The following is a 72089-nucleotide window of genomic DNA, read 5'->3' as shown; positions in this document are numbered from 1 at the left end:
GATATATTTAAGGATTATTATAGTAGTTGAAAGACTGTTGTTCGTGATATTTAGAAAAATTGGTTAGATTTTTTTGTAATGGTATGGAATGCATGATTATTTTTCCCATTTAAACTACTAAAATATTAGATAACCTTTAAAAATACTAAATAGAAGTAAACTCCAGTGCCTCACTTGCTATCCAACATGTTTTTAGAACTATCTCAGATTCAGATAATGAGGAAGGCAGGCTATATGTAGGTAAAACAGTGAAGATGCTGACATTTCTGGTCCTCACCACTTTGTGTCAAGGTGCTGTCTAAACTGTCACCTTCATCTCTGCATGGTCAAATGCTTAACTCCAGAGCTTCCCTGATCTGTATCTGATGCTGACACCAAGGAGATCATGGCAGGGTCCCTCCCCTCATCCTATACCTTGTCATCTGAAACCTCTCTGATTTTATATTTATGTCCTAATCTCATGACTCAATCTGACCTAATATTCTAACATACAGAAATAAGAGTAGACCTCATATCTACAGGAGTAATAAGATAAAGTGTTTTTAACTTTTTGAAGGAGTGTTATATAGAGCCTACTGCATTTAAAGCACTATGCTGTGTGCTATTTGGATATTATCTCACCCTCTCAACCACCTACAAAATAGGTATTATTACTTCCTTTTTATGGATGGAGAAACTGGGTATCAGAAAAGTTAGATAATTTGCCCAAGCCTACGCTGTACTACCTACACTAGGAAGGGCATGATACGACCTAAGCTCAAAGACTATGTTTGGGTAAAAATTTCCATTGTTGTGTTTTCACTGTAAGCTGAACATATTATGATTTATTTTTTCTTGTACTACTTTGTAGTTTCTAGTAAAAATGTGTATCTGACATAAAGATGATATCACCTTGTATATTTTATGAAGCTTTTGCACATTATATACTGATTCTTACAATCTTGGGAATCATAGAAAAGATACACTAAAAATCTGGAGCAAAGTTAAATTTCTATTTTGTAGATTACAAATCATCCAAAGGCAAGAATCTAGTTTTATTCATTTTCTGTCTTTATCCAGTAGGGTAGATTGATTGCAAAAATTAACAAAATTTCTCCCTCACCCACGCACCCCCACCTCTGTAAAGTGCCCTTTGTACTGTATTAACTTGCTCAGCTACAACTGTTCCTTCCTAGAATTCTGTTCCCTGCATAGTTGGAGGTTAGGGGTCCACATGAGACATTTTGAAAGGCAGAAGTGATGAAGCAGCAGAGATATTCCTTTCTGCACCAGAAGCTTCTCTGACTCTGGGCCAGGTGCATGTTTAACTCGAGGAAGAATACCAGCTCTTCCTGTGTAGAACACTCATCATGAAAGTTGGAGGCTTGGAGGCAGTAAGAAAGGGATGTGGGTTGTGGCCCATTCTCACAGGTCCAGTTTCTCCTCCTCTTTCCACTTCATATTCACCTTCTTTTTTTTACTTTAACTGTAGAATTCAGGCTCCAGCACCAGATGAAGAAGTAACAGCCTCCTATAGACTGTTTAACCAGCTACCACAGTTAGTAATACCAAATTAAATATATATATGATTACATTAATATATATAAAAATATATTTATATTCAATACTTTATATAGATATGTATTTATATATACATACATAAATAGAAACATATATACATATATCTATTTGTTGTTTTTTCATTCTAGTGGTTCTGCTTCTCTAATGGAGTCCTGACTTTGCAGTTCCCTCTGTCCCTTGAACCTAGGCTGGCCTTGAGGTTTGTTTTGGTTAATAGAATGAGGCAGAAGTGACCAGGTCCAGTTTTGAGAGCAGGCCTCAAGAAGCCTTGCACATTCTCTTGTGGAATCCTGTAACCACTGTTTGCACAAGCTTGGACTAGCATGTTGGAGGATGAGAGAGTACTATGTGGACTACATGGAAGAGTCTAGTTGTCCTAACCAAGGCCATTCTAGAACTACCTGTTCTACCAGAATATGAGCTCACTCAACCATGATCAGCAAAGCTGCTCACCCAACCTCCATCTGACCACAGATGTTGAGAGAACCTACCTGTGAGCAGACCCACCAACCAATCTATCATCTCCGGAACAGTAATAAGTATACATTGTGTAAGTCACAAGTTTTGAGATGTATTATTCACCACAATAATGGCTAACTGGAGCATCCAGCATATTAATTTTTCCTCCTTTAATCGTGAAATATAACACATATTCAGAAAAAGACATAAAACATATGTGGCTTTAACAAGTAATTATAAAGTTGAAATAAATGTAACCATCCCTAGGTCAAAAGAAAGAGCATGACCAGCACTGAACAGCCCCTGTCTCATACCCCACCTGGTGTTACTTCTCATTTATTACCCTATCCTTCCCTACTATCCAGACTTTGAGATAATTATTCCCTTGCTTCTTAAATTACTGCATTAGGGAAAATAGTATCCTTTAGTTTTGCCTGTTGTCAGCCTTTATATTCTGTACGACTTCTTTTTTGCCTAGCTTCTCTTGCATTATGCTTATACAATTTCCCCATGTCGTCCTGTGTTGCTATAATCTATTCATTTTCATTGCTATGTAATGTCCCATTTTATAAATATACTCAAATTTATGGCTATTTGATGTATTTCCAGGTTGGGACTATTATTAGGGTCTGGATTTAAATGTTCTTGTATATGTATTCTGGTATACCCGTACATAAGTTTCTCTAAAGCAATGGTTTTCAAGTTTTTGATTCCAGAACCTTTAAACTTAAATAAAGGTGACGTCACGGAAATGGCGCCGTGAGAAGCGCGTCCGACAGCTCTCCCCTAAATCACAACAAATTTATCAACTAGAAACAGAAAAATTTATCCTCGGAGCATTCCGGAGTTCCACACAAACTGAAAGCAAAAGGACTGTTATCACTTGAATCTGAGAGACGAGGGTGTGGAGGAAGCTACCGCAGCGACGCTCATTCAAGTCGCCAGGGAGTGCGCCTGTGGCAGAAGCAGTTGCAGCCTTATAGCTGGATCACCAGGCTGCTAATTCAGAAAGGGGAGACTAGGAGAGAGAATCCAGGAAAGCAAACTCTCTCATCGTTGGACCCTGCAAACGCCAACAAGCCTTTACTTCCAGCAAGACTAAAGCCAATTATATGACATTGCCATAGAATCCCATCAACTGCAAATCCCTACCTAAGAGTGACACAGGGGCAGAGCCTGGGGTACAGAGTCACCGACTAGGAAGAGGGAGAGAAAAGAAAAAGGAAGAAGTTAACCTCTCAAAATCAAGAAAAACCCACAGACTTTACAACTTGATCCACTAATTTTTTTTTGTTGTTGTTGTTGTTGTTTGTTTCTTCTATTTTTTTGCCTTTATTTCCTCCACCTCGGTCCTTCTATTCTCTGCCCATCTTATGCTTCCCCTTTCTTGAACTACACTACCCATGAGTGTTGCATTTTATTTTTCTTCTTCATCCTCACCCTCCTTTAAGGTTATACTCCAAAACACTTAACTCTCACTCTCTCCTCTTTTGTTTTTTTTTTTTGTCTTGCTTTATTTTGTTTTTTTCTCCTCCTATTTTATTTCTTCCTTCGTTTTTCTCTTTTTCTTATTTTTTCCTTTCTATTCGTTTTTTCTTTTCTCATTTTACTTTCCTCCCATATAATCCTCAATCACGAACAAATTAGTTAATTTGGGACTCAAGGCTTTTTTTTGGCTTTATTTCTCTTTTTTGCTTTTGTTTTTATTTTTTTTTTCTTGTTTGTTTATTTTTGTGGCATTTTGGGTCCTCCCAACCGAAGGTCTCCATTGTATTTAGTCTTTGCTCCACTTAATACAACAGATTTTTACTTATTATTTTTATTTTTTCTTCTTTATTATTCTTTTTTGGTCCTTTTTTCTGATTCCCTCTTATCCCTCTCATTATATCTCTTAGTTGACCATCACATACAAGCAAATCATCTTATGCTTGTCTAAGATTTTCTTCCTTTTTTTTTTTTTTTTTTTTTGCATTTAGTAGGTCCCTACTCCCTTTTTTTGCCCCTTGAACTCTTCACCCCAAATCAGGCCCTCCATTATAGGCACGATATTTCCCTGAGGAGGGGAGAGGAGGGAAAGAGAAGAGAGAAAAAAAGGGGGAAATAATAAATTATTACTGTTTCTTTTTGTGGGGTGTTTTACCCTTTTTTTTTTTTTTTTTAATTTTTACTCTTTATTAATTCTAATTAGTGCTATCAATAAGACCACCCTCAGATGCCGATAAGAAAGAGGAAATCGAATATTATGGATACAAAAGAAAGAGAGGTAACAAAAATAGATGTGGAAAAATCTATGGAGAAAAGACTTAACATATTGGAAGCCTTGGAGCTAAATGACAGAGAATTTAAAATAGAAATCTTAAAAATACTCAGAGATATACAAGAAAACACAGAAAGGCAATATAGGGAGATCAGAAAACAACTCAATGAACACAAAGAATATATTACCAAGGAAATTGAAACTATAAAAACAAATCAAACAGAAATGAAAAACTCAATTCACGAGCTGAAAAACGAGGTAACAAGCTTAGCTAACAGAACAGTCCAGATTGAAGATAGGATTAGTGAAATAGAAGACAAACAACTTGAGGCACAACAGAGAGAAGAAGAAAGAGACTCAAAAATAATAAAAAATGAGAAAGCCCTACAGGAATTGTCTGACTCCATCAGAAAGAATAACATAAGAATAATAGGTATATCAGAGGGAGAAGAGAAAGAAAATGGAATGGAGAATATACTCAAACAAATAATAGACGAGAACTTCCCAAGCCTGTGGAAGGAACTAAAGCCTCAAATTCAAGAAGCAAACAGAACACCAAGTTTTCTTAACCCCAACAAACCCACTCCAAGGCACATCATAATAAAGATGACACAAACCAATGACAAAGAAAAAATTCTCAAGGCAGCCAGGGAAAAGAAGAGTACAACATATAAAGGAAGGCCTATTAGATTATCATCAGATTTCTCAGCAGAAACTCTACAAGCTAGAAGAGAGTGGACCCCAATATTTAAAGCCCTGAAAGAGAGGAACTTTCAGCCAAGAATACTATACCCATCAAAGCTATCCTTCAAGTATGAAGGAGATATAAAAACATTCACAAATACAGAAAAGATGAGAGAATTTATCAACAGAAAGCCCCCACTCCAGGAAATACTAAGGGGGGTTTTCCAACCAGATTCAAAGAACAAAAGAAAACAACACCACAAGTAACAGCTCCACCAAGAACACAATAAAACCAAACTTAAACTGTGACAACAAAGGAAAAAAAGGGGGGAGAGGATGGAGATTAACAGTAGCAAAGAATGATGAAGTGCAGAAATACTTATAAGATAGGGTACTACAATGAATATGGTAGGTACCCTTTTCATTACTTAATGGTAACCACCCTTAAAAAAACCACCACAAAAACACTTGACTTAAAAAAGGTAGCAACAGAGGAAAGAAGTATGGAACACAAACAAACAAAAACAAATGATAGAAAAACAAAAGAGAAGAATCAAACTAGATACAAAACTAACAGAAAGCAATTTATAAAATGGCAGTAGGGAACCCACAAGTGTCAATAATTACACTAAATGTAAATGGATTAAACTTACCAATAAAAAGACACAGAGTAGCACAATGGATTAAAAAAGAAAATCCAACTATATGCTGCCTACAAGAAACACATCTAAGCAACAAGGATAAAAACAAATTCAAAGTGAAAGGCTGGAAAACAATACTCCAAGCAAACAACACCCAAAAAAAAGCAGGTGTAGCAATACTCATATCTAATAATGCTGACTACAAGACAGAAAAAGTACTCAGAGACAAAAATGGTCATTTCATAATGATTAAGGGGAAGTTGAATCAAGAAGACATAACAATCCTTAATATATATGCACCAAACCAAGGAGCACCAAAATATATAAGACAGCTACTTATTGACCTTAAAACAAAAACTAACAAAAATACAATCATACTTGGAGACCTCAATACACCGCTGACGGCTCTAGATCGGTCATCCAAACAGAGAATCAATAAAGATATAGTGGCCTTAAACGAAATACTAGAACACCTGGATATGATAGACATCTACAGGACACTTCATCCCAAAGCGACAGAGTATACATTTTTCTCTAGTGTACATGGAACATTCTCAAGAATTGACCATATGTTGGGCCACAAAGACAATATCAGCAAATTTAGAAAAATTGAAATTGTACCAAGCATATTTTCTGATCATAAAGCCTTGAAACTAGAATTCAACTGCAAAAAAGAGGGGGAAAAACCCACAAAAATGTGGAAACTAAACAACATACTTCTAAAAAATGAATGGGTCAAAGAAGAAATAAGTGCAGAAATCAAAAGATATATACAGACAAATGAAAATGAAAATACGACATATCAGAATCTCTGGGATGCAGCAAAAGCAGTAATAAGAGGAAAGTTCATATCACTTCAGGCCTATATGAACAAACAAGAGAGAGCCGAAGTAAACCACTTAACTTCACACCTTAAGGAACTAGAAAAAGAAGAACAAAGACAACCCAAAACCAGCCGAAGAAAGGAGATAATAAAAATCAGAGCAGAAATAAATGAAATAGAGAACAGAAAAACTATAGAAAAAATCAATAAAACAAGGAGCTGGTTCTTTGAAAAGATCAACAAAATTGACAAACCCTTGGCAAGACTCACCAAGGAAAAAAGACACAGGACTCAAATAAATAAAATCCAAAATGAAAGAGGAGAGATCACCACAGACATCATAGAAATACAAAGAATTATTGTAGAATACTATGAAAAATTATATGCCACCAAATACAACAATCTAGAAGAAATGGATAAATTCCTAGAACAATACAACCTTCCTAGACTGAGTCATGAAGAAGCAGAAAGCCTAAACAGACCAATCAGCAGGGAGGAAATACAAAAAACTATTAAAAATCTCCCCAAAAATAAAAGTCCAGGCCCAGACGGTTATACTAGTGAATTCTATCAAACATTCAAAGAAGACTTGGTTCCTATTCTACTCAAAGTCTTCCAAAAAATTGAAGAAGAAGCAATACTTCCAAACACATTTTATGAGGCCAAAATAACCCTCATACCAAAACCTGGCAAGGATGGCACAAAGAAAGAAAACTACAGACCAATATCTCTAATGAATACAGATGCTAAAATACTAAACAAAATACTGGCAAACCGAATACAACAACATATTAAAAAAATAATACATCATGATCAAGTGGGATTCATCCCAGAATCTCAAGGATGGGTCAACATACGCAAAACGGTTAACGTAATACACCATATCAACAAAACAAAGAACAAAAACCACATGATCTTATCAATAGATGCAGAAAAGGCTTTTGATAAAATACAACACAATTTTATGTTTAAGACTCTCAACAAAATGGGTATAGAAGGAAAATATCTCAACATGATAAAGGCCATATATGATAAACCATCAGCCAACATCCTATTAAACGGCATAAAACTGAGGACTTTCTACCTTAAATCAGGAACAAGACAGGGTTGTCCACTCTCTCCACTCTTATTCAACGTGGTGCTAGAAGTTCTGGCCAGAGCAATCAGACAAGACAAAGAAATAAAAGGCATCCATATCGGAAAAGAAGAAGTAAAGCTATCACTTTTTGCTGATGATATGATCCTATACATCGAAAACCCGAAGGACTCCACAAAAAGATTATTAGAAACAATAAACCAATACAGTAAGGTCGCAGGATACAAAATTAACATACAAAAGTCCATAGCCTTTCTATATGCCAACAATGAAATATTAGAAAACGAACTCAAAAAAATAATCCCCTTCACGATTGCAACAAAAAAAATAAAATACCTAGGAATAAACATAACAAAGAACGTAAAGGACCTATATAATGAAAATTACAAAGCATTGTTAAGGGAAATCGAAAAAGATACAATGAGATGGAAAAATATTCCTTGTTCTTGGATAGGAAGAATAAATATAATCAAAATGGCCATATTACCCAAAGCAATATACAAATTTAATGCAATTCCCATCAAAATCCCTATGAGATTTTTTAAAGAAATGGAACAAAAAATCATCAGATTTATATGGAACTATAAAAAACCCCGAATAGCCAAAACAATCCTAAGGAAAAAGAATGAAGCTGGGGGCATTACAATACCTGACTTTAAACTATATTATAGGGCCACGATAATCAAAACAGCATGGTATTGGCAAAAAAATAGACACTCAGACCAATGGAACAGAATAGAAAGCCCAGAAATAAAACCACATATATATGGTCAAATAATCTTTGATAAAGGGGCCAACAACACACAATGGAGAAAAGAAAGCCTCTTCAACAAATGGTGTTGGGAAAACTGGAAAGCCACATGCAAAAGAATGAAACTCGACTACAGCCTGTCCCTGTGTACTAAAATTAATTCAAAATGGATCAAAGACCTAAATATAAGACCTGAAACAATAAAGTACATAGAAGAAGACATAGGTACTAAAATCATGGACCTGGGTTTTAAAGAACATTTTATGAACTTGACTCCAATGGCAATCGAAGTGAAGGCAAAGATAAATGAATGGGACTACATCAGAATTAAAAGTTTTTGCTCAGCAAGAGAAACTGATATCAAAATAAACAGACAGCCAACTATATGGGAACTGATATTTTCAAACGACAGCTCAGATAAGGGCCTAATATCCAAAATTTACAAAGAACTCATAAAACTCAACAACAAACAAACAAACAATCCAATAAAAAAATGGGAAGAGGACATGAACAGACACTTCTCCCAGGAGGAGATACAAATGGCCAACAGATATATGAAAGGATGCTCAGCTTCATTAGTTATTAGAGAAATGCAAATCAAAACTACAATGAGATACCACCTCACTCCTGTTAGATTGGCTATTATCAACAAGACGGGTAATAGCAAATGTTGGAGAGGCTGTGGAGAAAAAGGAACCCTCATTCACTGTTGGTGGGACTGTAAAGTAGTACAACCATTATGGAGGAAAGTATGGTGGTTCCTCAAAAAACTGCAAATAGAACTACCTTATGACCCAGCAATCCCTCTACTGGGTATATACCCCAAAACCTCAGAAACATTGATACGTGAAGACACATGTAGCCCCATGTTCATTGCAGCACTGTTCACAGTGGCCAAGACATGGAAACAACCAAAAAGCCCTTCAATAGAAGACTGGATAAAGAAGATGTGGCACATATACACTATGGAATACTACTCAGCCATAAGAAATGATGACATCAGATCATTTACAGCAAAATGGTGGGATCTTGATAACATTATAAGGAGTGAAATAAGCAAATCAGAAAAAAACAAGAACTACATGATTCCATACATTGGTGGAACATAAAAATGAGACTAAGAGTCATGGACAAGAGTGTGGTGGTTACCAAGGGTGGGGGGGGAGGGAGGACATGGGAGGGAGGGAGGGAGAGAGTTAGGGGGAGGGGGAGGGGCACAGAGAACTAGATAGAGGGTGACAGAGGACAATCTGACTTTGGGCGAGGGGTTTGCAACATAATTTGATGACAAAATAACCTAGACATGTTTTCTTTGAATATATGTACCCTGATTTATTAATGTCATCCCATTACCATTAATAAAAATTTATTAAAAAAAAAAAAAAAAAAACTTAAATAAAAATATATTAATTAGTTTTTTAATTTCAAATTTTACAGTTAGAGATCTGAGACATATATGTACTGAATAATTCATTTAAAATAATAATAATAAACTCATTATATATATTTGTTTCTTGAAGCTGCTTGACAAATTACCAAAACTTTGGGGGCTTAGAACAACAGGAATTTATTCTCTCACAAGTTGTGGAGGCCAGAAGTCTGAAACTGAAATGTTGCCAGGGTTGGCTCCTTCTGGAGGCTCTGAGGAAGAATCTGTCCCATGACTTTCTCTGAGCTGCTGGTGGTTGTGGGCAGGCCTTGGTAGTCCAAGGCCTGTAGATGCATGCTTCAGTCCCTGCCTTTGTCTTCACCTGCATTTTCCCTGCGTGTCTGCATGTATTTCAAATCTTCTTCTCTCTCCTCTTAGAAGGATACCAGCAATTGGATTTAGTGCCCACCCTAAATCCAGGATGGTATCATCTTGAAATTAATTTAATTACATCTATTTCCAAGTCAGGTCAGATTGATAGGCACTTGGGAGTTAGGGCTTGTACATATGTTATCTGGGAGACAAAACTCACTACACGTGTTAACATATAGCATATTTTTAAATTAAAAAGCTTTACTTTTTCAAATAAAAATGTAGTGGTAAGAGTGACATTGTTTTTCACTTGTGTTGACTCTCTTTAATATCTAGATTCATCCAAGAAGCTGGGTGCTCATATGCTTTTATATTTAATCCATTATATGTTGTTTTGGTTGAAATACATGATGTAACTCTAGCCTTACATAGATAACCTCAGGCCCTCTGAAAGGCTTTCAGGTCTCTAGAGCACATTTTTAGAACCACTGCTCTGAAGTACATAAAGTATATGCAAAGTGGAATTTCTAGGTCACGCACATACATATATATGTGCATAACATGTATACATGTCTTTTATGTTATTAAAGAATTTCACATTGTTTTCCAAGGTGTTTGTACCAATTCACATTTCCACCAGCAGTGTTGATGTGCGATGGATCTTTTGCTTTACATGCTCCCCAACATCTGGTAAGTTGCACTTTAAAATTTTTGCCTATCTGGTGGCATGTAATGTAGTGCATTGTGATTTTAATCTAATTCACTAATTCATTCTTTGTTTTTTGTATTGTCATTTTATGTATGAAGAAACTGAGGTTCATAAGAGCCATGTTACTTTCCCAAAGTAAGTTAGAAATTAATTAAGTCAGGAGTTAGAAATTTTCTACTTTGAAATTCAGTGTTCTTCCCACTCACAGAAGAAATAATGCTTCTTTTTAGCCCAGCTCTCAGGAAAGTGCAATTGCCCCCAAATTTCACCTCCTCGGAGGTCCTTCCCGCTGCGGAGGCTTTGGACACCCTAGGCGGATATTAGTGGATATTAGTTCTGCAATCCCACAGCTCATGAAGACCCCCTTCACCTCATCTCCCTACCCCACCTACTCACTGCCCCCTTCACTTTCGTGCCTGGCTCCTACCCACCTGCCTCTATTTCCTTCTCATAAAACTCTCCACTCACCCTCCTGCTGATCATCTTCAAGTGCATGAGCCTCCCTGTGGTCATTTATAAAAAAAGGTATAATACCTAGTAGGTAATTTGTGTGTATAGGCATGAGAAAATGTATAATTTATAAAATGAACACCTGCTAGCTACTATTACTATTATCCACTATTACTTTTTTTTAAGTACTCCAACACAAACTTCCCCCTCAGTAAAACAGGCCTAATATCTACCTATAAGGTTGTTTCAAGAATCCAAAAACAATAAATGTAACGTGCTTGGCACAATGACTGATAATGAATACTCAATAGGTGGTCCCAGAATTCGAGCTCCTTGCTAAACTACTTCTGCCCAAATTCGTTATTACTTATGAGAAACCTGGGGAAATTGCTAAGCACTCTCCATCCAATGGTTAGCCCCAGTGGTGGGATTCAGCCAGTTCGCACTGGTTCCATATCTAATTTTTTGTTGAGCTCTGCAAACTGGTTGTTAAAATGGCACTTGTAATCAGCATTCTCTCTAAGGTGGGATTTTTCAGATGAACATAATATATTCAGAGAAAAGAAGTCACCTGTTTCTAATATATGAAACACAATGACTATTAGTCTAATTGGCCTACCTCTAAAGAAATGGGATTCTACTCCTAGAGCGAAAAGATGGTTAAGGATAAATCACACAGCCATTGATGCTTGGATAAAAGCGAAGAAAATTGCAAGTGAGGATGCCAATCAAGAAGCAATATGGAAATATCTTAACAGTTTTATTGTTTTTTGTCAGGTAGTATTTAACATTTTTTTCAATATTTTTAAACTCTTATAACAATCTAGTTTTGTGTACCTCTTTTATTCTTATTTAAGAATTAAATGCATGAAATAATAAACTACCTTTCGGTATATCTTTTTTTATACTTAAAATGGTCATTAGGGCAGAGAACTGGTTGTTATCAATTATTTGAATCCCACCACTGGTTAACTCCCCAGGGCAAAATGAGCTCTTCACTCCTGAGCTCTCCCAGCGGGGAGCTCCCACTGAAGGTTCAACTAGCGTAGCTGACTCCCACTACAGATTGTACGCTCCGACCGATGAATGCCGGGTTGCACCCGCAGGGGTACACCCACCGGCCACACCCCTTTCCCTGGGCCCGCCCACCCGCTCCCTTTGCTAGTCCCGCCCCTCCGCCCAGGCGGCGGCCCAGCCCTGTGCACGCCTCGCGGGCTTCCACGTATACACTCCAACGTCTCTACCCTCCCTCGAAAGTGAGTACATCCGGGTCGCTGGAGCAGGTGCCTCAGGCCCCGCCTCTTCCCAAGCTCTCGCCCCCACTTCCGGCCACCTCAGGTCTTTCTGACTATTCTGTGCGGGTCTTAATAACTGCTCCCTGGGTTGTTCCGGCCCCAGGTCCGGTTTTCTCGGTACCCCTCAGTCGCCCCCAGCGGCTCGATCCTCATCCCGAATCTCTCCGAGGCTCGGAGCGACTCTGCCGTGTGTCTTTGGAGCGGCTGGGACTGAGGCCTGCCGCGCGCGGTAAGTCCGCGCAGACCCGACCCCGCGTCTCCCCGCAGCTCGGTTGAGGCCGCCGCCGCCGCCGCCAGCGCCACCTTCACCGCCACCGCCTGGGGATGCCGCGGCTGCTGTCAGCGCAGCGCTGGGCGGCCGCCGCGGGCCGTTGGGGCTGCAGGCTGCTCGCGCTGCTGCTGCTGCTGGTGCCCGGACCCGGGGGCGCCTCTGAGATCACCTTCGAGCTGCCGGACAATGCCAAGCAGTGTTTCTACGAGGACATCACGCAAGGCACCAAGTGCACCCTCGAGTTTCAGGTCGGTCCCGGGCCCCAGTTTTCGTCCAGGACCGGGGAGTAATCTGCTGGTGTCTCCCACTTCCTGACCTTGTTTCTTCATTCTTTGGCTGATTCAAGGATCAGCTCTAGGTAGCTCACAGAGAGCATTTGTCTCCTCTTCTAGACCCTGGGCTAGAAACATTTAAGACCGGATATTAAGATATATGAGTTTCAGGAATGCTTCTCTCAGCTGTGACTTTTCTTTCCAATCTCTAATGTCCTTCATTTGAAAGCCACTGAACTTTCTTCCTTAAAAGACTCTCCTTTAAAAAAAACAAAAAGATTCCTTTTCTACAGTGCCCGCTGTCTCCCCGTCTCTAATCCACACCTCTAGTCAGATTTGAGGGGCTGCCAATATCTAACTCTTTTGTTTTCATTTTTTCATTGGTATTGGAGTATAGGTTAATGTGGTTCCTGTCATTGGAAGAGCATCATTGGAGGACAGATGACCAACTGCCAGGGTCTTGTAGGAGCAATTGTTGCAATAACTGAGAGGCCCCTTTTCATCTTTGGGAATATTTTAAATAAAAGACTTTATTGGGCAGGGTGTAGTTTAAGTTGGTTAAAACAGTCTACTGTGTTTCTGGTTTTTTGTTTTGTTTTTTCTTTTTTTTCTGGTAGATGTATTTCATGTATTTGAGCAGCTGTTCATTGCTAGTTGCTGGTGATACAGAGTGATGGAAAACACTTGAGGGTGTTTTGTTCTTCTTGATTCCCCACCTGTTCTACTCTTCTTAATATCTGCTCATACATCAAAACTACTTTAAGAACAGAAAATAGGGGATATATGATCTAGCCTTTGGGATCTGTGAAGGCTTCATTTAGCAATTGATGTTAAGCTGAATTGTAAAGAATAAGTGTATGTACTTCAGTAAGGAGGAAGAGGGAATAAGTTTTGCAAAGACCTGTAGTAAGAGTGACTGAGAATTTGAAAACCATAGAAAGGTCCTGTATATTTGGGAATAAGAAGCCAGAAAGGGGAGGAAGGAGAAAGTCAGCAGGAGCCAAACCATGTAGTGCCTTGTTGGCTGTGTTAAGGATTTTAATTTTTCCTAAGTGTATGGGAAGCTATCAGAGAGTTGTAAGCAATGCAGTGACATGACACAAATAGTTTTGGTAGTTATATGGATATTAACTTGTGCAGTTAGAGGAGGTATTTCATAGTGGATATACAGACCGATTGGAAGGCTATTGTAGTGGTTCAGGCTTAGATTAGGATGTTAGCAGTGGGGAAGGAAAAAAGTGAAAGGATTGGACATGATTTATTAGGTAAAATCAACAGGACTTGGTTATTTGACTATAGTGAGAGAGGGAGAAAAGGCTAAGGATGACCCTAGGCTTCATGAATTAGACCATAGGACAGAGAAAAGAAGATAGAAGGAATTGTAATAAAAATTGTCAGCAAAAACTTTTTTTGAGTTTAACAAGCATTGTTTGAAAATTTTTTGTTATTTTAAAGAGAGGAGAGAGAGAAAGTGGGGAAGGGCGGGAGTAGGAAGCATCAGCTTATAGCAGGTGTTTGTTGTATGTGCCTTGATCGGACAAACATGGGTTTTGAACCACCGGCAACCTCAGCATTCCAGGTTGAGGCTTTATACACTGTGCCATCACAGGTCAGGTTTTAATTCCTGTATGTCTAGACACTATGCACAGTGCTGGGAATACTACCACTCCTGCTGTTACAGGCCAAAAACAGCACTTGTTTTGTGGCAGATAGTATGTCAAGCATTTGGGTGTATTAATTTTTTACTGATGAAGAAATTGAGTCTCCCATAGTTTAAAACACAAGGTCTTAGCCTGACTAGGCAGTGGCGCAGTGGATAGAGCATCCAGCTGGGAGAAACCCCAAGGTCGCCATCTTGAGCGTAGGGTCACTGGCTTGAGCATGGGATCATAGACATGACCCCATAGTCACTGGTTTGAGTCCAAAGGTTGCTGACTTGAGCCCAAGGTTGCTGATTTGAGCAAGGGGTCACTCACTGTGCTGTACACCCCCCCCCCCAAGGCACATATGAGAAAGCAGTCAGTGAACAACTAAGAAGTCACAACAAAGAATTGATGCTTCTTATCTCTCTTCCTTTCTGTCTGTCTGTCCCTATTTGTCCCTCTCTCTTTGACACACACACACACACGGTCTTAAAAGGAAGCAAATAACAGAATCAGTATGCGGTTCTAGGTTAAATTATTTACTTTGTTATAGTATGTCCCAAGGAGAAGTAAGACTGACTTTGATCTCAGGGAGCTTACATAAATAAATAGATTCAGACATATAATGTTTAATGCAACAATGAAAGTACACACTAGGTATTGTGGGAGCATAAAATAAGTAACTTTCCTGCCCTGGTTGGATAACTCAGTTGATTCGAGCATTGATGTGGTACGCAAAGGTTGCCAGTTTGATTCCTGGTCAGGGCACATACAGAATCAGTGCTTCTGTCTCTCCTTCCACTTCCTCTCTCTCTCTCAAATCAATAAATAAAATTATTTTTAAAAAATAAGTTAACTCTCCTTCACCTTCTAGGTTCTTCTAGCTGAGCTAATAATCAAATTCACAGACACCAGGAGGAAATGTACAAAGTTTATTATGGATGTATATGCATGGATGTCATAGATATGAGACTTGAAACCCTTCGGGCAGCTGATATATGCCATGCTAGATAAAGCAGAAAGTGTGGACAAGGGTCTGGGATTTTGGAGGGGAATAAACAATTCACAGGCGGACAGAAAGAACAGAACATGTGGCAAACAAGTTCCTGCTAGGTAACCCGGAAGCAATGGAACCGAGGCCAGGAAACGGACTGCTAGATTTTTTTCCTATTTCATGTGATAAATATGCTAAGGTTCCTTTTCTAAGACAGTTTTTCTTGTTTTTTAAGAGGTGAAAGGAGAGGAGATAGTGAGGCAGACTACTGCATGTGCCTGACCAGGACCCCCTGTCACAACCCTGTCTGGGGCCAATGCTTGAATCAACTGAGTTCTCCTCAGCACCTGAGGCCGATGCTCGGACCAACAGAGCTATCCGCAGCACCCAAAGCTGACAGTGAAACCAGTCAAACCACTGGCTGCAGGAGGGGAAGCAGATGGTTGCTTCTCGGTGTGCCCTGACTGGGAATTGAACCCAGGACGTCCATATGCCGGGCCAATGCTCTATCCACTGGCCAGGGCCTTAAGTCAGGTTTTTCTATTTCTTTCTCTTCAGGTGGGAATAGGGGAGATAATAAAGGGTTTTTTTTAGTCGTTTGTTAGCTTAAAATCAATATTCCAAAAGATACATTTTTGGAGTGGCAAAGCTTTGGTACCCAGCCCAGTATAGCACTGGCTGAAGGAAGAAGGATCATTGGGGAATTTAGCTGACGGGCTGGTGTTTGTTTGGTCTGAGTCTAGAAGAATAAATAGGTGTTACTTACCAGGCCACAGAAGGGTAAAGGTAGATAAGATGTGTTCGTTAGCCTGAGCTGGCACTGAAATACACTGAGTAATACTGTTGCTTTGTAACTGTGGAACCATGGGCTTTAGGGGCAGTTTGTACCAGTTTGTTGGCTTGGTTTATGGATAATTGCACCTGATCTGAGACCCACAAAGGCTTGATAAGACAACATTTGACTGTGATGTTTTCTTTTCCTGTAATAAACTGGATTTTTGTAAGCATTGTCATTTTGGGTCCTATGACTTTTCTTCACCAAACAAACTCTATCTAACAGTCACTGAAGGTGTAAACTAAGCAAAGGCTTCTTTGTAGAACTTCTGGCAATCTGGTATTTTTGGAACACAGAATGAGAAAGGATGTAAAAGAGGCGCTGAGGCTATGTGGAGGAGGTACCGTGAAATGCCAGTTAACAGGTTTGGATTTTTCTGTAGGGTAAATCAAAAGGCAATTTCCAAAAGGAGACAGGATTTTCAAAAGGTTTTAAGGAAATGGGGGTGGAAAAGGATAGAGAGGCCTCCAAGAGACAGGTAGGTAGGGGATGCTACTGCCATCTAGTGGATAGAGACCAGAAATGCTGCTAAATGGGCTAGAATAGAATGCATAGGGCAACACAGCCCCCTACAACAAAAAATTAATTATCCAGCCCAAAGTTACTTAATCTAGGTTGAGAAACACTTGACTAGAGGGATGAGAGATTGGGTTGTGGGAAGAACTTTTGGAAGTTGTGGCAATAGCCCTGTCTGGAGTGTGGATTAGGAATGGAAAAGATGGGATGAATTTAAGAAAGGCAGTAACATCAAGAATTTCCTGTGATTTAACTGGACAGGCAGGGATACTTAATTTGAAATGACTCCCAGTCTATCTTAAGTGACCAGACAGGTGGTAAAGGGGTGCTTTTATCAAAGTGAGATTACTTGTTTTAAAATTTATTGGAAGAAAAGTGTCATGATGATCAGTTTGTATGTATGTATTTGATTATTCAAAGTATGATGGTCAATATGAATAATTGGGCTTATAAAAATGATGTAATCATTTTCACCTGGAAGAAAAGTTGTTGACTTGTGGAAGGAGGAGTAAATGCCCAATTGATAACACTTTTTGTCAAAACACTATATCTCTATATTAATATATTTTTAGTTTCCTAACTGTATAATTTCATTTAATTATCAAATGATCTTATAATGATCTTGTAGTTCAGTTATTTATCATATCTCTTAAGTGAAGAAAGGTCACATAAAGAACCAATTCTTCTTTGAAGTCCAAAGTTTGATCTCTGGTTTATAGATCTGAATGTCAATATGCTAACCAAAAGTGTTCATGCTTGGAGTTAAGGTTTGTTCCACCCAGTTTCCTGTTGGTTGGGAACCCTCAAACCCACTGTTTCTTTCTCATCATTTTTTACCTAGGTGGAAACAAGCACCCTATGTTTCTTCTGTCTCCTCTCTTTCTTCCCACTCAATTCTTTCTCATATAAAGAGGACTTTCTTCTCTTTAATACTTTTTCCCTTTTCTTTCTTATTATGATTGTCCAGTTACTTCAGGGAAAATATCCCACTCCTCTCTTCATTTGGATAACCCAAGTTGCCCAGATTGCAACTAATTAAGCATAAGCCTTTGGAAATAGCTTCAAAATCCTCTTCGGAAACATTTCATCTGCCCCGGTTTTCTTTTCCAAGTGCTTGTCCTTAATACAAGGTTTCCAGATAAAAGATATTTTTGGTTTTGTGTTATTCTGTTTTGTTTTTGCTTTAATCACTAGTTTATAAACTATATAGTGTAATCATTTATGTTTCTCTTGGAAACAAGTTTAAAAATGACGATAATACTCTGAGAACAAACAGCCCATAAGTTTGTTCAATTCGTAATGCAGTTCATAACAAAATATGTTCAAATTCTATATAACTGACCTGTAAAAGAATTTCAACACAACTTATTTGTAATTTGGCGGTAAAATTAATTTGCATTGTACGATGGAAGTATGCTTGGGCTGTTATGCTAAGGACTGACCTACTATAGGTACTACTTCACTACCCTGTCCATGTGTGTACTTGAATGATACTAGTAGGAAACTAGGTGAGAAAATTTGGAGAAGGAAAATATTACACGACACTAAGCTTAAAGGTAGAATATGACTTCGGAGTTCAAGTGTTACCTTAACTCAGTTTGTCAGATGGAGGGGTGAAAAGCCCTTTGGTAGGGTTGTTTTGGAGAATTAAGTGATATAAGAAACCTACCATATTTCCCCATGTATAAGACACCTTTTTTTTGAAATTTGGGGTCTAAAAACTGGGTGTGTTTTATACAGTGGTTGTAGATTTTTTTTTTTACTTGCATTTCCCGCTTGAGGAGTTGTATGAATTTTATGATGAATAAAGCCTGAGTTCAATAACTTTATGTGATACTTTTATTTTTTCAAATTTCAGGCCCCCAAATTAAGGTGTGTCTTATACATGGGGAAATACGGTACATTAACTGGACTAGTTGTTTGGCTGGTTACCTAGTTCCTTCTCTTCTATCTTGAGGAAATTTGTTCAGTTTTTAGAAACCTTCAGTTGAACTGAAATCTGCCTCCCAAGTTCCATCCACCGATAGAAATAAAAAAATGTAAAATTGTGATAGTAAAGGATTTTAGCCTATAAGCTTATTGCCATTTTAACAGGAAATCTGATTATTTCTAAAACTTAAGGTAATTACAGTGAGCCCTTTTTTTTCCTCTTTATAGGTGATCACTGGTGGTCACTATGATGTAGATTGTCGATTAGAAGACCCTGATGGTAATGTGTTATACAAGGAGATGAAGAAACAGTATGACAGTTTTACCTTCACAGCCTCCAAAAATGGGACTTACAAATTTTGCTTCAGCAATGAATTTTCTACTTTCACACATAAAACCGTCTATTTTGATTTTCAAGTTGGAGAAGACCCACCTTTGTTTCCTAGTGAGAACCGAGTCAGTGCTCTTACGCAGGTAAGTAAAAAGTCAATAATATAATGTTGGTATATATAAAGGAAGAAAATACATAGTTTATATGCATTAACAGAATTTTGACTCTAAAACAATTGTTAAGACACCTTAATTCTTACAGCAGATTAGGCATTTCACAGGTAACTTCAGGCTTTTTAGTGAACACCATCAGTGTGAAAGGGTTTTTTTAATTAATTTTTTTAAAGACTTTATTTATTCATTTTAGAGAGAAAGAGAATGAGAGAGAGAGAAGGGGGGAGGATCAGGAAGTATCAGCTCCCATATGTGCTTTGACTGGGCAAGCCCAGGGTTTCGAACCACTGACCTCAGCATTCCAGGTCGACACTTTATCCATGTGCCACCACAGGTCAGGCATGGGTTTTATGAACTATAAAAACTGTAAAGAAAATAACAAGCATTAAAATAGGATCACTTAGGTAGAAATATCAATGGCAAAGGAAGTCTAAACAGTGCTCAGCATTCTGAAGCATTTTCTATAATTCATAGAGGAATGTTGCTACCATACGTAGCAGATTGGTATAACTAGAAGCATAATGATGCCTTAATATATAAAGATGTTACATATGGTTTTATACTAATATTTATTCAAGGTGCTGTTATAATAACTTTTGCTGTAACTTAAGGTAAAATATTAGAAGATTAATAAGTCAGCTAACAAATAGGGAAGCTAAATTGGATTTAGTTTAAGGAATGGCTTAATGAGAGAAAGATAGTAAAAGAAATAGAATCAATGAACAGATACTGTTCAGGTGATGAAAGGGCTATTTTAGTCCTAGTTCAAATACAGTATGAGCTTAGATTGTATCTAAAAGATCAATTAGTTAATCAAAGGAATTATTTAACACTTGCTTGTTTAAACCTTAAACTGGTATTTCAGTGTTCCCAGGTTCTAGTTAGTCTCTTGGCCAAAGTTGTGATGATAGAGGCAGTTTTTAATAAAATGTAAGAGCCTTAATTCATAAACTTATTGTAGGCTTTAATAAGATCTATTTAAACACTCTTATTTCTAGAAATATTCTCTTAATTTTAGCATCCTGTGTATTCGAATGGCACTTTGCTTTATAAAAAGATTTTTCTTTAAGGCCATGGTTTATAACTTGAATTTTAATTTGTATAAGAAGGTAGCTTGCTCTTATTAAAACCTAAGTAAATAAATGTAAGAAATGAGTGGTCATAAAGCAATTAGTATCACTTAACCTCCTTTATTTGTATCACAGTTTTCTATTTTTTCTTCTACCTTCAAAAAACTAGTAAGTTTCTCGTATAGTAGGGATTCTTATAAAGCAGCTGTTTATACTTTGAAATTGAAAGAACATTACCAGCTAATAAATACAGAATAAATGAGTTTTACTAAATAACCATTCTTTAACCACTAATAAAATGATAGATCTGGAGTAGACAGTAATTGCCAGTCACTACCAAAACCATTAGGTGAAGGGCAGATGGGAAACCTTATAATGTGGAGATAAGACTGCTGTCACCTAAATCTAATGATATTTCACAAATGGAGAGATAACTAGACATTATGTGTCTTCTGATAATAGGCAATAATGAGCTACACAATGTTGCCTGAGGTTCTCACTAAAAACATTACACCTGAATCCTATCAAGTTCTAGTTCCAACTACCAGTTTATAAGATAGAGCAGAGGTCGGGAACCTTTTTGGCTGAGAGAGCCATGAACGCCACATATTTTAAAATGTAATTCCGTGAGGGCCATTAAACGACCCGTATATGTTACGCATTATCCAATAAAAATTTGTTGTTGTCCCGGAGGACAGCTGTGATTGGCTCCAGCCACCTGCAACCATGAACATGAGCAGTAGGAAATTAATGTATTGTAATACATGAGAATGTTTTATATTTTTAACGTTATTAATTTTTTATTAAAGTTTTGTCTGTGAGCCAGATGCAGCCATCAAAAGAGTCACATCTGTCTCACGAGCCATAGGTTCCCAACCCCTGAGACAGAGAAACATTATGGGAATACAATTAACAAAATTAGGAAGTGGAAAATGCTGATTGAGGCTACAATTTCTTCAGAAAATAGATGGGAAGGGCAAAAAGAAGGAGGAGAACCTAAAGATTAAAGACTTAAAAGATACACCAACCGGATCATTGTGTTGACCTTCAGATTCTGATTTGCAAACAACTTTTGAGGCATTTGGGAAAATTTGAATAGCTATGTGTTAATAACTATTTACATGGAGGTTTATTCTATTTTCTATACTTTTGAATATGTATGAACATTTCCACTTTAAGGTACAAATTAAAAATAGGGAAACAATACCGTATGAAAGAGTTTATTGAATTTATGCAAGTCCCTTTATTTTTGAATTTTCTCTAATCCAGCAGTTCTTAATCCATATTGCATGGTCAGGCTTCAAGAAGTCCTTTTTTTTTTTAAGTGAGAGGAGGGGATAGAGACAGACTCCCACATGCACCCAGCAACCCCTGTCTGAGGCCCATGCTCTAATCCAGTGGTCCCCAACCTTTTTGGGGCCAAGCACTGATTTAATGTCAGAAAATATTTTCACGGACCGGCCTTTAGGGTGGGACAGATAAATGTATCACGTGACCGAGACAAACATCAAGAGTGAGTCTTAGACGGATGTAACAGACGGAATCTGGTCATTTTTTTAAAAATAAAACATCGTCCAGATTTAAATATAAATAAAACAGAAATAATGTAAGTTATTTATTCTTTCTCTGCGGACCAGTGCCGGTCCACAGCCTGGGGGTTGGGGACCACTGCTCTAATCAACTGAGCTATCCTCAGCACTTGAGACCGAAACTCAACACTCGAATCAATTGAGCTATCTTCAGTGCCCAGGGCCATGCTCAACCAATCAAGCCACTGTCTGCAGGAGGAAAAAAAAAGAGAGAAGGAGAGAATGGGGGAGAGAAGCACATGGTCACTTCTCCTGTGTGCCCTTTCCAGGATTGGACCCAGGACATCCACATGCCTGGCTGACACTCTCTCCACTGAGCCAACTGGCCAGGGCTAAGGAATTCTTAAACATTCTGAACTTCTGTCAAGTCCTTTTATGCATGTTTTACAGGGAAGAATCCTTAGACCACATATTTTGATAATATATAGAAAGCACCTCTCTTGCCTCTTATCACAAATTAGCAATAATTCATTTTAGCACAGTTTTGCTAATCTTCCATTCCTGAGGGCCTAACTAAAACATGAACAGCAGAAATCTGTAGATCTTATAATGTTATGCTTTTTAAAAATCACCTTTAATGGAATATTTTTATAATTATTCCTTTTATACATACTTTGGTAGAACTTTATTAAATCTTTGAATTATTTTCTAATGTCTACATTTCTTAATTAAAATTAAGACAAACAGATTGTTTTTTAAATTCTTAATATGTGGTTTGTGATATAAAATAAGTATAATAAAGCATGTATCATATTTAATCACTAGGATTAAGTGTTCGGCAGTAGGAAAATATTAAGCTCTGGTATACAAAAGTATACCCTTCTCAAGTCAGATGGTGTAATTAATGTATTGAAAGGTTAGGTGTCATCGTATGAGGGCTCACTAACTGATTACACAGTGAAACTGAAACTTGTATCCCATTGAAAACATATATTGGTTTAGTTGAATGGCATGAGGGATATGACTTGTTTAGCAAATTGATAAATGTAAAAAAATAAAGATATTCCTACTCTGACCTATTATTTTCAGACTCAACTGTTTTTAAAATAGTTAAAGTAACTTCGACTAACTCGGTCTATTTTCCTGCCATACTTGGTTTACTTTTGTATATTCTTATTTGTCTAATTTACTCATCTGAACAATCTGTTCCTTCTAATTCTTTCTTGTTGGGGCATCTGTGTTTGAAATTTTATAGCCACAAACCTTAACTGGTAAGTATTTCTGCTGCTGTTCCATCTTTACAGATACCACAGCTGTAGCATTATAGTTTGGGGCAAGCAGCTGCTTAATGGGATCCCTAACCTTACCAGTTGTCCTAGTGGGAATGAGTAAAGGGTTGCATTGCCAGGCCTGCTGGCGTAAATGTGTGACAGTGAGTGCCAGTGTAGTAGAATGTTGATGAAATGAGGAATTAAGATCAAATTAAAAGGAAAGATGATTGTGCTCGATGGATTGTACAGAAAGTATTAAACATACTAACTGGAAATACTTCTCTTTAGATGGAATCTGCCTGTGTTTCAATTCATGAAGCTCTGAAGTCTGTCATCGACTATCAGACTCATTTCCGCTTGAGAGAAGCTCAAGGCCGAAGCCGAGCAGAGGATCTGAATACAAGAGTGGCCTATTGGTCAGTAGGAGAAGCCCTCATTCTTCTGGTGGTTAGCATAGGGCAGGTATTTCTTCTGAAAAGCTTTTTCTCAGATAAAAGAACCACCACAACTCGTGTTGGATCATAACTACATTTTGAGAATTGATGCACCATTGCCACTGTAATGTTGCTGTCCTCTAATTAATTTTGGGTACTGAAGAACTTAATATTGGCAACATTTTAAAAACCTTACTCATACACTTGTTTAGGGGGATGTACAGTGCATATCCTCAAACTGTGGAAAGGACACCTTTTTTTATTTGTAAAGGTATAAAAACTTTGGAACTTATTTTGGGCTATTCATGTTAAATATTCAACACCAGTGATCTACTCTTTTGTTGGTTGTTTATATCAACTCTTCGCACAGTAAACTTTGATATTTTGATTCTTTTTTTGCCATTTAAAAGTACTTTTCTTATAGGTAGTGGATATTTTTAAAACCTTCAATTTAATATCTATCTCTGTTGTGGAGGAAGAAAATTGCTTTTTAATTCTTTATAGTAAATAAGGTTTTGTTTTTCAGAAAACAGTATGTGATTAACTGTAATCCAAGCCCTGTTCTGCACTGTTTAATTTTTATGGGGGGGAAAAATCTACCATAGTAATATTTGTTAATATTGATATAATTTTAAATTGATACATCATGGTATAATTTATTTTTCACTAGCTTGGAAAATGTCAGCTTTTTGTTTTGGGGTTTATTTTATGATTTATGACCAGATATGTTATTTTTTTCATAAAAACATTCTTACCACATAGAAAATTGTATGTTTTAGTAAAATAGTAGAGTTTATATAGGCCTTAAAAATCAGATTGTCATACCAAATAGACTAAATACAGAATAATTTAAGATACTACCTTGTCTTACAGTTTAGGGGCAAATGAAATGAGAAAAATTTTAGTGAGTTATCTGCACACATTACATTTTAAGTGCTTTTACAAAGAAAAAAGGTGATCTGTTTCATTTAAACATTTAATTGGCTGGTTCTTGCCCATATGTGGCTTTAATGATGTTTAGTTATTCCCAGTTTAAATTGACAGTTATAATATTAGTATCATAAAAGTGCCATATATTTAATCCCAATAGGTGTGATGCACTGAGAAGTTAGTTTCTTTGGTTTCTCTCTTTCTTTCTTTCTTTCTTTCTTCTTTCTTTCTTTCTTTCTTTCTTTCTTTCTTTCTTTCTTTCTCTTTCTCCCTCTCCCCCTTCCCTCTCCCCTTCCCATTCTCCCTCCCCATCCCCCTCCTTCTTCCCTTCTTCCCTTCCTCCTTCCTTCCCTCCCTTCCTCCTTCCCTCCCTCACATCTTTCTTCCTTCCCTCCCTCCCTCCCTCCCTTCCTTCCTTCCTTCCTTCCTTCCTTCCTTCCTTCCTTCCTTCCTTCCTTTCTTTTCTTTCATCTTCATTTCTTTCTTTTCTGTCTTGCACGTATAATTTGTATAATCTCTGGTTAGCATCCCTAAGATTTTAAAATTTAGAATGCTGTGTGTGTTTTTTTTATTTGATAATCTTCATTGATTGTACTGCATTTAATGAATATTAAATAGTGCATATTCTGTACACTATGTGGTTTAGAATGTGTTTGTATTTTATAACTTGTATAGCTTGAGCTGATTGAAATAAGATTTTAAGTGTTCTAAGTTAGAATACAAAATACTGCAAAATTGTATGTGTTTAAAGCTTTTCTGCTGTTTTAAAAAGAAATGCAACTGCTTTATGCCGTACTTCCCTCCCCCACCCAAAAGTGTAAGTTCTGAACAAGACTCATATTGAATAGACTTTGATATGTGGTACCATTGAGTACTTATTGAATAGGACTCCCGATCACCACCACTGAGTAAAAAATAACTCAATTTTAAGCTTCCTTAGAAGGCTTATATACACTACTGCATGTAAGAGCAGAAGGAATTAAAGTTGTCATGCTGGCTACTTTAAAATCTGCAGTGTAGTAAGGGACAAACATGTTTTCAACTTCAGCCCTTTAATTTAAAATTCTTTGAAAACCAAATAGCTAATTTTTAATAGATTAAGAACTGAAGTTTAAGATTTTACAGCTTTATTTATTTGGATTCTTATATTGGAGTTGTCCTGCAGTTTTATAAGTATCCCCCTATATTTAGATATGAAAATTTTCAACACTAATGTTAATGTGATTCATAAGCATGAATGTATGTTAAATGTACTTTCTGGTTACCTCTCTGCTCTGTTGCATTCAGATACTTAGACCATAATTAAACGGAACCAGGTACCATCAGTGTGCTGAATTTGGCATAGATAATGCAGTTATTTCATCTATGCCTATAATGTCCTCCCTGGTGGTCTAGTGATTAGGATTTGGCGTTTATCAAAACTTCATATTGGACTACTATTACAAAGAACTTTTAATGAAACTATTGAAATATATTACAGGGTTTGAAATCACCACTGTTACCTGTTTTAGAAAATAGTACAGGCTTAATCTCATCTCTGTGTAATTGGCTGTCTGTACTCCGCTGGGTATGTATATATAAATGAGAATATACCTATCTTTCCAGACGTAAATGTTAACATTTTTTTATTCCTCCTACTATAGAATTTGAAGCTCCTCTTTTTTCTTTAATTTTTTCATAACTTGATGCAACAGTTTGAATTTCCCAAATATTTATATTTGGACATATGACTCAGAATACATATTTAAACATCATTAGCTGTATATATTTTTAAAGCAAAATAAATAATGGAAAGGGACTTGATATACAAGTTTATACTAAAATTCCAACTGTGAAGATGTAAGAGATGTAAGATTACTTTGCTGATAATCTAAACATTCTTTTTTTCTATTAAAAGAAACAAATGGTGTGTGATTCATACTTTCATTTTGGCTTGATGCTAATCAACTTTGAAAATACGATGGACTGAAAAGCAATTTTCTTTGAAAAGTTTCATTTAAATCTGTATTATTTGTATTTGCTTCAGTTTGTAAATTTGTAACATTGATAGTTAAATAGGACAAAGCAGACTCTCTGATTGCTTTAAAAAATTAAACAAATTAACATATAAATAAATCAGGGGATTTTCATTTACTTTTGGAAGGAAAAGCAAATTTCTTTAAATAATTGTTGGTTGTGTAGGATTGCACCAATAGATTCTTGCAGAATAAAAAATATCAACTGACTTGTTTCTGTTAGGATTTAAATCTTTCTAAGGCTCCTTATGAATTTGCAGATTGGAGTACATTTTTGTAGCAAAAGAGTGATTATTATTTTTTATTTTTCTTTATTTATGTTTTTATTAAGTGAGAAGTGGGAAGGCAGAGACAGATTACCACATGTGCTGGCACCAGGATCTACCCAGCAAGCCCCCTACCAGGCAATGCTCTGCCCATCTGGGGCCACTGCTCCATTGCTCGGCAACTGAGCTATTTTTAGCACCTATGGTGAGGCCACGGAGCCTAGGGCCAACTTGCTCAACCCATTTGAGCCATGGCTATGGGAGTGGAAGAGAGAGAGAAAGAGAAGGGTGAGAGATGGAGAAGCAGATGGTCGCTTCCCCTGTGTGCCCCGACCAGAAATTGAACCTGGAGCTTCCACACGTCAGGCCGACACTCTACTGCTGAGCCAACTGGCCAAGGCTGAGAGTGATTGTTTATTTGGTATTTCATTGGAATATCTTAGGGACTGGCCTAAGAAAAAAATTAGAGAAGAGAAATAGAGGTATCCCCCACTTTTTGAAAGTTCACGATATGCCACTTTGCTTTTACAAAAGATCTACGTTATGTATATGTACCTGTTTTCACTAGCTGGAAGAAATTCAAAGAGAATTTTTCTTTAACGAGAAATGGTAAAAGCGAAAGTAGTGTTCAGCATTTGTTTTGTAGGGAGCCATTGTAAGGGCAGCATGCACCCCAGACAGAGTGAGTGGCATTGCTTTTATTATATGTTAGGTTGTATGAGTCTATTTTAGGTTTTATGTGTTATTTGGTAAGTTATTTTTTGGGAATCACTTAAAAACTTTTCCATAATTTAATGGTAATTGCTTCTTTGCTTTACCCCATTTCTGCCCAGGAAAGGTTTCATAGGAACACTGTACTTTCAGGTAGCAGAGGAAACCCATACCACCTCTAAACTGCCTCATTTTTTAACCTTTTTGCATTTCTTTCTGAACGTTTGGGTAAAAGGCAGGTAAGCTTTCAGTTCCCTAAAAATCTTAGTTTTTAAATAAATTAACCCTAGGTTATGTAATGACAAGTTGCCTCATTATTTTTCTTTCCCTTTATGATGTAGTCATAAGGGACATTCCAGTTTCTGAGCACAATACAAAAATACATAACAGTAAATATAGGTTAACATTTATTGCATGCTTACCCTGCTAGGTGCTGTGCTAAATAATTTACTTGTATTGATACATTTCATCTTTGCAATAATCCTGTGAACTAAGGAATTCCCATTTTACAGATGAGAAAACAGAGACATAGGGAAGTTAGGAAACCTGCTCATCTCACAACAGTAGCAAATTTGAGTATGAACTATTGCAGTCTGGCTCCAGAGCCCTCTTTCTCAGCCACCATGAAGGATTGCCCTGCAAACACCAGTTAAAGGATAGATCTCTGAAGGCTTAACTATCTGGATTTCATTGTGGCTCAATATCAGTTCAGTGCTTTACTGTCAAGTTCAAGTCATGGTTGACCTCACACAAATGATTTTTATTAACAGTATGTTTCTGTTTCTTCATTGATTACTAAGGTAATATCTACTATAATGAGAATATAATGAGATTTTTATAAAACACTTGGAATCAGTGCCTATCCTAGATAAGTACTTCATAGTAGCTATATTTTGTCATTGGTCCAAGTCTAGTCTCTTGTTCTTTCTTTAGTTTCTAAAGTTATTACTTTGCCCTCTAGTCATATGGCTCTTAAATAGTACATAACACAAATATGAAAGTGTTTGAACAGCTATCGCATACATAACACCTAGAAGTTTCAAAACTGAATAAGATAGTTGGACCTTCAGGAACATAACTTAGTTGGAGGAGGCAGGATAGCTATATCAGCAACTAATGTATAAGGAATGCAGCAGAATGACCTTGACGGGGCTAAGGCATTTATAGGGTGCTGTAAGAGGAAGAAAACATGTATGTTGAAAGATTTATATCCCAAAAAATTTAACTTTGTCTACCTATGAGGGAGGTCCATGGTTGTCTAGCTAGGTCAGGAATTGAGTGGAATAAACTAATTCAGATATATGGACTATTAGCCAGTCCCCACTGCTACAGGTTGGAAAAACACATTCTATTACTTTGTTAACAATAGAGGTGATTATCTCAATTTCTCCATCTCAGTTGTTTCAAAATTTTGGACGAAATATAGGATGTTATCCCTAAACCACCTACTGTGTTATTTTTTACTCTACATTTCTTCATTTTATACAAAGGATACCATCATTAGAAATGACCATGTTTCTTGCTAAGATAAAGATTATACCAGAAAATACCAGAAGTAACACTGGTCTGGCATAATCTATTTTTTCTTGTGGTTTATTTTGGGGTTTTTTTTGTTGTTGTAGTTGTTGTTTAGTGAGAGACAGACAGGAAGAGAGAAGAGAAGCATCAACTCATAATTGCGGGCACCTTGACTGGGGGGCTCCAGCCAAGCCAGTGACCTTGGGTCAAGCCAGCAACATGGGGCTTCAAGCCAGTGACCTTTGGGATCAAACCCGCAACCATGAAGTTATATCTATGATCCCACCCTCAAGCCAGCAACCTCGGGGTTTCAAACCTGGGTCCTCAGTGTCCCAGGCCCATGCTCTATCCGCTGCGCCACCGCCTGGTCAGGCATGGCAAATTCTGTTTTTAGTGCTGGTATTTGCTAGTGATTACTACTACCTTAAAAAAGGCAACACAAGAATTAAAGAAACACTGGTTCAAAGAGTAAACTCCACCCATAATCCCACCATCCATTTTGATGTATTTCAGTTATTTTTATAGATACATATATGTTTTTAAAAATTTGCTATTGTCTGTAGTAAATTTTTCAACTTAAAAGTTGTGAAATCTGCCATAATACAGAAGAGGGTATTAAATGTGTACAGTTTAAAAAGAAGTAAAATTAGAAGGTACACATTAACTAAGACTAAGTTTAAGAAATACAACATTGCCAGCACCATAGAAGGTTCCCATGTATCTTTTCCTGATCACATCCCTGAATTTCTTCACTAGAGATAACCAATATTCTGCTTGTAATGAAAATGATTTTATTTTTTATATTTTTACCAGTTACATATAATAGTTCTTAACTACTTTTTAAAATAATTTCCAAACATCACAGATTCTTGTATAAATACGAAATCACACCTGACCAGTGATGGTACAGTGGATAAAACATCAACTTGGGACACTGAGGTCCCAGGTTGGAAACCCCAAGGTTTATGGGCTTGATTGCATGCTTGCCAGCTAGAGCCTAGGACCATCAAAATGATTCCATGGCCTGACCAGGCAGTGGCGCAGTGGATAGAGCGTCAGACTGGGATGCTGAGGACCCAGGTTTGAGACCCCGAGGTCACCAGCTTGAACGTGGGCTCATCTGGTTTGAGCAAAAGCCCACCTGCTTGAACCCAAGGTCGCTGGCTCCAGCAAGGGGTTATTCGGTCTGCTGAAGGCCCGCGGTCAAGGCACATATGAGAAAGCAATCAATGAACAACTAAGGTGTTGCAACACGCAATGAAAAACTAATGATTGATGCTTCTCATCTCTCTCCGTTCCTGTCTGTCTGTCCCTGTCTATCCCTCTCTCTGATTCACTCTGTCTCTGTAAAAAATAAATAAATAAAATTAAAAAAAAAAATGATTCCATGGTCACTGGCTTAAGCCCAAAGATCGCTGGATTGAGCAAGGGCTCACTGGCTAGGCTTGAGCCCTGAGGTCAAGGCCTGTATGAGAAGCAATGAACAACTAAAGTGATGCAACTACAAGTTGATGCATCTCTCTCCCTTTCTGTGTCTCTTCCCCCTCCCCCTCTAAAAACAATACAAAATCACATGCTTGAATGTTTTGGCAATGTCAAAATCTCACTTGATGTGCTTGTTTCTACATCAGCCTGTAACAGGTTGTATGGTCTGTAGACCACACTGAATTGTACTGATGTCTACATTCTTGAAAATAATTTCTTTTAATCAGGCAAAAAGTAAACTTTAATAAATAACATTTAATGGAGTATTAAATTCTATTTAATAAATAGAATATTACATGTATTTTTGTGTGACTTTGTTTTGCTAAAGTCCTCAATGTTGATGCATGTGGCTGCAGTTTGTTTCTGTTACTGTGTGAGTATACCACAGGTATATGTCTCTTCTACTGTAATGGCGTTTGGATTGTTTCGCATTTTGGTGCTATTATGAACAATTCCACTATGAACATTATTGCATATGTGTATGACCTCTTGAGAATACATCTAGGAAGGGAATTATTTGCTGTTAGAATATGTGTATCTTCATCTAGATATTATTACTAGGTAATATCTAACATCTAAAGCAATTACATCAATTAATAATGAATACTTTTACCAACAGTGTTGGAAAGTTCCACATTTGGTATTATTAGACTTTAAAACTTGAAAATCTGAGCATTTCAGTTATTTATATATATATATATGTACATACTGTTAAAGAAACTGGTATTACAGCTCATCTTTCCTTAATTTGCATTTCTATGAGGTTAATTTTTTTTCTCGATTTATTTACCATTTTGACTTCCTCTTGTATTTAAATCATTTGATAATTTTTAAAAATTAGATTGACATTTTTTGATTAACAAGATTCTTTGTGTATTCAGGAGACTAACCCTTTAGTAATAACTATTTCAAATATCTTCCCAACAGTTTGTATTTATTTTTCTGTATCTAGTGAAATATTGATCGTTTCCTGTATTGGTGCTTTTGTGTCTTGTTTAAGAAATACTTCCCTATCCTGAGGTCATGAATATCTTCTATACTATGTTCTAAAATATGTATAACTTTGTCTTATACACATACTTGAGTTTTGTATGAGATAAGGAAGGTAACCAGGCTTCTTTATTAATTTCTTGAAAATCATCTTTATTGATTTGTAATGCCAATTTGATCATCTATTAAGTATCCATACTTACATGAGTCTATTTCTGGGCTCTGCTCCATTCCATTAATCAGTTTGTCTTGACACCAGTAACATACTGTATTACTAAAGCTTTTTAAATTTGTGATATTTGGTAGAACAGGTCTTTTTATACGTTGTTCTTCAAGATTTAGAGTACCTTTTGCATTATTGTACAAAGTTTAGAATTAACACAAGTATGAACAAAACAAGTCTCTTAGGATTTTGATTGGAATTGTATTTAATTGTGAACAGTTTTCTCTTTATAATAGTGCATTTTCCAGTGAATGAATATCTGTCCATTGTTGATATCTTCTTAGATCTTTTGATAAAATTCTGTCATTTTCTTCACAAAAGTACTTACTCATATATTTTGTTAATCTCATTTTCTTTATATTTTTGATGCTATTATGTAAAGACATCTTTAAATGTTTTATATTTTGTTGCTGGCATATTAAAATACAGTTTTTTATTGATTTTCTATTCAACCAATTCTAATCATCTGTAGATTCTTTCAGACTTTCTGTATATACAATTGTATCATCTACAAGTCAGGAAAGATTTGTTTGTATTTCTGTTCTTCATACCTTTAGTTTCTTTTTTTTCTTTTTCTTGTCTAATTACATTTGCAAGGATCTCCATCCAGAGGATGTTGAACAGAAGTGGTCATAATAGGCATTTTTGTTTTGTTTCTGTTCTCTGTGAATGCTTTTAAGGTATCCTGTAAGCAATTTACAGTATTTTTATGAACTTTAGAAATTTTCCTGCTATTCTTAGTTTTTAGGAGTTTTTTAATACTCATAAAGTTTATTTATTAATTTTGTATTTTTTTGAAGTGAGAAGCGGGGAGGCAGAGAGACAGACTCCCACATGCACCTGATGCGGATCCACCCAACATGCCCACTAGGGGGCGATGCTCTGCCCATCTGGGGCGTCGCTCTGTTGCATCCAGTGCCATCCTAGTGCCTGAGGCAGAGGCCATAGAGCCATCCTTAGCGCCCGGGCCATCTTTGCTCCAATGGAGCCTCAGCTATGGGAAAGAAAGAGAGAGATAGAAAGGAGATGGAGAGGGGTGGAGAAGCAGATGGGCACTTCTCCTGTGTTCTCTGGCCCGGAATTGAACCTGGGACTTCCACACGCCAGGCCTACACTTTACCACTAGGCCAACCAGTCAGGACTTAATACTCAAAGTTTAATTTTATCAAAAGCTTTTTCTGTACTTATTGAGAAGAATCATTCTTTTTCCACATTTATTCTCTTAACGTGATCAATTACATGGATTTGCTTCCTGTTGTTAAAACAACTTTCTTTTTTGAGGTAAAACCAACCTGGCCATGATGTGATTTGTTTGTTTTTAATAGCTGGATTTGGTTTAAGATTTTTGCTTAATTATCAATATTATATAGCCTTATAAAATGAGTTGGAGAGTGGCTTGCTTTCCCTATATTCCGGAAGAACTATAAGATTTGCATTACTTTTATCTTGAACCAGAAGGAAATTAGAAATCTTAGGTGAAGTGTGTTTGGGGCCTGGCAACTTCTTTGTAGGATACTGATTCAATTTTATTATTAATAAGAGTATCTCTTCTTGTAATATTGGTAAACTGAATATTCCTTAGAATGTAATTTCTTCTTTATTTTCAAGTTTATTAGCACACTGTTATTCCTATTCTCTTTTTAACATATGCCATATCTGTAATTGCGTTCCTCTCTTCAATCCTGATACTGTTTGTCTTCCTTTTTACGTGACCAGTCTTACCAGAAATTGATCACTTTTATTTATTTTTTATTTTTTTTACAGAGAGAGAGTCAGAGAGAGAAATAGATAGGAACAGAAAGACAGGAATGGGGAGAGATAAGAAGCATCAATCATCAGTTTTTCCTTGCGACATCTTAGTTGTTCATTGATTGCTTTCTCATATGTGCCTTGACCGTGGGGCTGCAGCAGACCGAGTAACCCCTTGCTGGAGCCAGCAACCCTGGGTCCAAGCCGGTGAGCTTTCCTCAAACCAGATGAACCCGTGCTCAAGCTGGCAACCTCAGGGTCTCGAACCTGGGTCCTCCACATCCCAGTCCGACGCTCTATCCACTGCACCACTGCCTGGTCAGGCATTTGTTACATAGTTGTAGTTTGTTTCATTGATTTTTAGCTTTTTTTAATTATTTTTATTTCTCTAAATTGAGTTTAATGTCATATTTTTATATTCTTGTAATATATATTTGTCTTGAATTTTCAACTTTCTAGTCTAATATATATTTTAAAACTATAGCTTTCCCTCCAAATCCTACTTTAGCTCTATATTAGTTTTCTATGCTACATAACAAATTACCACAAAATTACTGGTTTCAAGCAGCATACTTTTATTATTTTACAATATCTATAAGTTAAGGGTCTGGGCAAACCTCAGTCGTCTGCCCAGGGTCTCGCAAGGCTGCCATAAAGTAGTCACCTGGACTGTGTTCTCTGGAGCTAGGTATCCTCTTCTTAATTCATCAGGTTGTTGACAAAATTCAGTTCCTTGCAGCTGTGGAACTGATTCCCTCAGCCTCTTGAAGCTTTCCCTCCACATCAGCAGGTCACATCATGACTGCTTCTTCCAGGCCAGCAGGAGAAAGAATCTGCTTTGAGTCTCGTCTTTCACGTAATGCCTGACAGGATTTTCTGATTAGGTCAGTATCACCTGGAATGATCTCCCTTAAAAGTCAGCTGAATAGAGACCTTGATTGCATCTCCACAGTCTTTTCACCTTGCCATATTCTGTTGGTGAAAAGCAAGTTATAAGTTCTGCCCACACAAAGGTATACATATGGAGATGGGGAGGGATTTCAGGGGCCATCTTAAAATTCTCCCCACCACAAACTCTGTTCTACATGTCTTGATATCTATTTTACTCATTGATTTCAAAGAATTTTTTATTACTCTAATTTGCCCCATATCATTTTGAATTGTGATTTTTTTTTTAAGATTTTATTGATTTTACAGAGGAGAAAGAGAGAAAGGGATAGGGATGAGAAGTATCAACTCATGGTTGCTTCACTTTAGTGTTTCATTGATTGCTTGCCTTATATGCCTTGACTGAGCAAGCCCAGGGTTTTGAACCAGTGACCTCAGCGTTGCAGATCGATGCTTTATCCACTGCACCACCACAGGTCAGGCTGAATTGTGATTCTTAATTTCCAAACATAAGTTCTTTTTTATTGATTTTATTTTTTTGTGACAGAGACAGAGAGAGGGTCTGATAGGGACAGATGGATAGGAAGGGAGAGAGATAAGAAGCATCAATTCTTTGTTGTGGCACCTTAGTTGTTTATTGACTTCTCTCATATGTGCCTTGATCAGGGGGCTACAGCAGAGTGCGTGAACCCTTGCTCAAGCCAGCAACCTTGGGCTCAAGCCAGCTACCTTTGGGGCTAAGCCAGTGACCATGAGGTCATATCTATGATCCCATACTCAAGCCAGGGACCTGGCGCTCAAGCTGATGAGCCTGCATTCAAGCCAGCAACCTTGAAGTTTCAAACTTAGGTCCTACACCACCCAGTCTGATGCTCTATCCACTGTGCCACTACTTGGTCAGGCTGATTTCTAATATAATATAACTGCAGTTTTGTGGTGAGAGAGCATCTTCTCTATTATTTAAATTCTTTGAAATTTATGGGTGATTGTTTTGGAACCCCATTTATCTTTCTCTCAATTTATATATTATATTTTGTACACCTGTAAATATGATAAGTTACTACTATTTTATGTGGGCAGCATTCATTTAGGTTTACCCATGTATTTGCCACCTTCTTTGCTGTCTGTTTCTTGCTTCTCTTTGAGCTTCCATCTAGAATAATTTTTCTTCTGCTTGAATAATACATTTAGAATTTCCTTTAGTGTAGGTCAACTAGGGGCAAATTTGTTTTGTTCTTTTTCTGAAAATGTCTTTATTTTGCCTTAATTTTTGAAGAGAATTTGTGCTGGGAATAGAATTCTCTTTGAGTGATTATCTTGATATTTTCTCATTGTCTTCTGGCTTCCATTTTGTTACCATGAAGAAGTCAGCTCTCTGTCTGTTGCCTAATTGAAACTAATCTTTTTTTCTCTGGCTGCTTTCAAGATTTTGTATTTGACTTTCTACAGTTTCATTATACTGTAAGTGAGGACTTCATTGTATTTTACCACTTGGGTTGTATTTCCATCTTGGATCTTTGGGTTTATATGTCATTTCTGGGAAATTCTCAACTATAATCTCTTTAAATATTGCCTCTGTCCAATGTGCTCTTTCCTTGCCTTTTTTAACTTCAAGTAAATATATGTTAGACCTTTTTGGTATAATCCCTGTGTCTCTTCATGCATTCACTTTTTAGCTGTTTTTAATTTTCCGTAAGTCATTCTTTGAGTTAATTTCTTTTCTATATATTTTAATTCCAGTAGGTTTTTTTTTTAATGGCATCCAATTCCTTGCTGCATTGTTAAAGTGAGGGTTTATGTCCATGGATAATCCTTTGTGTCTGATAATTCCAGTATGTACAGCCTGGTGTGATTCTTTTTGTGCTGTCTATAGTTCATGTTGCTTTTAGTTAATATTGTCTTGGTCATCTTTTTACTTCATTATCTTTGATTGTTTACTTGAAAAACCTGAAAAGAAATACAGAAATAATTGTAGATCTGGGATTTTATTTTGCTTAAGAGGATTTTGGGTTTGTTATATAAATTAACCCATTTTTTAAAGGTTAGTAATATTTCAAATGGCAGAGCTTCTACTGGTCTTTTGGTTCCTTCAGTCCCCTGATGGCAGACTTTACTGTGATGGCAGAAGCGTTATTATAGGTCCAGGTGCCACCAGCTGCAATTTTCATGCAGGAAACATAGTGCCATATCCCCACAGCTCAGCTCTTCATCTTGGTTTTGCCATAGAAAGAGCAAGTGTACTTGCTATGCTGGCCGATTGCAATTTTCTTCACCATTTTCCTGAGGGAAGCACTATAATGAGTCCCGTATTTACTAACAATTCTGACCTCAGTGTGTTAGGTTCAAGCCCTGAGAAGGGGGTTTTTAATTCTTTCTGCCAAGTACCTGAGGTCACATTCTGGAATTTAGGCCTTAGATTTTCTGTGTCATCCTAGATGACCTGCTGTACTGAAGTTTGTACTCCCACTCCAGGATACAACCCTTGGGATTTGGTCTAGAACAAGGGTGTTTTCATGACTTTTGTTGGATACCAGACCTAACTTTTGTCTTTCAAACTCTGGTTGTTGATAAAAAGACAACTCTGCCTCTCAGCTACTTCCTCTAAGATTGGCAGGCCACACCAAAGACAGAAGTAGCTCTGGCGCTGCTTCCTGAACTCTATTCCTATCTCTGAATTTGACCAGGGACAAATTCTATCTCTTTTGTCTTCAAGAAGATACTGTGTTTCATCTACAGTGGGAACATTGGTCCAAATGACCTGTTTTCTCATTACCCATCTGCAAAAATTCAAGGTTACATCTTGTCATGAATAAAATGTATAATTTACGTACATTCGTTTTCTACATCACTCTTGGGTGACTCCTAGAGTTCAGATAACCAGATTTTATCTTTTTATCAGTGACTCATTTATTCAGTCTTCTAGAGAAAGTCTGTTATTTCATCACATTTTCTAAGTCTGTGACTCAAAAACTTTTAAAGTATCATTGTTCAATTTGATGTTTGCGTACTTTTAGCTTTTTCTTATTAAATAACAGTTTAAATTCCAAGCCTGTATTGTTATTTATTCTACATGGTGGGAATTGGAGGGTTGGATAGTGGTTAACTTTAAAACTTGCTACTATTCAATAGATGTTTCACTAAATGTCTACTGTATGCTAGGCAATGGGGATACTAAAGTAAGTATAGTTTCTTGTTCTCAAGACAATTGGACACAGATCCCAAACAGAAAATTATAAGATCTAACCTGAAAGTAAGTAGTTCTCAAACATTTGTGGTATAACAATCACCTGGTCTACTTGTAAAAAACTGATCTTTCTCAGTTTCCCCCCTGACCTTGAGACTTTGATCCTATAGATCTGGAGTGAATCTTGGAAATCCTCACAAAGATTCTGATGCAAGTGTTATACCACATTTTGAGAAATAATAGTCAACACTTATAATACTATGTATCTGCTATATTCTGCTCAAAATTCATGCTATATAGTTTACTTACTCTTCAAAACAATGCTTTCCCACCATTTTACAGATTAAGAAACTGAAGCACAGAAAAGTTCATTTGCATAAGGTCATACAGTTAGTGCTAGAACCAGGGTTCAAACACATACCTGGAGGGCCGACTTGTGTCTTCCATGTGTATATGTAGCTTTCCAGTCTGCAGACATGTGAACAGCTAATCTGGACTCTCAATAGCTCTCTCATTTCCAGGATCTTCCTGCTCAATTGCTGAATAATACACTGGTCTCCTGCGCACCTCATGTGAGATCACATCAGACTAACTGCTGTGGGGTTTCCCCATTTATTTCTAACCAAGTTTGATTTTTATTGACATCACCAACAGGTAAGAACTTTCTACTGTCCACTCCAAGTCCCGTTGGCTCCCTCGAGCAGTGGAGCCTCTGGCTTTCATTGCTGGCCTCACCCGGGTAGCGAGCACTGTTGCACCGACATAGCTGAAGAATGTGCTGGGTTTGGTAGATGAGAGCAGCCACAGACTCCTACCCACAGTTCAACATGGTTTTTTTATGAATAAATGATTCTCAATTTATTGTTTGCCTTAATTTTCAGAGCCTTCAAATGACAATCTTGTATAGTTTATATTTGTTTTGAGGGGAGAAAATTTGATGATGTCTTCATTCCACCATCACTAGAAGTCCCACCTACCAATTTTGTCAGGCCTGAAATTTGGTTTTATTCCACTTATGATCTAACAAATTAACCTGGTACTGTTTCATGGGTGCTGGCAGAAGACAGAATTTCTGAGTCAGAGACAAAGGGCAGTGTTACTCATCGCACAGGAAGTAGCACTGCTATGAGCATATTTGCATTGGTTCCTCTTGCTCACAAGTCTTGTGGGAATGGCATGAAGAGATCCATGTAGGTAGCCTGCCATAAACATTTACATATGTTTGTGTCACCTCTGAGGACCACGGAATTTAAGGAATCCACCACTTTTTATGGCAAGTAGTAAGCCTGTTCTGGATCCTGGCGGGAGACATTACCTTGTGTCTCAAGGTGGCTCACTGTAAACACCACCCTGTGAAATGGCTCAGGTAAAGAGCAGTCAGGGTCTTGCATTCTTGTCCTACTCAGCACAACACAGAAACACAGGAGACACATGGACAACTGTCTCCCAACTCATTTCACCTGAATATACTGGAATGGTAGTGTCATCTTTTACCTTTTCAATGTCTTATGATCTGTACTGTTGTTTCTTCTAGTATTGTGTCTTTGTCTCTTTTTTTCCCCTAAGTAGTTTCACCAGTAGTTTATTAATTTTATTAGTATTTTCAAAGAACCATCTTTTGCTCTTGTTGTTCCTCTGTTATTTTGGTTTTCTCTATTTTCTGGTCTGATTTTTATGTGGATTTCACTTTCTGTGGTTTTTTTTTTCATTTTCCTTTTTCTTTTTTCTTCTTTTTTACATCTTGTTGTGGATGTTTAGATAGTTGATTCTCTGCCTTTGTTTTCAGATACGTGTATTTAAGACTAGAAATTCTTTTCTCATTAGATTTTAGCAATGTTCCACACATTCTGATACATAGAGTTTTTAGTAACTGAGATAAAATATTTGTGGTTTCTGGTGTGGTTTATTTTAAACCCATGGGTTATTTTTAAATGTCTTGATTTCCAGACATGTAGAGGCTTTTCTAGTTATCTTTTTGTTTTTGTTTTTCAGACTAATACCTAGGTCATCAGAGAACATATTCTGTATTATTTTAATATTTTGATTCTTGTTTTGCTTTGTTGAGATTTCTATGGCAAAAAATATGGACTAATTTTGTTAATGTCTGATTTTGTTACTATTCCATGTATACTTGAAAAGAATATGTGTTTTGAAATTGTATTGGATGCTATATTATATGTATGTCAATCAGGTCAAGTTCATTAATCATGTTCAAATCATTTATATCCTTACTGAGTTATGTGTGAGTCTACAGGGCATATTAAGATACCCAGGGCAATGATGGAGTAAGCTTGACAGAGGTTCAAGACCTTGAAAATACCAGAGCATTTAATGTCAAGGATTTCAGGGATGTGAAGCCACAGGGAAGAAATTTGACATGTCAGAGAAACCAGCCATCTCTGATTTAGTTAGCACTCCTTCCCACTTTACTCTGCTTTCATTCATTCATTCATTACCAATGATGGACCTGAAATTTTCTTGTTTACAAGTCTGTTGTCTGACTCCTGGACTAGACTGCAAAATCTCCAAGAGGATTGGGACCATGTGTTGTCTTGTTCACATTATATTCCTAATGGCTAGCACATAGAAGACACCAAATATTTGTAAACAAATCATTGACACCAAATATTTGTTGCATAAGTTAGTGCATATTCTTGACATACATAATTTGAGTAGAAAATTTAAGTAATGAAATTAAAATATTTTCTTAGTATAGCATGTGACTATTTATGAAGAACTGCAAAATTTGGAGCAGTTTTAAACATATCATATAATGAAAAAATTCAAGTGAATTTGCCCTTGACATTAGTGACTTTATATTTATTTATTTGTGCATGGGATGTGGTTGGTGAACGTGGAAATAAATGTTTATCACATTTGCCATTAGTAGTATAGCAATGAAATAAATGAAAAGCACTGATTTGAAACGTTGAGAGGAGAAGGCAGAGGAGACTGAAAGAGAAGAATTTTTAACAAGTTTGATAAGCGTAAAGGCCATGTGGGGTGGTTGACATCAAGGAAATCAGGTATTTGGAGGAGACAATAGCACCTTTGTCCATTGTCTCAGAGTGACTCAGAGGAAAATCAGTGAAACAAAAACATCATTTGGATTTAATAACAAGGCCACTGTTTAACTGAAAAGTTGAAATAGAATTGTTGGGAAGTGGAGGGAGGAGAAACCAACTCTCAGAGGGTAATGAATTGTGTTGCCATGCTGCTTAATAAGGTGTTTTCCCAAGTAATTACTATCTGCCAGAGCTTAGGCCCAGCCTGTTGTTGGTTGAGGGCAGAGGAGAAGGTAACTTTTTGCTCTACCTGTAACAGGAAGTAGGGATTGAGAATGAAAAGAAAGGATTAGGAAGGGTGTATATTTTTGAACTGGGTTTTAGGATATGACTAGGATTGGTCGCCTTAAGTAGCTTCGGTAAAACAAGTATTTAGCTTTTTATACTTCTTTTACTTGATTGCTTTTTTTTATTCTTACTATTCAGTGAAGTGGTAGTCTTTCTGCAGGGGAAAAGGAACCTGAGGAAAGTGGCTTTTTCCGGGAGAGGGAGATGCACTATGCATCCCTGACTACAGCAACGTTCAGTGAGAGTCCCAAAGGGAAAGGAAACCCCAAGGGGCCATCTTGGAGGGCCAGCGGAATCGCTGTGCCTCGGGAAAGGTACAGGGTCTGTTTGGGAAAGACAGGACATTTCCTTTAGAATTTAGGGGAGCCCCTGTGGGAGCCCCAAACTTCACTGTGAGCTCAGTGTTGGGCGCGCTAGGAAGGCGGAAGGAAGCAGTAGCTGCAGCCCGATCCCAGCACCCAGGTCTCTAAGGAGCAGATACAGTGGAGTACCACTCAGTACCGCCCCCTACACCCCCACACACATGCCCCGCATTTTCTGGCCTCGAAGTCTGGGATTCTGAGACCAAAACAGAAGCAGCAGCAGCGGTCTCAGCACAGGAAATCCGTATTTTCATGGGCTCGAGTTGTGCGGCATGATTTCCTCTTCCCATCGCTCTGAATGGCCCGCTCTTCCTCCTGCGTGGAGAGATCCAGTCAAGTATACACCCGGCTTTCCTCCACGGTGCGTCAGGGCTCAGGCAGCCCTTGGGGACTTGCGGGGTCCGCATGGCCACTCTCCAAAGGGTTAAGTGTCAACGTGTCTGACAGGGGTGGGGACTCCGTGGTGCCACGACTTCCGTGCGCCCAGCTAGGCGGAGCGCGGCACAGTCAGTGTGGATACGGGGCTTGCAGCCGGTCGACCGCTGGACATCTGTCCGTCCCGACGCCCAGGGGAAGTCTCGCACCGAGTGGGTCCGCTCCACAAAGGACGAAGACGGAGAAACCACGAGGCTGGTCCCAGTGTGGGCTGCACTCCCCAGGCAAGTAGTGCCCCGGGGCAGGTGCCGCAGGGCTCGGTGTTGGCATGAGGGCTGTAGACGGCGCAGCAGCCCCAGCGAGCCCTGGGCGGACGGGGCGCAGCGGGCTCCAGGGGTCCGCCGGGGCTCAGCGCCGCCTTTTGCATCAGATGGGTCCTTACTCTGAAGGGGAAATCAACGCAACTTTCTACTGTTACTATAAGTTTCACTTTGCCTGGAGACCCATTTTTTAAGAGACCTTCTTAGAGCCATAGGCAAACGGCTCAGCGTCTTGCATGTAAAGGTTCTGTGTGAGCCTCATTCAGGCGCAAAATGCTGAAGGCTTTGGTTTTATTTGGCTTCTTGTCCAAAAGCTAATTTGGATATAATAATTTGGGCTAGAACTGCGAGCTAGTTTTCAGTATTATATTGGTTAGAATTTCTCCAGTTCTTCATGGCAATTAACTTTAAAAAACTGAGAGGGGGATGTCTTCAAAACATGCTATATTTTAACACTTTAAATAGCATGTTGGTTATAACTTGAGGTAAGCAATACTATTTTATATTTCTTTAAATCTGAAATAGATGAGTGGAAGTAGAATAATGCCTTACTTTTGAAGCAGAGGAAATGCCACTCATGTTCAGCTGTATGGAACTTAAAGCATAAACCACGTTTATAGTGTTGAATCATTTGCTCCTCGTGGTATTTTTTATTTATTTGTTGAATAAATACGGGTCTGCTGATAAATCTTGTCTTTAAATGTTGCAGGAAGCAGCCCCAATGGAGGATAAGACACCCAGAGAGCTTGATCGAGGAAGTAGGATTTATTGGTAGTTGGTGGAGCACCAAAAACAGGAGCTCCCTGAAGTTATATTTCTTATCATGTATACTTTTATAGCTTTAGCTTTCACGGGACAAGTGCCTGCTTTCCTTGACTTCTTTGTTTGCAGGCCTACCTGACTTTTGTGTCTCGGGAAGGGAAGGGGTATCAGAGGAGGTTTGAACCTTTGCCCTTGACTATTCATGTCATCTATTCTTCTTGCTGATGCTGCACAAGTTTATTTCAGGGAACTGATAACAAGAACCACAGCTATGGTTTGTTACTTTTCAAACTTTCTCAGTCAGCCCTTCCTCCCTCAGTCCATAATGCTGAGGTCACTGGCATGAGCGTAAAATCACACACATCATAGGCCCCTCTCCTGCATTCTTCTGGTTTCTCTCATAAATAATCCTCCTCCCTTCCCAGACCAAACATCCCTTTTTAGGTCCCGCCCATTTCTTTGCTCTCTTTTATTTAAACAACAACAACAGAAGTTCTTTAAAAGACAAAAGATGGGCTTCGGAGTCTCTATTTACACCACTCCTATATCCTCCTTCACTCTCTCCTCTGGACCTTTTGTCTCCTTCACCCCCTTGTCACTTGTGTAATTCAGTATCTGTGCATAGTTTCCATTTCATATGACACAGTTGACTGCTCCCTCCTCCTTGGTATTTTCTTCACTTGGCTTCCAGGTCACCACATTCTCCTGCGTTTCCTTCACCTCACTGGTCACTCCTGTGTCTGCAGGCTTCCCCTCTTCCCAACCACTAGATGTCGGAGTACCCCAGGGCTCAGTTCTTGGCCATATTCTCTTTCTAGCCATGCTTTATCCCTTCAAGGCAACTTCTGTGACAAGCCATATTCTATGGCTGTGATTAACATATATAAGCTTTTAACTTCCTAATTTTTCTCTCTAGCTTTACTTCTCCTGAGCTCCAGATACATACAACCAGATATTTACTCACCATTGCCACTTGGAAGTCCAGTAGGCATTTAACTTTTGTGTGTTCAAACAGAATTACTGATACCGCATCCACCCAGACCTCCCTGTGCTTTCCCCTTAGTTACCTTCTTTATATTACTAATCGTTAATGCCATTCCACTGAAACTCGAGGGATTATCCTTGATGCTTCTTTTCAGCTCATACCCTACATGCAAGCATCTAGCAAATTCTGTTGAGTCTACCTTGAAAAGATACTCAAATCTGACCTCTCACTCCCTCTCATGCAAACCTCAATCTTTTACCTAAATGACTGTAAAGTCTCTGATTTGCAATTCTTGCCTTCTGCCTTTGTTCCTCTATGTCTTTCTACAAATTGCAGTGACTTTTTTCAAATATAATCAGAACTTTCACTTCCCTTCAAAACCTTTTGGTGGCTACTTATCACAATCATAAAAAGCAAAGTCTTAGAATGGCATCAAAGCCCTTTGTAGTCTAACTCGACTACTTCTCTGATCTCCCTTCCTGCGTTCTCCCTTGCTAACTCCACTGTAGGGACACTGATCTTACTGCTGTTCCATTTGCCCACAGTGGGCCTCTCTACAAGACTGTCACAGGCTGTGCACCTTCATTTCCCTCACCTGTCCATGCTGTAGTTCAGGGATTACTGCCATAGTCCCGTTATAACAATTTTTTTGCTACTGACCGTCAGGTGGGCTGCTGTTAGATACTGGTATTCCATGAATTGTATGGCACCTTTAGAATGTTGCTGGTTGCCAGGACTCTAATGTTAAAATGCACAACTGTCTTTCTCCTGAGCCTCATTTTGATGAGATAGTTTGCCCTTAAGTTCTGTGTCTTTATAAAATGTTCTTCCTGGTTGGTAGACGACTTGCCTGTTAGTATCAGTTCTCAATTTTAAATTTAGAAAATAAGAGAAAAATATCGTCCAGTTTACCGACAAGAATACGCAGTAATTATTTTTGCCAATTCATTTGCTTCAGTAGGAAGCAGTGGTCTGTGATCTGGAGACTTTCTGAATGGTTCTGGTAACAGGTAGTTTAAATGGGAAGAAGGAAAATTAAGTAGTTTGTTCAGGAAATATAAGTTTTTAAAAATGTAGTGACTAAGCCGATAGCATAATATCAAGATTATGGCAAAATTTAGTTTTCTTTTAAAAATATATGGGAATGGAAATGACAAACAGTATTTTCATTTTTAGGGAAAACTGTTGGGCAATAAAAGACCGTTTAATTCATAATACTTATTTCTTATTTTAATCCTAAGGAACTTGTTCTGTGATGTTATCAGTAGTATATGTTTTACCCCACCCTCTTCTAGAAGAAAATAAAACATTCTTTATTTCACAATTGGGATGTTTGAATAAATATGTGCAATGGAGTACTAAATAAAAATTTAAAAATAGATGGATTTGGAATATGGATCAGAAAAGAGTAGGAGAGTGAAGCCAGGAGTGAAGTTAGACTCAAAACACCTGTCACAAGCTGCGGCATCAGCAAGCTGAGAGCACTCATGAGCCCGCCGCGTCCTAGCAGCTGAATCCAGAGGCGGGCGCCTCAGGTGAAAAGCAAGTATCCAGGGGAAGGTCGTTTGTGTAGTTTTGCTTTTTTTAGCTGATAGAAGCAGTGTGTGTGTGTGTGTGTGTGTGTGTGTTTTCAAGTAATTAAATGTTTATTTGCTCAAGGACCTGTATTAAGTAGAATACTGGAGGATCCTTGTTTGGTTTAGAGTTAAAGTATACCAGTGGGAAAAATGAGAAACTAAGCAGGTAATCATATACATCATTAATTGTAGTTGTGATTAGTGTCACAATGGAAAGATAGAGGGTGCTATGCTCCTACAGAGCACGTAACTCTCCCCTAATGCAAGCTCTGGTGCCTCATATAATAAATACCCTGGTTTATGTGGACTATAAATATCAGTAGGTAATATTTGATAATTAATCCTTTTATTTATACCAGACCTTTGCCATCCTTAGGGATTCTGTACAACCTCCAAAAGCAGAAAATAAGTGACAGCTGGTTTTTAAAAATGTTATTTTAGTATAAAAATCAGGATGGATTCAAATTCTAGCCTGTTCCAAAAAACATCGATTACCCTCGTTGAAATTTAAAAAACATTTCTGGCCCTGGCCAGTTGGCTCACTGGTAGAGCGTCGGCCTGGCGTGCGGAAGTCCCGGGTTTGATTCCCAGCCAGGGTACACAGGAGAAGCACCCATCTGCTTCTCCACCCCTCCCCCTCTCCTTCCTCTCTGTCTCTCTCTTCCCCTCCCGCAGCCAAGGCTCCATTGGAGCAAAAGATGGCTGGGGCACTGGGAATGGCTCCTTGGCCTCTGCCCCAGGTGCTAGAGTGGCTCTGGATGCAACAGAGTGACGCCCCAGAGGGGCAGAGCATCGCCCCCTGGTGGGCAGAGCATCTCTCCCTGGTGGGCGTGCAGGGTGGATCCTCGTGGGGCGCATGCGGGAGTCTGTCTGACTGCCTCCCCGTTTCCTGCTTCAGAAAAAAACAAAAACAAAAAACAAACAAAAAAAACACATTTCCAGTGTGAAGAAGTGAAAGAAGAGTCCACGTGTTCCGTGTCTGACTGACATGCTCTGTCCTGTTGTGTCCTGGCATCCTGACACTCCCGTGCGGTTGTCCCAGGGTCGGCAAACTTTCTCTTGGAAGAGTCAGATAATAAATATTATAATCTTATGGGCCATATAGTTTCTATTGTAACTATTCAACTCTGCCCCTGTGGCCTGAAATTAGCTACAGACAATACATAAATATATGGGCATGGCTGTCTGTTGCTGATCTCTGCTGTAGCTCCTTGTTCTGAATTTGGATGTTGTACCAATCACAGTTTAGGTCCAGAGAACAGAATCTACTCTGCCTGACCAGATGGTGGCCCAGTAGATAGAGCGTTGGACTGGGACACAGAAGACCCAGTTCGAAGCCCCGAGGTCGCCCAGCTTGAGCGCTCGCTCATCTGGTTTGAGTAAAGCTCACCAGCTTGAACCTGGGGTCGCTGGCTTGGGCAAGGGGTCACTCTCTCTGCTAGAGTCCCCCAGTCAAGGCACATATGAGAAAGCAATCAGTGAACAACTAAGGTGCCACAACAAAGAATTGATGCTTCTCATCTCTCTCCCTCCCTATCCCTCTCTGTCTCTGTCACAAAAATTAATTAATTAGTTAATTAATTTTTTTAAAAAAAGAATCTAGCTAGTTTAAGCAGAAAGGTATGTATTAGAGGGTATTATAACATTCACAGTCTGATCAGGAAAGCTGAAGAGCTAGAGTCTAGATTGAGTTTCTAGGGACACTTCCTAGCATCACCTAGCTGCATTTGGTCTAGTATTTCTGGGACTTTTGCCATGTCCAGGAAACCTGTCAAATCAGGAAGCTGCCAATTCCTCAATCACACTGACTCTACTAGAATCTTAACCAGTAAATAGGAGCCTTCTGCTCTCCTGCCTTCATGTTTGACGCTGCCATGTAAGTACATCTGATTGGCAGAACTTAAATTACATCTTGAACCCTGCCTTCAAGGGAGTCTAGGAAATACAGCTTTAGTACTTGGGGTACAGAAAGTTCAAGAATGTACACTAAAAGGAAGTTGGAATAAATTTTGGATGAGCAAATTTGTATTATCTGCTACAGAATACCCCTTTGGCCACTTCACAAATATATCCTTCTTTCCATACGTAAACTTCCAGACAATAGTAATTATAGTATGCTCTCTCCCAAGATAATGCAACTATCCCTCATTAAAAACAAAAACACACTCACCTTCTCCCCAGAAGATAAAACTCAAAGCCCTGTAGGTCACCACATTATGTGCAACATTCACAGACATCCCACGACCCGCACACTCAGGAGTTAAGTGGCTTCTCTTTGCTTTCCTAGGGAAAGGGGAAGTTGAAGAGAGAACTGCCCAATGACCAAGAGGCTAACAGCTCAGCTCTAAGAAGCTCCCACTCATATTTCCATCCTCTTTCTCTCTACAAGCAAATTCCCTCAGTTTCTAGGCATTTTAAGTATCACTTCTCTTAATGAAATCCTCTCCTGACCCACATTCATTTATAGCTCTCGGCCTCTCCTTTCTGTCTTAGCTAAGCTTTTCCCTCTCCTCGTGCACTCACTTCCTGTAGACTCTCAAGCACACTGCAGTCAGGTGTGGTGACGCCCACCATTTCTCTGAAACTGCTCCTGAGAACCTCCAGGTGATAAATGCCTGGACCCTGACCACCATTCCAAGCACTCTCTTCCCTTTACTCTGGATACTGATCTGTGTCTGATTTTCCTGCTGCTCCACAGCCAGTCCTCTGGGTGCCATCCTGCATTGATTCAGTTTCTGCTCTCTCTCTCACTTGACTCAGTTACTTGCAGATTTGAGCTAGCACCCAAGTTTTATCCACCATGAAGTTGCTCTCCTGAGTATTGGGCCTACCTGTGTAAGTGCCTACTGGACAGCTCCTCCTTTAGTTATGGGTACCCTGAGCTCTCTAGATCCCAAACTAGATTAATTGGTCACACCCACCTCCACCCCGTTCATCTTGGCGAATGGCACCACCACCAAGTTACACAAGGCACAGGCTTGGGCAGCGTACCTGATTCTTTCTGCCACCCACCCGCCTTTGTTACGAACTACATGCCTTTGTCTCCATTATCACCTCCATAGGTCAGGACTCTGCCTTCTTACCTAGGTTATTGCACCAGCCTCTCAACTGATTGTTCTCCCAGTCTAAGTAAGGTCTTACAGTCTTTTGGCCTAGTCTCCATACAACAACTCTTAACCTGTCTAAAACAAGTCACAGCCTGTCACTCCCCAACTGAACACCCACCAGGGGCTCTGTCTGTCAGCATGATCAAAGTCAAAATCCTGAGCATACTACTGTATTTCCCCATGTATAAGACACACCTGTTTTCAAAAAAATTTGGGGTCTAAAAACTGGGTGCATCTTATACAGTGGTTGTAGTTTTTTTTACTTGCATTTCCTGCTTTTTTGCACTTGTTTTTGCACTCATTGTTGAAGACAGTGATTCTGAAGACAAGCTAATAGATGGGAGTTTTGACAGTGATAAGTTATATGAATTTTATGATTAATAAAACTTGAGTTCAATGACTTTAATAAAAACAAATTTTGGGCCCTGAAATTAAGGTGCATCTTTTACATGGGGAAATACGGTATATTAGGCTTTCTTAGGCACTCTAATCCTGTTTATTTCACCGTTCTCATCTCTCACCACTACCTTCCACTCCAACCCCCACCCCTGTATACGCTTGAGCCAGGTAAATACCTAGTACAAAAAGATCCTAACAAAATTTGCTCTCTGGTACCTCAGTATTTTCGCAAACGCTGATCCCACTGTGTGGGTACCATCCACCTTTCTTGGCTTTACTAATGTGCAGTTTCCCTCCTGCAAGTGTCCTTCTTGAGTGCTTTTATCCTGAATGAAGCACCAGTGCAGGGAGGCCTAGCTGTCTACTTGTCCTGGCTTCACAGCCCTAAAACCCAGCAGGTCTTGATGCAGAGGAAGTTTTCAACACTTCTTTATTTATTTAGAAAAATAACTTTAACAGGGTGACATTGATCAGTAAGAGTACACAGGTTTCAGGTGAACGTTTCTACAGCATTTGGACTGTTGATTATGTTGTATACCCATCATCCAAAGTCAAGTCATTTTCCATCATCTTATATTTGTCCCTCTTTATACCCTTCTCCCCATCCTCTCCCCCCTCCCCATTCACTCAAGTCCTCCTCTCCCTCCCCCATGTTCCCTTCTCCCTGGTAACCACTTCACTTTTATTATGTTCATAAGTCTCAGTCTTATATCCCACCTATGTGTGAAATCATACAGTTCTTAGCTTTTTCTGATTTACTTATTTCACTCAGTATAATGTTCTCAAGATCCATCCCTGTTGTTGTAAATGTCACTATGTCCTCATTTCTTATGGCTGAGTAGTATTTCATTGTATGTATGTACCACATCTTTATCCAATCCTCTATCGAGGAACACTTATGTTGTTTCAACACTTATTTATTAATAACATCAAAATTTATTAATTAACCAATGAGGAAACTACTGAGTTTACCTGCATTTGTCACAAGGTGGTGCTGCTTAGACAGGAAAGAAAACTTAAAGGCTGAAGGATTCAGATATAGTACCAGATGCCCTGTTTTTAAATGTGTTCAGTTTCAGAGGCAGTGATTTAAACACAAAAACTTTTTTTCTGTGGTAAACACATAGATTTAAAAATTGTGTATGTGCATATATTTTATTATCAAATTGCTACTGATCATTATTTTGCTTACTGTTTGGGAGCCTCTCTTCCCAAGTGGTAATAATGTTTTAAAAATTCAAACATTAACCCTTAATTTTAGGGCAACGAACTTTTAAAGAAGGTTGTATTAGAGTTCTCCAGAGAAACAAGACTAATAGGTTAGAGAGAGAGCAGGGGAGATGCAGAGATGGAGGGAGGGAGATTTATTTTAGGAATTGACTCACATGGTTGTGGGGCTGGCAAGTCAGAAATTCACTTCCTTTTTCTGTCTCTTCTCACTCCCTTAATTGTTTCTTATAGTCTTCAGTTTTAAAATACAATCTATACACAGATAAATGCCAAATACACATCTGTGAGCTGCAACTTTCCCCCAAACCCCAGGCTCTATTTTTGGCCTACTTAACATCATTAGCAAATCTTGTCATTCATTATGCTATGCATATCATAACAGATTACATCAGGAGGCACATAATTTCTGGTTGTCATCAGTAAGACTGATCATTTGGATCAGGGTGGTAAATCTGTTATATCTTTGAATTTTTTGTAATTTTTATAGCATTTTCTGTTTCAGATGCATTGGTTTTCATTATATTGGTTGTTTTGAAATGAAATCTTCATAGCTATATCTTTTTTTAAAATGCTTTAGTTTTTCTTTTTTCCTTTACATATTCTGTGATTTTTTTCAAGCATTTCCAACATGCTTAACTGACATGGTTTTGGTTTCCTATTTATTTTATTCTTTGCTATTTCTATTTTTTTTTTGTAATAGTGTTGGGTTCTTGATGTGTCTATAGCCTTCTTTTTCATCTAATTCTGTTTCTCATCTTTAATATTTTTGCTTTGTTCGTTATATATTCTCTTTAGAGTCTCCTAGAGCAGTATTACTCAAAGTGCTGTCTATAATATAAGAAGCAGGCATCCAATGTAAACCATGCTGTCTTCTTCATTGACAATGTCTTATATGAAAAAATGTCAGCTGAACTAAACAGCATACTTAACTGATATAGTGGATTGACATCCTGTCAGACTGGTACCAAAAAGTTCAGAGACGGACAGCTTGTCCATGGTCTATACCAGTGGTAGTCAACCTGGCCCCTACCGCCCACTAGTGGGTGTTCCAGCTTTCATGGTGGGCAGTAGCGGAGCAACCAAAGTATAAATAAAAAGATAGATTTAACTATAGTAAGTTGTCTTATAAAGATTTATTCTGCCAAACCTAGCGAAAATCCAACATAAAGTACTTGGTAAGTAATTATTATTATACGTTTTAACTTGTTGTAACTCTGCTTTATAAATTTTATAAAGTCAAGTTACTTTCCTACTTTATAAATCACCATTACTGTGGAACCGGTGGGCGGTTAGAAAATGTTACAACTAACAGAGATACAAAAGTGGGCGGTAGATGTAAAAAGGTTGACTACCCCTGCTCTACACTTTGAGTTGCACTATCCCAGAGAATATGCATTTGTTGTGTAAATTTTTCTTTAGTTTCGTTGTTACGTATTTAATAACAGTAATAACTGCTAAAATTTCTACGGGGGCACTGTTCTAAACTACTTTGATCTTCATAGGTACTATAATTGTATACTAAAACCCCTAAATGTAGGCACTGGAATTATTACCGTTTTACACATGGTGAAATAAAAACACAGAGATATTCGGTAACTTGTACAAAGTCTCCCAGATTTCTGTAGCAGGACTGGGATTTACATTCAGACAGTGTAATTCCAAAGCACATAGTCTTAATGAAAATAGAATTTTTAAATGTCCTTTGCATGTTATGATTCTTCTTTATATTCTTTTTAATTTCCTGTATTGTTTTTGCATATCTGCCAAGCTGTTCTTTCCGTTACTCCTATTTGATTTGGGGGATTCTGTTGGGACCCTCTTTACCTAGCTATAAAGTGGATACACTCTGGACCTTCATTCCTTCTTGTTTCAAGCCTCTTCTGAGCTTCCCTTCAGAGCCTCCGTGTCAGGGCTTCATTCTGATGGGTTATGTTTTTCCACATTTCTCTTGTCTAAGGGGCTGTAGGCAGTAGTAATGGGTAGCTTCGGTGATCTTAGATCTTTGCTGGGGTAAAGGGAGGGGATGTGGGGGTGTCATTCTATCGAGTTAAAAACAACAAAGAAAAGAGGTTCAGTCTTACCAGCAATTTGATCAAATCTGTCCTTATCACCAATGCAATTTTTCTTTGATATGGAAACCTCATTTGGTAGAATTATTCTGCAGATGAACTTGCACACATATGAAATGACTTTTGTCCAAAGTTATTCATTGTAGCATTGTTCATAATAGTAGCAGACTGGATACAACTCACATATACAAGAACAGGGGACAGTTATAGTACATCCACGTACTGGAAGATAATGTTGTTGTGAATAAGAGAAAGGAAGTTCTCTGTGTGGTGATATGGAAAGCTCTGAGATCATAGTATTAATGGGAAAAGCAACCTATCTGTATGGTGGTGGTTGGCAGCGTGTGTGTGCGTGTGTGTGTGTGTGTGTGTGAATGAACATTTATATATATGAGATACTTTTTATTTGGAAAAATAAGTATCCCATACATAATACATTTTTTTAAAAAAAGGAAAGAAAAGAAAATATATATTCATAAAGAAACAGTGGAAGGATATAGAAGAAACTCATAAAATTGATCACCAGAGGGAGGCCATGGGGGTAACAGGATGGACAAGGATATGGTGAAACTTTTCAATATAAATGTTTTCAAAGTCATTAGATGTTTCAACCCACTACCTTTTCTTAAAAAGTAAATTAAAAAGTGAATACACACGTGTTTTTATTCCTGTGAACAGTTGTTTCATGTGCCTGTCCCCAGAGGCCACCGTCACTCTCCTCCCATTTAGCTGAGAGGAAGGGGGTGGAGCCTAAATGCTTTAGCCCTGGTGCTCACCATTCCAGATGGGCAAGAACTTTAAAGAGAGCTTTCCAGGATTCTTTTTGAAAGCCTTCTCCCTCCCCTTATTTCCTTCAGCATTCCATACCTTCCTTCTGTTCGAGTAAAGCCCTCTATATTGATGGAGTTAGTTGGCACAGAGTGGCACAGTCATGTTCTCTCTTTTCTTCGAACCTGGACAATCCCCATCATTGAGTCACTGGTGGTGGGAAAGGCAAGTCTCCAGTATAGAATTTTCCACATATTTTTCCCTTGGCTGTCTCCTTACCCCCTCCCTCCAAATTAGAAGGTGTAGGGCCAGTAGCCGCGGCCACCATCACAGCCACCTGGCCCATGCAGGTTCCCATTTAATTCAGACAGACGGTAATGAAACAACAGAGCCAAGAACTGGTGGGCCATTTTCCTTTATTCCTGCTTGCAACCGGCGTGCGAGAAAATACACACAGCAAGAAAACACTTCCCTTTCCATTCAGGGCTCTGAAAGCCACTGACTTTCTCTGGTTTTTTCCTAGAATCAAAGTCCCAATAGTCTCACTCAGTCCCCTCTGCATGCCTCCATTTTGGCTGCCTCTTCCCTTACAACCACGTGGCCTCTCTCCTGTTTAAAGTGGCCTCCTAGCTCCTCCTTTTAAAACTTTTCAGCACGAAATTCCCTCCTGAAGCACATATTAGCATAACCAAGCCCCTTCCCAAGAATGAAGGTAAGCAGCCACCCCATGTGGACAGCACCATTTTAATAAAAGTGAACAACACAAATGTTACAAACTTATTTGCCCAATAGAAGGCCACAGTGAAGTTTTTCAGATACTGTCATCAACTTTTTTCTCTCTGGTCTGCTAAGAGTTGGTGTGAGCAGGACTGCTTGGAAGTTGGATAGCACACCATAAATTTCTGGATTGTTTTGCTCTTTTTACTGACTGGTATTTAAGAAAAATAAGACATCAAGTTGGAAATCTTTTCTAGAACTATATTCTGAGCCTGACCGATGGTGGCACAGTGGATAGAGCTTTGACTTGGGACACTGAGGTTCCAGGTTCGAAACCTCAAGGTTGAGCACGGGCTCACCAGCTTGAGCGTAGAGTCGCAGGCCAAGTGGGATCATCAAAATGATCTCATGGGTTGACCAGGTGGTAGCGCAGTAGATAGAGCGTTGGACTGGGATGCGGAGGACCTAGGTTCGAGACCCCGAGGTTGCCAGCTTGAGTGCGGGCTCATCTGGTTTGAGCAAAACTGACCAGCTTGGACCCAAGGTCGGTGGCTTAAGCAAGGGGTGACTCGGTCTGCTGAAGGCCCACGGTCAAGGCACATATGAGAAAGCAATCAATGAACAACTAAGGTGTCGCAAGGAAAAACTGATGATTGATGCTTCTCATCTCTCTCCATTCCTATCTGTCTGTTTCTATCTATCCCTCTCTCTGACTCTGTCTCTGTAAAAAACAAACAAACAACAAAAAAAAACGAAGAAAACCTCACAACTGCTGGCTTGAGCTCAAAGGTAGCTGGCTTGAGCAAGGGGTCACTGGCTCAGCTTGAGCACTGCTACTCTTCTTTCCCCCTTCTCCTTCAAGGCAGGTTTGAAAAGCAATCAATGAACAAACTGAAGTGTTGCAACTACTAGTTGATGCTTCTTACCTCTCTCTCTCCCCCCTCCACTAAAAAAAAATATTTTGAAAGGTTTTGTGATCTGGTTTGACACATTATTTTACCTTAGAAACTATTTTTATGAATATCTTGTAGTACTGCAGATGCATTTATCTGCAGCAGCTAGTGATCAAGACAATGAGTTTAAGTTGCTTTAACAAGCCTAGATCCATGAGTAAGTGAAGATCATTTAATTGTCATAGTAAATAGATGTCTCTGAATGGTTGAACGGTTATTTTATTAGGGGAAGTTTCTTCCCACAACTTTGCATATATTAAAACCTTTTTTCAAAATTCAGTAACAAAATCAGTAGTTAACCCTAACCAATGAGGAGTTAAAATTCATTTGTTTTTATTAGTTGGAATGTATGTATGTGTGTATGTATGTATGTATGTGTGTGTGTATGTATATGTGTATATAGCAGTTTAGAGTTATTATGCCTGGAATCCCTCTTTGTAATTGGCATAGTTGACTGTGGAGTCAGAACCTGAAGTACAGTTACAGTAAATTACAGATAGTAACCAGCAGTCCTTCACTATTCAGAGGCAGTAGCAAACCCTTTCACTCTATATATGTTAGAAAGAAGTTCTCTGTTTTTTTTCTTATCTTTTCTTCCCATAACAATTTCTACCATTTTTGCTGAATGGTTTCTTCTAAACCTGAATTATTTTGGTATATGAAGTGGTATGAATCATTATCAATGTAATTCTGATTTCTTACTGAATTCTGTTTTTTTCCCATGAACAATGAATGCTCTGGGAAATAATGTGGGCCCATATTGAAAATATAAAGCCTATATTTATGTGTTATTAATTTTCTGTTTTTTGATAAAAGAATCTGTCTTATAATTGCCTTTTTAAAATATTATCTGAACATTTCTTTAAATTAGCTTCAATGGAATACTTTTCTTCCATGGCTAATCTAATTCTTCCCCTCTGAACTTAGACTTTTTAAAATAAAACAATGAGTTTAGACAATAATGATTTTTTTGTTGTTGATTTCACTGGAGAAAATCACTTCCAAACCAAGATGTTAATTTTTCCCTAGGTGAATAAATATGTTTTATTCGGTATTTCCAGGATTAGCTGGAGAGAAGTATTCCTTCCTCCCCACAATTTTAATTTTTTCACCAGCCTCACTGCAGCAGAAATGCCTGACCTTAAACAAACAAGCTCGGAACGAGTGAAATTTGACATTTTCGATCTTTTTATGCTCAGTCAGTAGAGCTGCCTGCTAGCCAACTGTAGGATATTTGTATTCGATCTTGTCCTTGTGTTTATTTCAAAAAATAAATTCTCTACTTAATATTTGAATATTTTGTTTTTTAGACTTTCACATTTCTAGCCTACACAATAATTTGATAATGGAGAAGTTGGAGTTTAACTTTAGATGGGTAAAGTGGTATGGTACCTCTTTTGATAATACCAAATTGATTCGTTTTTATCTGGAGGTTTATAGTGCTAGTTTAATACCATTTAAAATTTCCAAATGTTTCCTGTTATAGTCACCTGGACCGTGGGTTTAATTCACCCTTGACTACCTGTACTAGTAGCCCTCGTGAGGCTCTCCAAATACAAGTGATCTTTTTTTCCCAGAGATCTGCTTGGCATTTCTTTCTTAGGACCTGTCTATTGTCATCGTTTTGAGCCTTTTAGGTTCTATTTTCAATGTTTTGATTAAATTTACACTGTTCTTCTCTTTGTTATTTCTTTTTTTAGAATGAAAAGAAGTGCTGAGACATAAAGCTTTTCTCTTCTGACTTGGATATTTATAATGGGTATTGGAAAGTCAAAAATAGATCCCTGCCCTCTTTCTCTTTCTCTGGGTAAAAGCCACAGCGCGGATACAAATCAAAGACCTCCTGAGTCAGATTCCAAGAGCTCAGAAATCTCCCTGCGTGACGTTGCCGAGCAGAGCAGGACAGCAGAGGCGCCCGCGGAAGAGCAGGCGGGAGCTGCAGGAGCAGACGGGGTGTCCGCTGAGGAAGAGGAGTTCCTCAAGTTTGTGATACTGCACGCGGAAGATGACATAGACGAAGCCCTCAGAATCCAGGAGCTGCTCCAGAATGACTTTGGTGTCAAACCTGGAATCATCTTTGCCGAGATGCCGTGTGGCAGACAGCACTTACAGAATTTAGATGACGCTGTGAATGGGTCTGCGTGGACCATCTTACTGTTGACTGAAAACTTCTTGAGAGACACCTGGTGTAAGTTCCAGTTCTATACATCCCTGATGAACTCTGTTAACAGGCAGCACAAATACAACTCCGTCATCCCCTTGCGGCCCCTGAACAATCCCCTGCCCCGGGAAAGGACTCCCTTTGCCCTGCGAACTATCAACGCCCTGGAGGAAGAAAGTCGCGGCTTTCCTACACAAGTGGAAAGAATTTTTCAGGAGTCTGTGTATAAGACACAACAAACTATCTGGAGAGAGACGAGAAATATGGTACAAAGGCAATTTCTTGCCTGAGAGGGAGCACAGAACACAGGGCTGGCTCTTGTCTTATAAAACAAATGATTTAAAACGAATGATTTATTTTCACTCGAGAAGGCAATTTCCAGGAGAAGTTGCAATAAAAGAGATCCTATTCTTATAGGAACCTGTGGAGCACAAGGAAAGGAAATTTCTGCCAGACAAAGAATTGTGGTATATTCTGGTGTTTCAGTGAATTCAGGGATGTCAGGATTTGCTGTCATAGTTTTCCTAGTTCATGAATATGACAAAGGGTATTCTCAATTGATAGTCCTTATGTTGAACCTTGAACAAAAATTTGTCTAATAGGCATTTTAAAAATATAGCACTTTCACTGAATTTTGTTCTCAAAAGACACGTACCAGAGTGGCCCTGAGAGGTCTGACTGCCCTTCCTCCTGTGAATGTTGTGATGCAGCATCCCCCATATTGTCACTCAGAAATCTGGTTAGCCAGAGTAGAACATATGGGATGTTGAGTGCCGATAAATATGAAATCAGAAATAGATGTGGGAATAGTGGGGCTTTTAAAAAGAATACAGTCAAATGTATTTTTCTTTCTGCTGGAATTTGCATATGTAGAGGCAAGTCCCACCACCAATTGATAGTGTGATGGTTAGTGACTCCATGGAGCAGGGTTGAGATGTCCCCTGGAGCCTGAAGCTCTTTATGTTGGTCATCTTCTGTAATCAGGGCTTGATTTGCAGTGTTTCAGAAAGGTGTATGATTGTGTGTCCTTGGCCAGATGTTCTTTAAAATCAGTGACCTTTCTTATGAACCTTTAAAAATTTCATGCACAAGGTTTTATCCAGGAAATATTTCTCAAGATGTTCAGAGTAGTATCTCTCTGTCTATCTCTCTCTCTCTGTCTCTCTCTCAGTATTTAGAGTTGGGATAGAAGTAGGAGACGTGCTTTATCACTTCCTCTTCTAGTGTCCCACACTCACTGCAATCCAGAGAGGCCCCAAACAGACCTATTTCTTTCCCTCACAACCCTTCTGCCCCACTGAGATTCAGGGAGAATCATCAGGTACGGACCAGGGTGAGTGTTGTGTGAATCGTGTTATGTTGTGCTACTAAAAGCACCTGATGGGAGATCAGGGGACCTGGTTCTAATCCAGGCTCTGGATGAATCTGACCTCACTGAGGATGAAGGTGACCTTGGAAAAGCTGCTTACCCTTCTCTATCTGCAAGACAAAAGGACTGGATTGATGAGTCTGTAAAGGCCTTTGTGAACAACTAGGAACCAGAAAAGGGAACAAGCAAAAAAATAGAACTTTGTAATGTGGTATGTAATATCATTGCAGGAGGTTTTATATATGTTTATAATGAAAGAGTATTTTAATATATATACTGCATTTCTCATGTTGCTTATTATATTTTTATAGTGACAGAAAAAAATTATGATACATGCTTACTCAGATTTTTTAAAATGTATTCTTTTTTTTTTTTTTTTCATTTTTCTGAAGCTGGAAATGGGGAGGCAGTCAGACAGACTCCTGCATGCACCCGACCGGGATCCACCCGGCATGCCCACCAGGGGGCGATGCTCTGCCCCTCTGGGGCATCACTCTGTTGCATCCAGAGCCATTCTAGCGCCTGAGGCAGAGGCCACAGAGCCATTCCCAGCGCCCGGACCATCTTTGCTCCAATGGAGCCTCAGCTGCGGGAGGGGAAGAGAGAGACAGAGAGGAAGGAGAGCAGGAGAGGTGGAGAAGCAGATGGGCACTTCTCCTGTGTGCCCTGGCTGGGAATTGAACCCGGGACTCCTGCACACCAGGCCGACGCTCTACCACTGAGCCAACCGGCCAGGGCCTAAAAACATATTCTTTATTGGGACTTTTGAGCAAAGACATCTTGCCTGATTTTTCTTTCTCCTTATCCCACCTTTCTGTATCTCCTGTTAGTCTTGGAGTCTACTCACATCTTTCTGCAGACCACCTCTTCATAGCCAGGAACCAAAATGTCCCATGAGTAACATTCACCCATAACCTTGCAAGTAAGTCTGGCCTCCTTCTCTACTAGAACTTATTTATGAGGAGATTGTTTACATTGCGTGGTGACATGTTTTTAACCTCAAATTCCTTTCTATCATAGTAGCTTACTATTTCAGTTTTAATAAGAAGTATTTTGTTTGCCATACTGCTTCCTGTATCTCAAATTTCATACACCAACAAAACATTAATCACCCACTCTTCATTTCCTGCCAAACTCAGATCAATTGGTGCTGAATGTTTTTCCTTAAATAAATGTTTTTATTCTTTACTATTGGCTAAACTTGATTGTTACTAACTTTATTGAAGATTGTGGAAAATATTTCAAAAAGAGGCATTGATCTATACTCCTCTGTAGAGCACCAGGCACTCGATTTGGAGTTCAGTGTTTTTTTATGATGAAAAATGTTAAGTACCAAATAACTGTATATGTTGAACTTAGCAGTTGTAACCAGTAATTATCAAAATAGCTAAAGTGAGAATGAAAAGAGGTAAAGGTGTGGCCTTAGTCATGTGTTTGAGTGCATATACATGTGCACAGATACATAGATTTAGATTTACACACACACCTATGGGGGAATTCTGGCAAATTTTGCTACATTCTGGCGTGCTCCCATTTTGAGTATGTTGTGAGCCTCATTGCCCACCCTGGACCTTCATTGAAGAATCCAAGTTGTGCCTTTTTAGCAGTTAGGATTCTTTCAGCTGAAAGAAACAGAAAACCCAATGCATATGACCTACATCATAAGATAAACTTACCTTCCACTTTAACAAGAAATCCCCTATCATATGGTGCCTCAAAGATATTATTAAAACCCCAAATTCTTACATACAGTGGACTATTACTGCAACTTAAAAAGGAATAAAATTCTGGTACATGCTACAACATAAATACAATCTTGAAAACATTATGCCAATTGAAAAGAAAACAAAGCCAGACACAAAAGGGCAAAATTGTATGTTCCTAAAATAGGCAAATTTATAGAGACAGAAAGAATAGAGGGGGCTGGGGGAGGGAAGAATAGAGAGTCATGTTTAATGGGTGCAGAGTTTCTGTTTGAGATGATGAAAAAGTTGAAATGGATAGTGGTGATGGTTGCACAACTTTGTGAATATATTTAAAGCCACTGAATTGAATGGTTAAAATGGTAAATTTTGTGTGTGATTTATCACAATGATTTTAAAGTCCCAGGTTCTTTCCACATTTTTGCTCAGCTCTCCACAGTGTTGCAGTCACTTCATGGTTGTTCCTTTGCCAAGCACCGTATATAGACCGGCAGCACCCCACCTAATAAGATGGCGGAAGAGTCACCCAAATAAGGAAGATTATTTCATCTCTACTTTATTGAAAATTGCTTATACGTCGAGTAATAATTTGAGTTGGTTTTATTATTTTAAAATTCTCTCTCCCCGCACCCAAGTGGATTCTTTCCACTACTTTCCCCTCCCCTGCAATGGAGTCAGCCCATCTGGGTTTGTGTCCTACCCTGGCCTCTATAAAATGTGATCCTAATCAAGATACCTAGCCTTTCTGGGTCTCAGAGTCCTTATCCAAAAATAAAGATAATAATACCTTCCTGGTAAGGTTATTTTGAGGACTAAATAATATGTGTGAAGCACTCCACTAGTGGCTCAGACATAGCTACTGTACCAGTTCTATGCTACTGGAACTATTATCATTGCCTACACATGGTTAATCTGCACCATGCGATGGGGGAAAGGGCAAATAGGAGTTTATAACTCTCCACACCTCAATTCTTGGAACCCTTGCAACTGGTGGGAAAATAGATTTTAAGCAAAGAGAAAGAAAGATGCCGGGCCTTGTTTCCATGTGCAAGTACGGGTTCCATCCAGGCACTGCGAGTTGAGGGAAGCCCCCTGAACAGCAAGAGTTGTGTGAGCTGTTAGTGGTGGGTGTGGAGGGAGCCATGGCCAGGGGGATGAAAGAGCATGGCCCCAACTGTGACAAGTTAGGGAAGTGAGACCATAAACTAGAAAAGCAGGAAGGTGGACTCAGGAGGGCCAGCTCAGAAGCCAGTTCAAGGGAGTGGCCCGGGTGTGGAGGCGTCATCTCTGTGTGTTGCTTCTCCCACTTGGAAGCAGTGGATAAATGTAGCATGTATTGGAGTTAATGGTGAGGGGGCTCATTTAACTCAACCCTTTTCTGGGGCTGAGCACTTGTGGATAATTTTGCCTTGCTTGGGAGTATAGGTTGGAGGGAGTGTAGCTAGACTGTTCCCTCTCAGGGTGGGCGGAAGGGGCAGTGGGAGGCACTCATCCACTTCTCTCCTTCCTGTCTTAATTGGATTTCCACCCTGAGTTCCAGGTTGCTTGCTAGACTTAATCCCTTCCAGTGCAAGTCTCGGCTGTTTGCCGTCTCATTCCCTTGTCCTTCACCTTTGCAGATCCTAACATATTAGTTGGGCCTTGGTGTGGACCCAAAACTTCCTGTAAGGGCCCCAGGCCTCACTGCATAGGGGAGACATAGCTAGTTACAGAAGCAACTTCCTTGGGTCCTCACATCGACTGAAGCTCATTCTTAAACACCAAGCCTGTTTGCTGACTGTGAGCGTTGTTCCAAAGCCTGAGAAGCCCAGTCACTCCCTCTCCAGATAGTAAATGCTAAATTAATATGTAGCTGAGCCCTTGTAGAGCCATCTCCCTGTCAGTAGAGGACCCTACAGGATAAAGGTCAAAGTGATTTTCACAGACTCATAGGGAAATCTGAGTTGGCACCCAAATTGCTGAGGATTTAGCATCCAACTCAGAATTGTCTCAGTTTGACAGGCTATTTCCTACTTTAGGTAAAGCCTCTTGACCCATGACCTGTGGGGCTGGCCCAAGGCTGAGAAGCTGTGGCTAACAAATGAATTGCTGGAGGGTGAGACGCAGAGTATTTGCTTTGGGCAGTCAGTCAACCCTCGCCTTTTCTCCCCATTGCAGTCTCACATTGCCAGGTCTTCATGCCACGTGTTAGGTGGATCAAGGTGTGTGACTATACCCTCTGTACTTGTAGGAACCTCTGAAGGGCAAGGAGGATATTTCAGAAAGCTGCCAAGCACCTAATGAAATGAAACCATAGCATCTGAAAATTGATGTCCTTAAGCCAATGACTAAAAGAAATTAACTAATATGAGAGAACCTTTGTTGTTTGTCCATGAACCTGATGTTTCTTAGGCGATTCCAAGCAGAAAAAAAAATGTATTAGATTTTGAACATTTAGTAGCAGGATAAGAATGATATTGTTATATAAATTTTTATTCTAAGTCATATTTGGCAGTCCACATTGTCAGTTAACATATTAAGTTTGAATTGGAGTAAATAGTATTTGAAAATGCCATTAATAAATCAGAGCATGAAAATTATTTGATTAAAAGCTCAACGAGTTAATCTGTGGGGGGAGGGTGGTGCTGGTGGGGGATAAAGTTGCTCTCTCTCCTCCTCTGGCCAATGCACTGGCTTTCACAACTGTTTACTCCAACATCTATGCTGGTTCATACTTCCCTCCCTTTCTGGCTTAAGCAAGAATTGTTCTGAGGAAAAATAACTCCTTTATTTGGTGTAGCGCTCCTCCCATTCTCTTCAAATAGAGTTAGTTCTGAGTCATTTTACTCTGAGGTGAATAAATAGGCATGCTTTTTATAGCAAATAACAGGAACCTGCATTTAAGTAGTTTCATAATCTAATTAGGAATGTTCCTTTCAGCTACCTACTCAAACAGCAGGTTTAAAACAAGGCAATCTGTACAACTAGCTCCTCCCAGGGGATTTCCATGGATACATTTGACAGAACACATAACTAGCTTTACAGATAGATGTCTTAAGTATATTTATAAATAAAAACACTATTACATGAATCTAAAATTATATTGTGACAGTTGCACAGTTCGGCAAATATACTAAAAATTACTGAATTGTACACTTTAAATGGGTAAGTTTTATGCCTTATAAAATATATCTCAATAAAGAATAAGTAAACAAACCCCCTCCAAAAAAACTGTGACAACATGATGCTATAGCAATTTGGCAATAGCTAGTAATCCTGAAAGTAGACATATCTTATGAACCTAGCGATTCCTCCTCTGAAATTGTACCCTAGAGAAACTCTCCCATGAGTACCCAAAGAAGCACTTGTGAGGAGAATGTCTATGGCAATATTCTTTGTAAGCGTGGGAAAACTGGAAAAAATTTAAATGTCCACCAGTAGGAGAATGCAGAAATACATTATGGTAGGCTCATACAATTGAATATTATAGAGCAATGATTTTTCACTTTTTACACTGGGGACCTGTGAAAATAGAATTATTTTAGGGACCACTAAAGCAGAAATCACCCGGAGCATAGGCAAAATCAACGAAGATCATTGGGTCTATAACTTTCATACATCAAGGTGGTTAACTCACAGCAGGAAACTTCTGGCGGACTTGTCTGCAGACCTGCAGTTGGAAACACTGTGTATAGAACATTTAAAGTAACTAACAAAGCTACGCATATCAATAAAGGTGAATCTCAAAAACATAATGCTGGGGAGGGTTGAGCAAATTATAGAACAGTACAATCTGATACCATTTATATAATTTTTTATTATTATTAAGTGAGAGGTGGCGAGGCAGAGAGACAGACTCCCACATTCACTCTCCAGGATCCACCCGGCAAGCCCCCTACTGGGCGATGCTCTGCCCATCTGGCGCTGCTGCTCTGGTGCTTGGCAACTGAAGCTATTGATATTTTAGAGGCTGTGGTGAGGCCATAGAGCCATCCTCAGCACACAGGGCCAACTTGCTTGAACCATTTGAGCCATGGCTGTGGGAGGAAAATGGAGAGAGAGGCAGAGAGAGAGAGAGAGAGAGAGAGAAGAGGATAGGTGGAGAAGCAGATGATTGCTTCTCCTGTTTGCTCTGATCAGTAATCAAACCCAGAATTTTTACACTCCAGGCCAACACTCTACCACTAAGCCAACCAGCCAGGGCCTATATAAAATTTTAAAACATACAACACAGCACTATATTTTCAATGGATATATACAAAGGTGATGATATTTTTCCAGGCTTTTCTGTGTTTGAAATAATTCATAGTCATTTTTCTTTTACGTTAGCCCACACTTGTAGTCATGTTCAGTGCTATAGATTTTTATTACACATGCAATGATTTGAGGAATGAAAAAATGAGGAAAGACTCAATAGATACAGAAATGAAAGAAATACATGCTAGTAATAATTGGTTTCATTTTTTTTTATTAACTAATGTGTTGGGCACTTCATTTACATCATCTCATGTTTCCACATGATTATTCCTGGTAGATGGTAGAATCATTGAAATATCAGATGGTCCAGGTCTAAGTCTGGTGATTCTTTTTTTTTTTTTTTTTTCTGAAGCTGGAAATGGAGAGAGACAGTCAGACAGACTCCCGCATGCGCCCGCCCCTCCGGGGCGTCGCTCTGCCGCGACCAGAGCCACTCTAGCGCCTGGGGCAGCGGCCAAGAAGCCATCCCCAGCGCCTGGGCCATCCTTGCTCCAATGGAGCCTTGGCTGCGGGAGGGGAAGAGAGAGACAGAGAGGAAGAAGCGGGGGGGGGGGGGAGTGGAGAAGCAAATGGGCGCTTCTCCTATGTGCCCTGGCCGGGAATCGAACTCAGGTTCCCCCCCACACACACACACACACGCCAGGCTGACGCTCTACCGCTGAGCCAACCGGCCAGGGCCCTGGTGATTCTTAAGCTCCATAATGCTGCTTCTCAGTGGATCTGTCTGCATTATCCAAGGTGGAGACTCTTAGGAGAGGTCAGTAGTAAGAGGAGAAAACCACAGCAAGTTTTAGATAAAATCAAGAAATGGCATGGTGAGATAAAGGTGGCCTATTTTTAGTTTTAGCCTGGTATGAGTAACTCATGACTGGGAGGCAGGAAATACATGTCCCAATTCCACTGGGCTGCTGTCTAGCTAACTTTTCCAGTCTTCAGTCTTTAGGGCTGAAGTCTTGTCCTAAAGTTTGCTTAGGACTCCTGTTTTGTTTCATTTGCTTCTTTTGCTCACACTAGATTATATGTATGTTAACTGAAACACTGCTTTTATTTAGAAAAAAAAATGAGTGGAACAGGATAGTAGGAATTGTGTTTATTTCAGGAAAATTAGTGTTACAAAGCTGCTGGGTACATGTGGGGCTTTTTTTATGGTTTTAGAACAAAAAGTTCAACAATGTACAAAACATTGATGAAAAGGAAATAAATATAGACATCCACATACACTCTGTTCTGTTGAGTTTCAGGAAGGGCTGGTTCAAACAAAAAATTATTATTTTTCATGCTGAGATCATACTATAGGTAAAATTACTATGACAGAATGCCATATGTTTTGATGAGAGTGCAGCCAATGAGCCACGTTATCTGGGTTCAATTCTAGTTCTGCTATTTACCCCTTGGGTATCTTTGGGCCAATTAAACTTTCCATGTTTCAATTGCCTCATTTGTAAAATGGAAATCATAGTAATGACTACCTCTTAGAGTTGTTGTGAAAAGTAAATGAGCTAATACAGGTAAAGTGCTTAAGACCAGGGTGGGGTGGGGGGTAGGCATTCTAGGAAGTTACTTTCATCCTGACCTTGCCCATTAATCATGGCTGACAACCAAGTGATTAAGCAGTTAGATCCAGCTCTTGATAGTTGCCTTATTTTTCCCCTTTCAGACCATATGGGTTCACTTTTCTCACAAAAGTTTTCCTAAAGCCAAAGAACAATCCATCTGCCACTTAAACAAAAACAGATTTATTGCATTTAACTTCAAGAAGAATGTGTATAAAGATGAGCTCCACCTGCACTACCTCCTCTAGCCAAGGCTGGTGGCTGGTAGAGTCAGACATCCAGTCATTGGGGCAGATCTGAGAGAGAACTCAAAGGCTATGTGTGCTCTAAGGAAGAGATGACATAAGGATCGGTGGTTGATGGTCCCAGTGACTCCAATACTTTCTTGGTTTCACTGAGTTTTATATCAGCTGAAGAACTGGAAGGCTCCAGCCGTTCTTTCATTGGTCATTTGAAGTGTGTGCTATAGTGGCTTCTCCATAGCTAGTAAGCAAGGAGAGGAAGAGGAGGGTGGCTACAGCTCTGATTTCGGCTCCTGGGGAAGCCCTGGCATTGGTTAGTACTCTGCCACCTGGTTGGCATGGGGAGTAGATAATTCAAACTACCTGACACCTTAGAGGCCTTAGGGGAACAATAGGTCCTGGTTGTTATGCTCTGCTGAGATATTTCTTTTTTTTTTTTTTTTTTTTAATTTTTTATTTATTTAATTTTTTTTTAATTTTATTTATTCATTTTTAGAGAGGAGAGAGAGAGAGGGAGAGACAGAAACAGAGAGAGAGAAGGGGGGAGGAGCTGGAAGCATCAACTCCCATATGTGCCTTGACCAGGCAAGCCCAGGGTTTCAAACCGGCAACCTCAGCATTTCCAGGTCGACGCTTTATCCACTGCGCTACCACAGGTCAGGCCTCTGCTGAGATATTTCTCTTATTCTTTTTGTATTACCTCATTAAGGGCCAAGTTATTTTCTGGTTTCAAAGGCTTACATAACTTAAAAAATTTAATTGAGTTCTACTTAATTATTAAAACAGATAATACATTGGAATGCTTCAAAATTCAAAGGTTACAAAGAAGCAATCCAGTTTCCATTCTCAAAACCAGTTAATATTGCCAGCTTCTTGATTGCTTTCACAGACATACTCAGTGCATGTACAGTCAATAACACATACATTATACATATATCTATCCATGCTTATCAATCTATCTCAGCAGTCATCCCATATCAATACTGAAGAGCTTCATCATTTTGTTCTTGGCTCTCTAATATTTCATTATTTCAATGTATCATGATTTATGTAAATCAGTCCCTATTTTATGGGCTTTTAGGTTGTTTCCAATCTACCATTACAACGCTTGTAATGACAGATAACTTTATATCTGTGAAATTTTGGGCATATATGAATGGCTGAATGGCTGTGTCAGTAAGATAAAAGCTTATAAGTGGACTTGCTGAGTTATTGAGCATGTGCATATGAAATTTTTATACCTACTGCCAAAGCGCTCTCTGTGAAGTTTGTATTGTGGCAACTCATATTCCCATTAACATTATATGAGAGTTACTGATTCCCCAAATCCATCCAAGAGTATTACCACATTTTTTGATCTTTGCCAATCTACAATATAAAAAATAGCCTGTCAAAAAATAGTATTTCATTGAAGTTTTAATTGGCATCTTTTAAAAAGTGAGGTTGAACATCTTTTCCTTATGTTTAAGAGCTGTTGGTGTTCCCTTTTCTGTGAACTGTCTGTATGCGTTGGCTCCAGTGTTTTTGAATTATTGGTCTTCTCATGCTGATTTGTAGGAGCTTATATGTGTGGGATAATTTTGCTCCTGATTGAGATTTAATTTGCCATTGTTGTTCTCAGTGTAGGTTTTGACTTCGCTTATGGTAGTTTTATGCATGTAAACATTTTTTTATTTGTGGGAGATACTGGTGTAATTATTTTTCTCCAGTTGTTCTAATACCCTTTTGTGATAATCTAACTTTTTCCAATAATTTTAAATGGCACCTTTTTCAAGCTGGTGAGCCCATGCTCAAGCCGGCGAACTCAGGGTTTCAAATCTGGATCCTTCGCATCCCAGTCCGACGCTCTATCCACTGGCTACCACCTGGTCAGGCTTTTCTACACTTGCTCGTTTAATATTTCCTATAAATGTGAAATAATAATTTTAATATATTAATATTAAAATATGCTCATATCGCTACAAAAATCCTTTTGTTACTTTTATTGGGACTGCATTACATTTATGGTTTTATTTAAGGAGATATGATATTTTGATGATGTGTGTCTTTCCCTCAAAAAACATTTTATGCCAAAGAATAACATGGATATGCCATCCTGGAAACTTTTAACAAAAATGCCAACCCCTGATCAGATAGCTTGGTTGCTTAGAGCATCTGAAGCACAGAGGTTGCTGGTTTGATCCCTGGTCAGGGCACAGACAAGAACAGATTCATGTCCTGTCTCTCTCTCCCTTCCCCTCGCTTTCCCTCTTCCTCTCTTGCCAAAAGCAATAAATTAAAAAAAAAATTTAATCCCAAGCTTTTGTATGCACTGTGTGTACTAAGGGCTTTAAGCAGGCCTTGCACTAGTGCACCAATATTTTTACCTTAGGACTTAGACAAAATATTTAGACTGTGTTGTGATTCTGTTTTTAAAATTAGTAGTAAATATTTTTTAATTTAGTTTTTCTATATTATTTATAAGTCTCCTTGTTCCATCTATATCAAAACAAGTATGGTTAAGTCTCCCACAATAGTCTGACCAGGTAGTGGCACAGTGGATAGAGCGTTAGCCTGGGATGCTAAAGACCCAGGTTTGAAACCCCAAGGTTGCGGGCTTGAGTACAGGTCTCACCAGCTTGAGCATGGGGTCGCCTGCTTAAATATGGGATCATAGACATGACCCTATGGTTGCTGGCTTGAGCAAGGGGTCACTGTCTTGGATAGAGCCCTGTCTCTGTCAAGCCATGTATGAGAAAACAAGCAATGAATAACTAAGATACCGCAACTGCGAGTTGATGCTTCTCATCTCTCCCCCTTCCTGTCTGTCTGTTCCTGTCTGTTTCTTGCACGGGAGCTTGCTTAAAAAAAAAAATCTCCCACAATAACTGCAAACTTTTTTTGTTCTTTGGTCCCCTATCTTCCCCACACCTTTGGCAACTATCAGCTTGTTCTCTATATCTATGGGTCTGTTTTCTGTTTTGTTTTGTTATATTCCACATATAGGTGAAATCATATGGTATTCATCTTTCTCTGTCTGACTTATATCACTAAACATAATACCTCCTAGTTCCATCCATGTTTTTGCAAATAGCAAAATTTAAGTCTTTTGTATTGTTGAGTAAGATTCCATTATAAAAATATCATTTCTTGCCCTGGCCGGTTGGCTCAGTGGTAGAGCGTCGGCCTGGCGTGCAGGGAACCCGGGTTCGATTCCCAGCCAGGGCACATAGGAGAAGCTCCCATTTGCTTCTCCACCCCCTCCCCTCCTTCCTCTCTGTCTCTCTCTTCCCCTCCCGCAGCCAAGGCTCCATTGGAGCAAAGATGGCCCTGGAGCTGGGGATGGCTCCTTGGCCTCTGCCCCAGGTGCTAGAGTAGCTCTGGTCGCGGCAGAGCGACGCCCCGGAGGGGCAGAGCATCGCCCCCTGGTGGGCAGAGCGTCGCCCCTGGTGGGCGTGCCGGGTGGATCCCGGTCGGGTGCATGCGGGAGTCTGTCTGACTGTCTCTCCCCGTTTCCAGCTTCAGAAAAATACAAATATATATATATATATATATATATATATATATATATATATATATATATATATATATATATATAAAATTTCTTTATCCATTCATCTACCGATGGACACCTAGGTTGTTTCCATATCTTAGCTATTGTAAGTGATACTGAAATGGACATAGGAGTGTGTATATCATTTCAAATTAGAGTTTTTATTTTCTTCAGATAAATACCCAGAAGTAGATTGCTTGGTCATATGGCAGCTCTATTTTTAATTTCTTTTTTGAGGAATCTCTATATTGTTTTCCATAGTGACTGCACTAATTTACAATTTCACCAAAAATATACAAGGATCCCTTTCTCCACATCCTCACCAGCACTTATTATTTGTTGACTTTTTGCTGATAGACATTCTGACAGGTACGAGGTGATATCTCATTTCATAAGTTAGCACTATGCTGTTCACCTGAAACTAATATAATATTAAATGTCAACTGTAATTGAAAAGTTTTTTAACACTTTAATTAACTGGAGTGATGTAAATGTATATCAGCAGAGGTTTGATTAAATTATGATAAACTTTATCTTAAAATACCCATCAGTGATTCAAACATTTTCTTTTTATATTTATTAACCTAAAAATTCCAGTGATAATTGTAAGTGAAAAATCAAGAAACCAAAAGTATGTATAGTATGGCTATAATTTGTTTCTAGAAGTTGGATGTGTATGTACTTTGAAAAAAGACAAGAATGCAATAAATCAAAATGTTAACATTAGCCATCTACAGAGCTAAATTTGGAGTAACTGTGTGTGTGTGTTTTTTTGTATTTTCCAATTTTCTGCAAGAAGCATTATTATTTTATAACCTACATAATGTAATTGTGTAATGAAATCTTAACAATTAGTTTGCATAACAAGATTATGGTTAAATACAGACACAAGGAGTATATCAGTGGTTGAAAAATATTTTCCAAAATTGGAGCAGCTGATAAATGCTGAATGTTCCTCCATTTTATTTATGACATAATTGCCCTTCCTGAAAGAACCCATATTGAAATCATGGTTCCATTAATGAATGTCTGATATACAGTAACTATTCGAGAAATGCAAATCAAAACTACAATGAGATACCACCTCACACCTGTTAGATTAGCTATTATCTACAAAACAGGTAATAAGTGCTGGAGAGGCTGTGGAGAAAAAGGAAGCCTCATTCACTGTTGGTGGGAATGTAAAGTAGTACAACCATTATGGAAGAAAGTATGGTGGTTCCTCAAAAAATTAAAAATAGAACTACCTTATGACCCAGCAGTCCCTTTACTGGGTATATACCTACAAAACTTGAAAACATGGTTACATAAAGACAACCTGCAGCCCCATGTTCTTTGCAGCATTGTTCACAGTGCCCAAAACATGGAAACAGCCAAAATGCCCTTCCATAGATGACTGGATAAAGAAGATGTGGTACATATATACAATGGAATACTACTCAGCCATAAGAAATGATGACATCAGATCATTTACAACAAGATGGATGGACCTTGATAACATTATGCTGAGTGAAATAAGTAAATCAGAAAAAGCTAAGAACTGTATGATTCCATACATAGGTGGGACACAAAATTGAGACTTATGGACATAGATGGGATGAAGTGGTTACCAGGGAGAGTAGAAGGGTGGAGAGGGCAGGGAGTGGGGGGAAGGTGAGGGACTGAAAGCGAAACAAAATATAGGGTGACAGAAGATGATTTGACTTTGAGTGATGGGTATACTATATAATCGACTGTCCAAAGGATGTAGAGGTGTTTTCTCTAAATTTATGTACTCTGTTTGACCAATATCACCCTGTTAAATTTAATTGTCTAAATTTAAAAAAAGAAAAGAATGTCTAATATATAAAAATATAATTTTGTTTAAAAAACTTTTCTTTATTGATTTTAGAGAGAGGGAGGGAGAGAAAGAGAGAGAGAAAGGAGGTACAGAAAGCATCAACTTATAGCGGTTGCTTTTTGTACATGCCTTGACCTGGCAAGCCTGGGGTTTTGAATCTGTGACCTCAGCATTCCAGCTATGCGCTTTACCCACTGAGGCACCATAGGTCAGGCAAAAAAATATAGCTTTAAAATCGGTGCCTTGTAGATTTTTTTTAAAGCAACACAATAGTAAAATTAAATATGCATAATTAGATGAAAAGTAATCATTAGACTATTTTATTATTTACCAGTATCTTGCTGTACACTTTTTATAAAACAAAACAAAACAAAGAGAAATCTACCCATTATAATTTTACTGTCAAAAGAAAATTTAATAATCAAATCAAGAAGAGAAAGTCTAATGATATGATTGTGAAGGTCATTAATAGGTGAGGATACCAATATGTTGGCCCTTTTTTCACTTCCACTGAGATACCTACTTCTTGCAGAGCTCCTTTTTCCCATGCTGTGTTTATATGCTCTCAGGGTGAGTGTCATAAACTGTCTGCCACAAATTCTGTGTACTGAGGACTTGAATTTACTACCCTCAGGCACTTGAACTCAACATTAAGAAATGAACATCCCTTCTAAGTTGGTACTCTTTGAAACATTTCTAGATTGAATTTTTCTCTTACTCCAACAAGTAGTTTATTGCTGAGTTTTTAAATGTTGTTATGAATTTTATAAAAACTGCAATTTA

General features: G+C 38.7%; 2 protein-coding genes across 2 annotated transcripts; both read left to right on the top strand.

Annotated features, from left to right (window-relative positions):
* The first annotated feature begins 12462 nt into the window (after positions 1 to 12462).
* Positions 12463 to 30960, top strand: TMED7 (transmembrane p24 trafficking protein 7). Its single transcript, XM_066274100.1, has 3 exons — positions 12463 to 12985; positions 19155 to 19400; positions 23589 to 30960. The coding sequence occupies exons 1-3, from the start codon at positions 12791 to 12793 to the stop codon at positions 23823 to 23825; spliced, it is 678 nt and encodes a 225-aa protein (XP_066130197.1). The 5' UTR covers positions 12463 to 12790; the 3' UTR covers positions 23826 to 30960.
* Positions 30961 to 41705: 10745 nt separating this feature from the next.
* On the top strand, positions 41706 to 60907 carry TICAM2 (TIR domain containing adaptor molecule 2). The gene is made up of 2 exons (XM_066274099.1): positions 41706 to 42067; positions 56371 to 60907. Exon 2 carries the CDS (start codon positions 56426 to 56428, stop codon positions 57119 to 57121), a length of 696 nt encoding a protein of 231 aa, XP_066130196.1. The 5' UTR covers positions 41706 to 42067; positions 56371 to 56425; the 3' UTR covers positions 57122 to 60907.
* The last annotated feature ends 11182 nt before the right edge of the window (positions 60908 to 72089 follow it).

This window comes from Saccopteryx bilineata, chromosome 4, assembly GCF_036850765.1.
Source record: "Saccopteryx bilineata isolate mSacBil1 chromosome 4, mSacBil1_pri_phased_curated, whole genome shotgun sequence".
In the NCBI taxonomy this organism is placed as follows: Eukaryota; Metazoa; Chordata; class Mammalia; order Chiroptera; family Emballonuridae; genus Saccopteryx; species Saccopteryx bilineata.
This window is presented reverse-complemented; position numbering and strand designations above follow the sequence as displayed.

Coding starts and splice junctions, on each gene's coding strand:
- TMED7 (XM_066274100.1), top strand. CDS start 12,791: ATGCCGCGGCTGCTGTCAGCGCAGCGCTGGGCGGCCGCCGCGGGCCGT. Junction 12,986..19,154: donor AGTGCACCCTCGAGTTTCAG/GTCGGTCCCGGG, acceptor TCCTCTTTATAG/GTGATCACTGGTGGTCACTA. Junction 19,401..23,588: donor GAGTCAGTGCTCTTACGCAG/GTAAGTAAAAAG, acceptor ACTTCTCTTTAG/ATGGAATCTGCCTGTGTTTC.
- TICAM2 (XM_066274099.1), top strand. CDS start 56,426: ATGGGTATTGGAAAGTCAAAAATAGATCCCTGCCCTCTTTCTCTTTCT.